Genomic DNA, 68,145 nt, shown 5'->3' on the forward strand with positions numbered 1-68,145 from the left:
ATAATTTAATTATTTTTGAAAATATTTATAATAATAGAATTTATAACTGAAATGTAATTCTATTGTTTATCCGAAAAATAACTGAAGTTTCTTGATTGCAAAATCTATTACGAGAAAACACACATATATTCGAGATTCATTCTACCACCTAAATAACAATGTATTTGACGTGAAAGACTAACGTCTCAACTTGTATTATTAATTAAAATAATTATCAATAATAAATTGATACATTACAACTCAATGATGTTCCAAACTGATATTTGAGTCGATCAAAATATTCCTCCCAATACCTAATACCCGACTATATTTTTTAAGAAATATTACTATGTATATATATACATCACAAAATTTAGTTAACGAGACATAACTAATCTGATTATAATAATAATTTCTACCCAACTAATTATTACTCAATCATATTAAGACAATTGCTATTGAATCTAATTATATTTTGTATTATCAAGCTCAACCAATCATCTTGGATTGAAATCATACAAAATCATTTTTTTTTTGCAAAAATCGTATTTTTACAAAACACTAAAATAAAGTCAACATATTTCTGCAAAATAAAAATTTTCATATATTCAAAAAACTCTACATAATCAATCTATACTATATTATAATAAACGAAATATTAAAAGTTTGGTAGTCGGTCGGTTGGTATTTGCTGAAATTACTTAATTATTCTAACTCTAATTATTAAGTCGATCAATTCTAATTCTAATTGATATTGAAGTCAACTTCCTCTATTATTTTACCAATTTCAATACTATTTTATATCGAACTCTATATCATTATAATTCATATTAAATTCAACATTTTCTACCAATTTATATTTTAATTCATATCGAGTTCTATATTATTCTAATTTGTTACTTCTGGCTAAATTAAATTTAAACAAACTAAATATAATTATTAAGATTTAGTTGATATATCATGCGAATCGAGCTAAGATAAAATAATGATACTATCAATCCTCCTAAAAAAATTATACTAATGAACGTGGATAAACAAAATAATATATTTTATTTACCAAGGATAAAAAAATACATTATGCAATTTATTCAACTAACACAAAACTAAAATAAGAATATAATTCGACCAACAAAAACAAAATCATATATACTAATTATCTAGTCTTAAACAAAATTATTTATTGATCCAAACTTTAAAAAAAGTTAAAACTAAACTAAAAACATTAGTTTGATTTGGTCGGTGTATTGGGCATCGGATTAAAATAAAATAATGTAAACCACTGATCCGAGATAAATCAAATTAATATTAAATTAAGTATAATTCGTATTCTATTGATCTGAACTAAAAAATCAAATTTTAATTAAAACATATTATTATTTTTAAAATATACATAGAATTATCAATAAACTATATCGTTCAATCACTAATATTGTTTTATTCAATTATTTTTTATAAAATAACATTTCCCCTACTAATGATATCACTTTAAACAAGTTTAAATGTTCTAAAAAGTTATGAACATACACGTCTACTAATATAATTATTATGAAATTATATCATTTAAAATTTTAAATGAACAAAATTAAGAATTGAATTCAAAATTTTTAAATATATATATATTATATTAAAAAAATATATGCGATTGATGCACGGGTATTAAGTTAGTTTAATTAAACTTTAAACGTATTAAACTAACAATTAGAAAATGTAAAACCGCCTCAAAATATAATATTAAATGTATTAATTTATATAATAAATAATAAATATAGTAAAGTCTCTCATTCTAGTCTGATACAGCCATCTTCATCTTCCCCTCATCCGACGAGCTCTCTCATCTTTCCGGACATCTCCCATCTTTATACAACTAAATCTATTTACTGGGTTGTCAAGAAAATCCTATAATTTTTTTATTAGTATTATTTTCTTTAAAAAGTTGAAATTTCAAGAAATATGAAGATTCTCAATCTGATCATCATGTTGCTCCAACAACTCAAACCCTTGTCAACTGCCTCAGTCCCTCACCTGGGTTTTTCTCCGGCGCCGGTGGTTTCTCCGGCAGGTGTCTATTCAACCGCTGTCAATGAAGATAGAGGTACAAATTTTTAAAAAAAACCAATAACTTTAATTATGACTGTCAAATTATTGTTTTAATAGCTTAAAGTTCTTGATTTTAAATAAATTAAGAGATGATATTAGCATATTTTCTATTGTTATGATTGTGATATTTTGATTTAATTGCGATAAAAAAATGAAATTAGGTGTCTTTTGTGTACATTGTAATTTTGTAACATAATAGTGACTTGTATAGTGATGAAACTGATAATCTATGGTTGGCCTAATGCGCGTCGGTTTGATTAGGATAGTTTTATTCATTGAGGCTGTTGTATTGCAGTGAAGGAGCGGTATTGTGAACAAAGAGAAGCTTTGCCAGGAGAGCCTCGATGTGTTTATATGTGGACGCTATGGTGAATATATATGTGATGAAACTGATGATGATGTTTGTAGTATGGAATGTAAACAGATTTTGCTCTCAAAGATTAATAAATTTGAACGGAAGGTTACTGTCGAACCTTCGGTTAGACTACCTACTTCTGATGAATGTTATTATGTAAGGGATACTGGAATTAAGGCGGAGTCCCAATCTTTGGAAGAGAACCAGACTGAATCTCTTAGATTAAAACTTGATATTTCCGTGAAAGGAAACTGTGTACCTGCTCCTGTATTGTCCTTTGCTTCTTGTAATATTCCTCGTAAACTAGTGGAAAATATAGAAGTTTTGGATATGAAATGCCAACCCCTGTTCAAATGCAAGCAATCCCAACTGCTTTGAAAGGCCAAAGCCTTCTTGTCTCAGCTGAGACAGGTTCAGGAAAACTGCATCCTATATGATTCCTGTGGTGTCTTATTGTGCTCAGTTTAAACATGAGCAGTCTTCAAAAATGAAAAGGCCATTAGCGATGGTTCTTGCCCCAACAAGGGAGCTCTGCATACAGGTGGAAGAACAAGCTAAGTTGCTTGGAAAGGGCCTGCCTTTTAAGACTGCGCTTGTTGTTGGTGGTGATCCCATGCCAAGACAACTTTACCGCATCCAGGAGGGTGTGTCTCTGATTGTAGGAACCCCCGGTAGGCTGATCGATCTTTTAAATAAGCATGATATGGATTTGGATAGCGTTTCAATTTAGTTGTTGATGAAGTGGATTGCATGCTTCAGAAGGGATTTCGTGAACAAGTGATGCAAATATATAGAGCTCTGTCAAAACCCCAAGTTTTGATGTATTCAGCAACAGTTTCAAAAGAAGTTGAGAAAATGGCAAGCATATTGACAAATGATTTGGTTATTGTCACCGTTGGAAATCCTGGCAATCAAATTCTTTTGTAAAACAGGTAGCAATCTGGGTGGAGTCCAAGCAAAAGAAGAAAAAACTTTTTGACATATTGACAAGCCAGCAGCATTTTTTGCCACCCGCTGTAGTTTTTGTAGGTTCAAGACTTGGTGCAGATCTCCTTTCCGAAGCAATAACATCCACTACTGGGGTCAAAGCTCTATCAATACATGGAGAGAAGCCTATGAAGGACAGAAGACAAATTTTAAGGTCATTTCTCATTGGGGAGGTACCGGTGCTGGTGGCCACCAGCATTTTGGGCCGAGGAGTAAATCTCTTCGGTGTAAGACAGGTTATAATGTTTGATATGCCAAATTCCATTAAGGAGTATGTCCACCAGATTGGTAGGGCATCACGGATGGGAGAGGAGGGTTCATCAATCGTTTTCATTAATGAGGAGAACAAAAAGCTGTTTCCTGAGTTAGTTGGAGTCTTAAAATCATCTGGAGCTCCCATCCCGAGAGAGCTGGCTAATTCTCGGTACATAGTGAGCTCCTTATCTAGTTCAGGAAATAAGAAAAGGAGCATGGTCACTAATCTTTACAACATGTGATTGTTGTAAACAATGAAGATGGCATGGAAGGATATTGACTATTAAGAAATCTGTGGCAAGTTTTAGAATGGTAACATTAGCTTTATCTTTCGATCTTGAATTGCTTTCAGTTGGTGTGGAAAAGCTATGGACTGGCAATTTCTTTCAAATTTAAACTTGGATTTGTCTTTAGGTATTCTGGAATGCATAAATCTGCCGATCCTGCTGTCAGGCTGTCAGTCAGGTAGCGAAAAACAATAGTAGTTGTATTTTTCCTGCATCATTTCAAATATTATGGGTTGCTGAAATTCTGTAGATGTAATAATAGGTATGTGATTTCCTTCGACCCTTTAAACGCCCAGGGCAATGCCTCTATTGGTGCTAAAAGGCAGTAACAGGACATTATCATCTTTGGGCTGCCTCATACATGCTGGAAGAATGAATGTCATGTATCATCTAAACAGGTCAGAAATACATCTAAACATTTATTCTGTGTTTGCTTGGTTGCAATGGAATGCGTGGGTTGAGAATAAAATAAAATGTAAGGTTAATTTCATCTTTATCGTCATTTGTGGCCTTAATGCAAAAATATATTCATTCCATACAAGGATGGTCAGATTTAAGCACCAGTAAACCTATTTTACAAAACCGTCATAATAATTAACAAAGTTTTTACATATTTTCACCTAGAAGTTGCGGAAAGATTTTGAACTAGTGTAGCTGAAAATCCCTGTCCTAAGAAATCTTCTATTTGTCACAAACAGGGGAAAGGATAGGAGCAACAGCTGGCATTACAAAACTTTCTTTGCCTTCTGATCATGCCGACTGCTGCCGTAGAAGCTGCCTATGACAATCTGAATTTCATCAACAGAATGAAAAATACAATAATAGATCATTATTTGTATTTTCCAAATTCAGAGATAGGTAACTAGAGTATTATATAAGCCTCGTGCATAAATAGTGCCTGTTTGGGGCATCATATCTGTGGCTTATATGGGCTAAAAAAATTTACTTTATAAGTTATGATTTACCATTGTGGCCTGTTTGGCAACATAATATAAGTTTATAAGTTGAATTTTTAACTTTTTTTTTGCCAAATTTAAAGCAGATTTCATTAATGACTTAAAAGATATTCAATCGGGACAAACCCCCAACTGATCATACAACCAGGTTGAAAAACAAATAGAGCTAAATAATTAGCCATTTTGTTTCCGGATTACTTAACAAACTGAATACAAATATTCTGAAAATTAAAAATGAAGGTAATGATTTTCCGGACAATTCAGCACGCATCTCCCCCGAAAACAGTAGCTTCACAATTGACCCTCACATTAATTCGATTGATATTGCAATGTTCAGAGGAATCAGTTGCAATAACGGAGTTTAGAGGCCTCATATTATGAACAAATATTTTTTGTGAGAGGTGAGCACATGTGATTTTCACCACCGTTCCAAACGCACCCCAGCTATCTACCTGCCGGACACCAGCTATAGACCTGTCGAAAGTGTTATTGATGCGAGATATCCAGATCTCCCAATACACCCTCCAATTCATTTTCAACACAACTACCACATCGCACAAAGCGAGACACATCGCATAAAGCGAGACAATCAAACACACAAATAATAACTTAAATATAACAATACGAAAAAACCCAAAATTCAAAAATCTCGGAATAACACCAAATTGTAATATGTTGTTAGACCAGAGATTTTGAATCTAAAAACTGAATTTTATTATAAAATTCAAACTCTTACTTTAGTGAGTCTGAAAACTAAAGTGAAAAACTGTAATTGATTTTTCTAGTTTTGTAAAACAAATCTCGATTTTATTAAAGAAAAAGTGAATAAAAGAAGAAGATGAATATGAATATGAATATGGAGATAGAGATGGGTAGAAAGGGGGAAAAAGAAGGTAGGGCGGCTAGGGTTAGGTGAAGTTAGGGCGGCCGACTTTCATGCGAGAGAGAAAATACAATTTTGCTTTTGAATGTTATAAGCTGATAAACTGATAAGTTGAATGTTAGCAACGACGTACTTCTTCTCAACTTATTTTGACTTTTTGCCTTTTTATTAACTTAAGTTTTAAAAAATAAATTTTAAAATGTTAATCTAATCTAAAATTCACGAAAGAAGATGATTATATTTAAAAATTATTTATTTAAATAAAAAAAAATCTGAATTATAAGTAAAATTATCCAAACGCTTATATAACTTATAAATATTTTTCCACTTATAACTTATTATAAGTGACTTATTCATTTTAAGTTATAAATGACTTATTTTAAGATTTTTCAAATGGACGCCAAATACTAAAATAATTTATAATAAACTTATATGTAAAATTATCCAAACTCCTATATAACTTATAAATTATGATTTTTATATAACTTATATAATATTTTTCAACTTTAAATCATAAATTACATTTTTTAAGGAATTCCAAACGGGTCCATAATGTCAGGCACAATCTGCGACAAGCGGAACATCCACAATGGTTTTTTTTTTCTTTCAATATTTACTCGTGAACCACTTAAAAACTATTTACAGGTTGGTGGTTAGCCACTTTACCTAGGGGTTAAGGCAAAGACTAATTAAATATTTACACTTAAAAGTTTTTACACTAGCATATATACCGAACCATATCATACATGCTCATAATTTAACTTGTAACTTGTAAGCAGTATTCTAAAAATCCCAGATTAATTCATGATTAATTTTTAAAAAATATTTGACCGATCTATTTTTTTGAAATCCGATTAATATTTATAAATTATTTTTGTATTATATATATTATAATAAATAAGGTAAATATATTAAATATTATTAAAATATTTAAATATATCCGATTTTGTTCCGATTAATCCCCGATTTGCCGATTAATTCATAATCGGTACATAACCCAATTAGTACTGATTACCGATTTTTACCGATTACCGATTACCGATTTTTACATCCATACTTGTAAGTGGGATGAGAGAAGAGTAATGACAATATATGCACGCCCTACACAACCATAGATCTTCCTTGCAAAATTTAAAAAGAGGGCGGCTCCGATATGAAAAAGTCTTTCGATAAATTCTCAATCTAAAAGGAGAAAACTGAATAAACCAATGCATATCCCTCAGAACAGAAATGTATCCTGAAAAAATAGAGCAATGTACAAAATATTAAAACGGACAAAAAATACCAAAATGATTATATATAATCACAAGAAACTCATATTTACACACACAGTTTAGGAATAAAGTCATTAAGGGCCTGAAGCAAATGGTGGAAGACTGGAACGAGCAATATATCATACATGTCATATGCAATAATTCAATTTTGGTTTTTTACCTCGGTGAAGAACTTGTAGCTTGACCTGCAAAATTGGGCCGTATCTGAAAAATTAAACCGAAATTTATGGATCCAAGATCCGATCCGAGATCCGAATTATATAAATTGATAATTATACGAAAACCAAATTAAACCGATCCGAAAATTACGTAAATCGAAAATTTAACCGAAAATGATCTGAAATACTAGATCCGATTATAAATTGGAACCGAACAAAACCGATCCATATAAAATCCGAACCGAATATGATCCGAAATAAGAAAAATTCATAATTAAATGTATCTTATATTCGTGATTATTAATTTATTTAATCATAAATTAATGTAAAAGTACATTATATTATATTAAAAGTATTACATTTAATAAAAAGATATTTTTTAAGTCTCACAACATGAAAAAATAAATAAGTTATGGTCCGAAATATCCGAACCAAATTTAATCCAAACCGAATTTTGTCTGATTTTTATTCGAATTTCATCCGTTGTTAATCCGAATTAGACCCTAACTGAATCACATCCGATCTGATCAGAATGTTCTCTAGTTATATCATAATCTGAAAGTGGAACCAATCCGAAATAAATCTGATCTAAAACCGACCCGTTTATCCGATTTGCCAGGACGATGTAGCTAGTTTTAATGATTGAGCTATCTACTTGAAAATTGAGTTACGACTTGAGACTTGAGATTAAAATTACATTCATACATTAAAACGTGGATTAACCGCGGATTGAAATTATAAAAATCGCATATTTGTAGATTGGATGCGAATTTGATTTTAAATAATTGTAAAAATTCAATCACAACCGCAAAATGATATATATATATATATATTAAATATATAATAGTTAAAATTACATATCTTCATAAACATAAATAAATAAATAATATATGATATGTAAGGAGTATTGGGCTTTTATATTTTAAAGAGAAAATTGCATTTTACACCCCTTATATTTGGCCAAAACTCAATTTTATATACCTATATTCATAAATTGCAGTTTGCACCCCTACTTTGAAATCCGCTTCAAGTTCACCTTTTTTATCAAATTTTGTCATCTTTTTTGCCCAAATTATTGTTTACAACAACATATATAATCTATTATTGAATAGAAAAGATAAGATATATTGTTGGAGACAGCAATTAGGACTAAAAAATTAAGCAAAAATGGTGCATGTTGAAGCGGATTTCAAAGTAGGGGATGCAAATTATAATTTATAAAAAAATATGTATACAAAATTGAGTTTAACGAAATATAAGGGGTGGAAAATGTAATTATCTCTATTTTAAACTCTTATTCTAGCCGAATTAGTTTTGCCTGATTAATTTATAAATGATATATGAAATGTAAAGATCGTATTCTAAGTTACTTCGTGGGACTTTTTACTTTTGTTGAAAAAAAAACTTTGTTAGAAATTAATTTATGTATTATTAGTTTTTATGTTAAGTTTGAGTTTTTTTGGTATAACTTTTTTATACAAGTTTAAAAAGTGATTGATCCGTAAATTCACCTGCAATAACCGCAAATTTGCGGTCAAAAAAATCGCAACTAATCACAACCGCATATGTGATTGAGTTTGGAAATTTCATAAAACCGCTACGTGAGGTTTGATACAACTTTCACCTTCCATCTGCATCAAACATAATCGCATACACCCCTAATATATAGGTACGCAATCATGCATTTTGAGTATTTTTTGTTTCAATAATATAATTTTATTTAATTTCAAATAAATAATACTTATTATATTATTTTATATCGGACCAAACATATCTACCAATAATTTTTCTTCTTATTTTAATTTTGTTTTAGACTGGTTGAATGGTATAAGTTTTTTTTTATCATAAGTAACCCGCAACCGCGATTTTTATGTGTGCACCGGATAAATCTCACAGAATCACGAAATAGCCTGCAAACGCGAAAGTTTTTATTCATAACGAAATAGTATATATTTCTTATTTTGGCCCAGACCATTATACATATTTAATATTACTTATATATTTATATTCTGAATATTTATCCACTAAATAAATACTTTTATGTTAAATATAATTATAAATATAAAATATGACCAATATATAAGTGAGGTCAAATTACTAAAATGTTTTTAATATGACTAAGGTGTCTTTTGAAAAATAGCCATGTTCAAAAAGATTTTTGAAAAATTACTAGGAATATCATTTTTCAAAAAGTAATAAAATACTTTTTCATAATTTTTATTTGTAAAAATACAATTTATCAATTTTTTTTTTAAAAAAACGGTTTTCCGCGATCAGGTGCAATTTCAACAAGAATTCTTAACTCAGTGCAATTAGATTTAACCTTGATTACAATCAAATGCAACTAAAAAATTTAATGCAACTATTTATATATTTAGTTGATTTTGGTTGAATTGTATTTTATTAAGATTTATAGAAGATGGTAAATAAGAAAAAAAAGACTTAGAAAATATGATATTTTTTATAATTTCTCTATATGTAGTTTTTTTTCTATTTTAACCCGGATATATAGTATAATTTTATTTAAACGTAGATAATATAATATATAGATTATATTTCTCTTTCTATTTATATAATTATATTTTAAATATTAATCTATTAATAAAAAATATTATATCAAATATAATTATAAACTAACCATCATCATAAAAAACAGTAACAAATCATCATGACAAATCATGATTATAACATGCATTAATCGTGACAGTAACAAAGATATCCCGATTTACGACATCATCGATGTAATTCAAAAAAAAATCGAATTTCTTCAACCTTTATATAATTATTATATCCAACCAATATATAAATCATCATTATACACTCATATGTACACGCTGTAACCTGCTCACACTCGCACACTATTGTTTGTTATTACTCTCTACATCACTCTCATCACACATCTCTCTCCGGTGACTCCGCCGGCGATGCTGCCTTACAAGACCGTCGTGGAGGCGGGGGCCGCCATCGGCAGAACCCTAACCACCGCCGAAACACTGTGGCTTAATCACACTGCTGACAAATCAGATTACTTGTTATACTGTTACAATATTTTGTTTTTGTTTATTATTTTCTCGCTTTGTCCTTTATATTATGTATTTATGGAATATTTGTTTGGAAATGCTGTTAGTGTTTATAAGATTCAACCGAAGATTAAGTTGTCGTATGGCGAGATGTTGAAGTGTTATAGAGATGTTGTGAGGATGTTTGTTCTCGTTGTTGGACCGCTTCAGCTCGCTTCGTATCCTTCGATTCAAGTAATTTTTTGTGAATTTGAGTAGTTTTTTGGTGTAATTATGATCTGGTTGATTGATTTGTAATGTGATTTGTTGATTATGCAATTGATGTTAGTGTCGTTAATAGTTGATTTTAATTTTTCGATTCTTGATATGAGTTGTTGAATAATTGATTGGATTATTTTTTTGTGATTTTAGATGATGACTATTTTTATTTGAATTTCATGTGTTTGTGAGAGGGAGAGAGGGAGGGAGGGAGGGAGGGAGAGAGTGTGAGAGTAGAGAGAGGGATGGAGGGAGGGAGGGAGCGAGAGGGGGGGAGAGAGATTTGTAGGGGACAAAATTGATTTTAGTGTTGATTACATTGAAATGTGATTGTGGATGACACTGTAGAGGCAGAAAGGATTTGATGTTATATCTTTCACGTAGATAGTTTGTGATGTTGAGATGGCACCGTTGGCTGTGTTTTTTTTTGTTAAGGATTTATAAAATATAATAAATTAATGAATTTAAGTTAAGAGATATCATTATGTTTGAATTTAGCTGTATGATCATAGACTGATAGTGAATTGATTGATTTCTGTTGTGCTTTTGTAGATGATTGGGATAAGGACAAGTTTGCCCTTACCTTCAGTTTATGAGATAGTGGCACAATTGGTTGTTTATTTTGTTGTCGAGGATTATACAAATTATTGGATCCATAGATTCCTGCATTGTAAATGGGGGTACGAGAAGATTCATAGGGTTCACCATGAATATACTGCTCCTATTGGGTTTGCGGCACTGTATGCGCATTGGGTGGAGGTTTTAATTCTTGGGATTCCGTCAGCTCTTGGGCCAGCGATGGTTCCAGGGCATATGATTACTTTCTGGTTATGGATTGCGTTGAGACAGATTGAAGCAATCGAGACTCATAGTGGGTATGTATACTTTGTTAACCCTACTTGTTTTTCATGATTACATTTAATTGATCAACATGTTGGTGTCATTATCTACTTTTGCATTATTTTGTTAGTGAATAATGTCATTTATAAGGAACTTCAAATGGTATAATGGTTACTGTTGAATCACTAAATAAATTGCCTTAAGACCTTTATGTCTAGGTGGTTCTATTCTCTTTTTAGGACATTTGAATTCTTTAAGAATTAAGAGACTGCATGCTGTGGATTTAAATTTATTATTTATTTAGATAATATTTCAACTTCCAAAATTGTTCGAAATTCTGGAGATTGTACTGGATCAATGCACCTTTCTCTTGCTTACTGTTTTTCTAAATATCTGAAATTACCATAATCCCATAAAGCTGCTTGCCTACCTATGTAAAGTCTTTAATGCCAATGGCTGTGTTCACAACTTATTTCTGGCTTCCAGGCATAAAATTTTGGGATTTTATCTCACGTGTTTATATGGCTATATTCAAAACTAAATTATTTTGTGGAAATGAAGGTGGCCAGTTTTATCTGGCATAGAAATTAGTACATGACCTGGCTATTCTTTTCGCTACCTTGAAAACTGATATAGTAATTCTAGATCTTTCCTCTTAAACTTCATTTAGTTCATTCTAAGTATTAGCTTTGATGTCTTTTGAGCTAGATAATGGATTGAGCTTGATAATGGATCACTATGTTGTCTTCCAAATATTGTGCTGGCATTATTGTAAATGTGCATGCAGATGCAAGGGACTACCAAATCAAATTTACATTTGGATTATTAGATGAGTGTGTAACAATTAGAGCTGAACAAAATCAAAATTAGTTCTATAATCACATTACAAGTAAAAAGTCTTTCACCAAGTTAGTTTTGATGTGGGCACAGGGATATTAAGTACCATCACTTATTATATTGTATTTGTATATATGAAAACCAAGAGAAATCTGACACGGTGATCATCAAAAGCTATTTGCGGTAGTGTGATCAATGAAAACCTTGATACACAAGGCTTTGCATTAAAGTCTTGTGAGTGCCTCATATTTAGGATGATACCTGGACAATGGTAATTCACAACTCCTGTTTGTATCATCTGGTCGAATTTGGTTTCTAAAATATCGGTTTCTCATGTAGAGAGTCTAGCTTTATGGGTTATACACTTTGTACAAAGTTTCTTGTCATTGCTTATTAACCTCAGTAGTCTTTCGTTATATGCTTCCTAAGACTCACCGTCCTTATTGTGTTGCTTATCTTTAAAGTTAAACTTAAGCTTTGGACTCTGGGCGTGATGTTAATATACAGGTATGATATTCCTTGGACTCCAACAAAATTCATTCCCTTTTATGGTGGCGCAGACCACCATGATTATCATCATTATGTTGGTGAGCAAAGCCACAGCAACTTTGCTTCAGTGTTCACATACTGTGATTACATATATGGAACAGACAAGGTATTTAAAAAAAGCTGCTATTTTTCTCATTGCACTTTTTCAAATGAACTAGCTATGGACTAACTATTATCATTCTGAATTTATGAATGCATCAGGGCTACCGATGTCAAAAGAGACTTCTTCAGCAGGTAAACACTACAAATTTGTTGTTTTGTTATCGTACCTACTTGATACATGGAGCAACCGACTTAGAAAAAGTTTCATATCTCATTTTTGCTTGTGTGCATGGGGATTGTGGAGGCAACACAGCGGGATTACATCTGTACTTGTAGTAGGGTTTCATATATTGAGAAAGGCCAAAATTTTAGCATTAACTTCTACCCAAAATCTTTAAACAACAGGTCTACTTATGTTGAATCTATAATAAAATGTGCTCGGTAATTTTTAATTATGATGTTAAGGGCAATTTAGTTTTGCATAGTATGTTTGGCCATTGCTTTCCTATATTCTGTATATCCATGACATACAATATCCAATTTACTTATAGTGCTTATTTTGGTTTACAACGTTTTGGGATGTTTTTCTTTTCTTGTGCAACCTTATTTTACCGTTTTACTCTTGAACACAACAGCCTTCATGGTTCACAACATCTTCTACACTTGAAGAATAAACCTCTAGTATTTGATGACCTGGAATTACTCTACCTGATTGATCATCTTTGATGTCTACATTATTTTCTAACCATTTTTTCTCGATCCTATTCAGTTGAAAGAGGGGACAAAGAACCATGAACAAAAGAGTCAAGGCTCACAGAATATCTCCAGTCAGGATCTTAAGGCTGACTAGTTCCCGTTACTTGGGCATCCTTCTCCAAAATGTTATATTGTGGCATTCTCCTCGTTAGTACCGACCAATTTGGCACATAGGCTTAAGAGGATATATTATGTAGCTTCTCTAAGTTAGTCAGGTATGTATAAATTGTACTCCCCTCTCTTAAGTCTTCGTGATGAATTTGGGTTCTTTGATAATGCGAATTGTAGGTTTGTCTCCCCCTTGAGCCCTAATGCCTTCTGGCCTGAGGATTTTTTAGAATATCATGTTTCCTGGTTTGTGAACTGCGCGTTTCTTCTTTCAGTTGGACTCCTCAATAGAGGCCTATTGCTCTTGTATTCTTTATAGGCCCAATGTAATATAAATAATATGGATGCCAACTTGGTCAGTCTACAATGACATTGGAGTGTTCAAAAGTTATAAGCTTTTTTTTTTTTTTTTTTTGCTAAATAAAAAAGTTATAAGCTTTTATTAATAATAATCTATACTTGCAGTTGCAGACGATATCTTTAAATAATATTTTTTAGCAGAATATGCTCTTATTCACAAAAAATATGGTCCACGGCGTTCATTTATGTAATACCCCAACTTACATACTGTTTTAATAGAATATATTATTTCAAGTAAAGATTAATTGGGAAATTAATCAAGGGGATTGTGTTGGAGGAAGACTTATTTTAGTGAAATCTTAACATACTTTAAGGAGGAGGATTCTATGAATGGATTGGGAAATGCAAGAATAAAATTTAGAGGTCTCGGAGACCTTAGAGAAAATTTATATTTGAGTAAAAACGTTTGGTGGATGATTAGAGATGGTATACAAATTTAATAAATTTTATTTTACCAGTTATGGAAATTTTAGAGGCGACACGTAAATCGGATAAATAGCGTAACATTGTAAGTGAAATGAAAGATTTATGAATTGGAGTACATATTGTAAATCATTAGAAGAAAACATAACATTTTAAGTGAAGTGAAAGATTTCTGAATTGGAGTATATATTGTGAATCATTAGAAGAAAAAATTTTGATCATATAATTTTGGGGTTTTTAGGTGCAAAAATATATTTAAGAATTTAAATAGAGTAGTGGGCCAAAAGTATTATCAAGAAAGCCCATGAGATTTATGAAAATTTTTGGTTGATTTTCAAATTGAGCAAGCCCAAATTCAAGCCTTTATAATAAAGCCCAATTTCTAGAAATCATAAGAATTATCTATAAGGATCTCTAGATCTTTTTTTGTTCATTAATGGATAATCACGAGAAAAGAAAAGAGAAAAAGAAAAAAAAAAGAAGAAATAAATATGAAGGATAAAAAAAAGATAAGGAGGAAACCCCCCCCCAAAACTTCTCAAATAAGCTAGTCAAGAACAACCTTATCACATCACTTCCTCTCTCTTATTAAGCTATGAACACAAGAAGAAAGAAAAGAAGAAGAAAGATGAAAGAAGAAACTCTTGCCATAGCTTTAAAAACCACACAGATTCTGCGCAGCTTTTGAACAGGTAAATCGAAGATTTTAATGACTGATTTTGATGATAGGTTCTGAATGAAAGTTGTTCTATATGGTCTCTATTATATGCATACAAAATATGACGTTATTTGAACATATGAGTTGAGATTTGAGAGTAATTGTTGTTTTAATAGAGGAGTGCAGAAGAGAAGTTTTAGAGGTTCTGTTCATATTAAAATGAATCGTTTGGTTACGTAATGACTTAGTTCCGATTGAATAATTTTATGGTAGATTGATATGATATCGAGGAAGGTGTTATAGAAATTTGGTATTAAAATAGTTCGATTTAATAAAAATATTTCAGTGATGGCTGCGCATCGTAGAATTTTTTGTGTTCTGTTGTAAATTTGAGCAATTGGTTTGCTAGGTTAAAAGATTAATTCTGTGATCAAATTTTTATGAGTGATTTGAATGATATTAAGGATGAGATCCAGAGAATATCTTGTTAAGAAAATTATTTTCCGATTTATTAAAAATGCATAAGTGCAGTGTGCGGAATGGCATTTTTAATGGATGGTTTGATTATTGATTTTGAACTAAGAACTCAAAAATATTGTTGATTAGAATTTAGAGTTTAATTAATTAATTTGAAGAGATGTTGTTAAATATTTGTGTGTATCGTAATTGTTTAGGTGGTAAACGCAGAGGATACGCGAGTAATAACAATTGGTTGTCGGTGGTATTTGTAAGTATATATTGTACTATTTCACTGTTGATATTTTGATCTTTAAATGATGCTTGATTTGATTTAATTGATGATTCACTGATGAAAAACGAGTATTCTTGCACTGATACTTGATGAACCGATAACCGATGATGATGCTTCTTTGTCGGAATTAAGCTAAACCAATTGTTTAGCTGGTTGGGATCCCAACTTGATGAACTTGATGAATTGATGAACCTATCGTGCTTGAATACTCCGTTTTAATCTTCTGAGAACTATTTTGATGAACTCTTGATGATTGTGATATCTAGTGATGATGCATACATGACTCTTGACTGGATGAATTATTTGTTTTTCTCAAAATTTTGGTATTTCTGGTGAACCGAAGAACTTTGTTTTATTAAATAAGCCTCGGTTAAATTATACAGTATATGCTTACTGAGCTGTGTAGCTCACCCTATATTTTACTAAATCTTACATGAGATTTCTAGAATATGTATCTTGGGTAAAGATATGTTGAACGACGTAGAGTTGATAGCACAATATTGGTTGAGGTTTGTATCAGGGTTTGTAATATATTGAGATGGCGGATTTGAAGAAATGAAAGAAATTGTATTATTATTTATATTAATTCAATTTTTGTGAGTATAAATTTTGAGAAAAAGGTTTGGATTTGACGGACCGTGGGCACATGCCCAAGTTGGGACTTTCGGGACCGGGGGCGTCACAATTTAAATAAGCATGATATGGATTTGGATGGCGTTTCAATTTTAGTACTTGATGAAGTGGATTGCGTACTTCAGAAGGGCTTTCGTGAACAAGTGATGCAAATATATAGAGCTCTGTCACAGCCCCAAGTTTTGATGTATTCGGCCACGGTTTCAAAAGAAGTTGAGAAAATGGCAAGCATATTGACAAATGATTTGACTGTTGTGACCGTTGGAAATCCTGGCAATCAAAATTCTTTTGTAAAACAGGTAGCAATCTGGGTGGAGTCCAAGCAAAAGAAGAAAAAACTTTTTGACATATTGACAAGCCAGCAGCATTTTTTGCCACCCGCTGTAGTGTTTGTAGGTTCATGCATCAATAAAAGTATTATGGGTTGCTGAAATTCTGTAGATGTAATAATAGGTATGTGATTCCCTTCAACTCTTTAACGCCCCTAAAAGGCAACATGACATTATCATCTTTGGGTAGTTTCATACATGCTGGAAGAATGAATGTCACGTATCATCTATACAGGTCCGGATTACATGTAAACATATATTCTGTATTTGCTCGGTTGCAATGGAACGAGTGGGTTGAGAATAAAGTGAAATGTAGGTCAAGTTGCCTTAACGACTGTGTGGTCAGCCACTTGACCTAGTCGTTAAGACAACTCAAACTTAATCAACCAAGAAGAAATGACTCCTTAGACTGCTGACTGATGACTATAGTTGGGTTCTAGTGGATCTGAGTGGGAATTATGTAGGATGTTAGAGATGGAACTGAAAAGTACAGATAAAGGGAGTTGAAAGAGGACAAGATGATGCAAGCTCTAAAACAAGATGGTAGAATTATAAAGAAAATAGAGTTCGAGAGTAGTATGGAAAAAGTGATTTTGAGTTGATGGTGTTCTTAGGCAAAAAAGCATGAGAACATACCAGATTTTTTCAAAACTCTGCCCAGATGTTATCGTGTTTTAGATGTGTTATTCGTTTGGAGTCTGTTAATCGTTCAGCAATAGTGATTCATCATACACCCAAAGCTGCTTGTTCTATCTATCTAATCGTGTTTTTCAATTTTCATGAGCATATTGACATTCCAGTTGGTATCAGGTGATGGACGAAGATTTTATTTAACTCATAAATGTTATCTTTTATTCATATAGTATATCCACGAGATTCTAACTTGTGCAGCTGTGTTGTGTAAAAATATATTTTTTGAACAAAAAAAATATAATTTTAAAAATATAATTCCAAATGTGTTTCAGTAAAAAAAATTATTTACAATTTCCTCAAATCATTTCTCTTTTCCACTAGCCTGGGCCTTGGGCAACTTGGTCCCAAAGCAATCTAGAAACTGTTTCACTACATAAAATTAAGGTTAAAGTCAATGAGATTCCATAATAATATACGCAAACATCTTTTCCTGGGAAGTTCTACCCTGAATTCCTTGCACATTTGATGTGTACACTGTACAGTAAGATCTAATTATACAGGCTATACAGACCCATAATTTATTTACTGACATGTGGCAATAAAGCCTGGCCTACTGAAGTTGCATAGCAAAGTTGTAAGCATGCATCTGCAGGAAAGCTTCATGATTTTTGCTTGGAAGCTTATTATATTAAGCCTAAAATATAACTTTCTTAGAAAGCACAACTATATGTCTACTGAATTACTCTTACTCCTACAAAGTATAAAAGAATGTCAGTAAGTCTTATAAAGAAATACAAACCTGCCTGCTTGTTTATCATGTGACACAAGATGAAAGCAACCATAGTTCTGATGCTTCTATTTATTGTTCTATGCACATTCATTTCTCTGCTACTACTAAATTTATCTATGTTGTATGACAATCTTTTTAAGATTTCATCTACGAGTACCTTTCAATATTTTGTCTTCAACAGCATCATATTTGTTATTCTAACCAGGAGTTTTCGATCATCTGCTGACGGAGTAGACGAGCCACTATCTTCTTTTCAATTTTTTGACGGAGCGTCGGAGAAGCAAATGGAGGATACAGGGTATAATAGTGAGGACAGCGATATATATGGTTCAAATGATTCTGACTCTCACTGTGGCTCAAGTGGTTATGAGGAGGAGGATGATGATGATGATGATAATGGTAGTGACAGTGAAATAGACTGGATTGAGGATAAAGAAGAGACTGACCATGACTTGGAGAACAAAGCTGAAGCATTCATCTCTAAGGTCATACGAGGATGGAAGGAAGAACAAATGAACGACAAAACTACATTGACTATGTGAACTACTTGATAGTTGATGCATAGATTTCTGAAACAATAGTCCGGTGCAAATATCTGTTAAAACTTCCAAAGCGACCATGCGTATGGCCCAAATGCCAAATGACAATCACATGACAACGCTTGGCCTAACAACCCTGTGACTTAGCTCTGAAGTTTGGTAAATTAATCAAACCCAACAAAACATACACAATTACACATCATATCCCATTCAGAAGGTCTACAGACCTTACCAGTTACCCCCACTCGAAGTAGATAGGTTGTTTCCGTGAAGACCCCCTGCTCAAGTTTGGTATATACTAAATATCCACATTCTATTTCCAATTTTATGTTTCCTACTGGTATCTAGTTATCAGAACATCTTAGAGTTCCTGCTGTAGCTTAGATTTCTTGGTTGAGGATCAGAGGATGTCTATCTCTTCTTCCCTTCCTCTTCATTTTTTACATCCACCTTTACAATAAAGCCCTTTGGTCAGGGATTTAGTCTTAGCCTTTATTTAATGAACAAAACTACTACAATGGTAAGTGATGGGATTCTCATCTTTCTAAAAATTTAATAAGATATAACTGTCAAGTACTGAATCTTATAGAATGGTTACATTCATATGAATTTAGCTACGGTAACATTTAAAATAAGATACCGCAAAAACTGGCATAGCTGCAAGATTTTGCGAGAAAAATATTGAAATGCAAGGATTGGTAAATAAGAAAATGAAAATGCATTGAGAGGAAAATATTAACAGAAACACATGTGAGTGAAGAAGGTAAAAGCTATCATATCTATGACCTGTATACACTCTATCTGCAGCATCAATCAGCCAACCTGAATATTATCTATCACTCACTAGAAAAAAATAACTCCGGGTGTTTTTTTTTTTTTTTGCATATATGTATATATTTGGTTGACTTACATGCATAAACTCTGAATATGAAACACCCTCACCTTTCTATTCCCCAAATGAAGTAGGAGAGTCCGGAGCCTGGAACACCACAAATAAGACTGAAGGACAACGCTGATTGCTGTGAGCAGTTACTAAAATCACAACAAATGTTTACAACAGAATTCAACCACTTTTAACTGTTAATTAGATCCCATGAAGACAAAATGATGGTTAAGTCACACAAAAGATGTCAAATATTAAACACTTATATGCAGTGCTCTTCTATTATTTGAGAATCATACAAGTTAAACAGTTAACCCTGGGAAACAATTTGAACTACATAACAAATACCGGTCAATATGGTACACAAAAATAAATGTACACTAACCAAGACCAGTTCCGGCATTTCTTGATACTGCATCAGCCTTTATTCTGGGAGGCCTAACTATACGATCAATTAGCCCATACTCCAAAGCTTCTTGAGCATTAAAGCGTTTCATCCGGCTTAAGTCATTATAAATCTGGTAATGTAGTAAAAATTTAAAAAAAATGTGATAAACATAATATAAAGACAACAAGACCACCTGAAGAATGTACTGATACATATTATCTTGGTAAAATATTATTTGATTACTTTCTCTAAATTACAAAAGTGACACTACTCTTCTTGTCTACAACCAATTAGGCAACCCTGAGTTGTACAGAAGAAAATTTAGATCAGACTAACAACATAGTACAAAGTGCATTAACTACAACATTCATGTTTCAATTTAAGGTTGTCACGGCCTCGATGGCTTTCAACGGAATTTAGAGCTGGCTTAAACTACTAAGATGTAGCCCCAAACCACAATGGAGAATGGATCATCCACAATAATAATTATAAACAATGCATTTTACCTATAAGCTAGTAAGGAACCACTCGCTTAAACAGCATCAAATATCCGGTCAGGCTTACAGAAAACAAAACCCTAGCTATAACATTCTAATATCATCTTCTGTTTAAGTTTAAGAATAAAAGGAGGCCAGCTGGCCAGAAAAACTTTGCAAACAACTAAAACAAAAATAATTCCAGCAAGAAATTGAATATACCTTCTCTTCAGGCTGGCCCGTCTTCTGTGACAACTCTTTAAAAAGATAATCTCTAATTCTGAGAAGCTCGTTTGCCTCATTGCGAATGTCATCAGCCTGTCGAATTACTAATTGTAAATATACATGACTGCATACAGGAGACTTAATATGATACTGGTGGAAATATATATATATATATATATATATATATATATATATATATCAATTTAACTAATATTAAGGCAAGACATAGTCAGACCTGACCACGAGCTGCCCCTGCAGGGGATTGTAAGGCAACTCTGGAAAGAGGCATTGCATTGCGATTGCCCTTCATAATGCAAGAAAAGAAGAGAAGAGTTTAGGATAGATCTCATGCACAAGAACAAGATAATTAAATTTTACATTTTAACTTCAACAAGTTATGACTAGTCTATCTCATAGGGAGCGTTATGTATACGATTTTCGTTTGTTGAAATATTGGAAGGTCTTGACTAAGGGATACTTACAAATATAAAATAAAATTTCACAAAATGTAAAGGTTTGCTTTTGAATTACTAAGACCAAAGAACCAGTGCTACAATCACCTACTACTTCACACTTATCATTTTGCAAACCAATTCCGAAAATACGTAGGCAGATACTATCTAATTCTTTTAGAGTCTCGAATTTACCTCGTCAAAAGTATAGCATTTAAAAAACTTTAGTAGTTCTATTTGCCATTGGAAACTGCTAAATCCGGGTATTCACTTTTCACACTTCAAAGGGATAACACTTTTAATCAAGGCCATTAAACACCTCACAGGAACAGATAATAATTCATCAACTCAATATGGATTTGCAGTCTGTACACAGGCAACATGGAATAATCAATTTTGTGTGCTGAGAGCGCCCGAGTAATACTAATACCACATGACTGACTATAGGCTATGAATGCAACATTACAAAAATTGAAAATCATGAACATTGTTTTAAGACAGAGAGCTGTTTAAGAGTTCGAAAAATGGAAAGGTTACTTGGTTTACCATATACAGCATATGCACCATTTTTGATCTGGTCCCCTTATTATCACAAAATGCCTATGTAAATTGTCTATAAAGTATCACAGAATAATATTTTCCTACATATATTGTCTCCAAATTCGAACTACTATTGTGCTATAAGAGTACTACCTTTTCTCCAGCAGCAAGAAGAAAACCAGCAAGATTATAAGCGTAGCCCACACAGTGAGTACCAACAGGACTTTTTAAGCTTTGCATTGTGTCATAGATAGCCATACTTGGAGTGAGCTGAACAAGTAGACAACAATCCAGTAAAGAGGTATAGGCAAAGACTAATTAAATTTTTAACTAAGTTTTATAAACCAATGTGCAAATATTTTCACATGTGATAACTAGATTATAGAGTAACTTACATCTCCACCAGGACCATTGATGTACATATACATCATCTTGGAAGATTCGATACTATCAAGGTATAACATCGTTGCCAGTATTTGGTTGCTAAATTCTTCATCTATATTTTGCCCGATGAATATAACACGTTCTCGGTACTGCAACAAGAGTTAAGTGAATTATTAGTGGCTTGCATAGGTAAATGAATTGTTGGGTGGCAGTTTATCTTAACCAAAACTTATTCAAACACAACTATATATAGAATATGGAAGAGAATATAGTCCGGCTATATTATTAGTTCATGCAAAATGAATACACCATTGCTTGTCCATCGAGCGCCAATGCACCACAACTATCTTAGTGTATAAAAATTAAAGGTCAAAAAGTTGTATTCACTTACCAGTGCATTCCATAAATCAACCCATTGCCAACTACCCTCACCGGGTGTTCTGTACGGCACTCTTGGTGTCCCTATGGGCATCATTCTAGCACGTGACCGGTTTGGTTTACCATTACAAGCCCTACAATAAAAAAAATTATAAGCCCTTCTCTCCCCAAAGAATACTCAACTTACTCTGGTCACGATGCTATCAGATATCATACCCAAGTTCTAAATTTCAGTAATTTATTTTTATTTAACAAAATATGCCCCAACTAACAAATTATTAGAGAGTTCAAATTCAGTACGAATAACCAAAACAACATTAAACAAAGGAATTCGAAAGCACACCTGGATTCAATACTCTTATGCACCTTGTTATGAAACTCAACATTCAAATTAGGCCTTGAAATTCCATAAGAAGCTGCCAAAATCAAGAAAACTCAATTAAAACACAATTAATACCAATGAAAAGATACCCATCAAATGAAATACAAAAAAGGTAGAAAAAGAGTAAAAGATTCAAACTTGGAGATTGTAGCCTCAAACCCACAAAAACCTTGGTTGCACAGCTGCCAAAAGAACAAAATTATACACAATTAAACCAAAAATCTGTACAATAGCATAGAAGATACCGCACACATAAATTTATGTATATTTTGACAGAGAGAGAGAGAGAGAGAGAGAGAGAGAGACCTTAAAGAAGAGTGGGAAGGTGTAGAGCGAGAGTGGAGACATGAAGAAGAGCTTGATGTTTGGAGAGAAAGCGTTATTTGCATTTTACAAAGTCAGAGAACACAACTCAGATAACAAAATGGAACAAGTGATTGCTTAGAATTTGGATCCGGATTAAATCTTACGACCCGACCCGTATTCATTAGAAGCCCATTGTAATTGCTTTTTCTGTACATTTTTATTTTGTTTTGAATTAGGTCTACATAATGTATTTTGAAAAAAAAAAAATATTGTGGTTACTGTTGCTACCAAAAAAATACATTATATAAAGAATAATAATAAATAACACCGTCAAAATACTTTATTTTTTTATAAAACATAATTTGTAATGATAATAATCACAATATTTAATATCGAGCGGGTTATTTATATATATTTGTAATAATAAAGTTACTGGTAATTTTGTTATATTCATGAAAGGGGTATCCTAATTTTTTCTTAAATTCTATTCTTATTAAAAAAAACTTTTTTGGTATAAAAATTGTAATCATGTTATAATATGATTGTCACAGATGATCAATATTGTGAATTTGTAATAGAGGTTTATGAAATAGTATTTGAAATTGTATACATGCAATTAATATCTTATTCCTTGCATTTTCTATAAAAGCCTTGCACTTGTGAATGAAAAACACACCGGCAAATAGCAATCTCTTATTTGCTTGCATTCTCTTCTTTATCCCCTCTCCACCCCTTTTATTTAATAAAATTATTATTATTATATAATTAGTATTTTACAACACGTTATCAGCACGAAATCCTGCCGAAATTGAGAAGGTATAATTTTAACTTAAATATACAGACGTGGTTACACCCTCTACATATAAATTAAATATATATATATATATATATATATATATATATGACCGGAGTAGACCTGGTTACACCCTCTACTAATAATTTAAATATATATGGCCGGAGCACCGCCTATTAAAATTATTTTACAGTACCATTTAATTTTGGGTAATACCAAAGTATAGTGGAAACCTTAATTTATAAATTGCATACTTATCGGATAATAACTTTTTGCCCTTAACTAACTTATGTAGGATTTTCCACTTTAATTTATTATTGGTTAGAGGTAACCTGCATACGTAGACGTCCGTATGGTGAGTGAAAATCCATTTGTCATTTTATTTATAGATCTGTTTGTAATATCAGTGATAATAATGATATATATATTGATTAGTGCGTACTTGTTAACGCACCCGATTAACTAAGATTTTATGTAAAATTTACATTGATGAATTAAAACTTTATAATTTTTGTGTTAATTCAGATTTAGTATGACAAATATTACAAACTTGTCGTTCGTTGCCTTGGACATTTTTGGTGATAATTATTTATCATGGGTACAAGATGTAAAGTTGCACTTGGGTCCAAAAAAATTAAGAGATATAATAAAGGCAGAAAATAAATCCACGGTTGAAGAAAACTCTACCTCTATAATTTTTCTCCGACACCACACGCATGAAGATTTAATATATGAGTACTTAGAAGTCGAGGATCCCTTTATTTTATGGGAAAATCTAAAGGATAAGTTCCATCACCAGAAACTAGTTTATCTACCTGCAGCTGAAAATAATTGGGCTAATTTAAGACTTCAGAATTTTAAGAGTGTCCGAGCATATAGCTCTGCTTTGTTCAAAATAAGTTATAGGCTTATTATGTGTGGCGAGAAAGTTACGGAAAAAAGAAAAATCGATAAAATACTATCAACTTTTCACCCCAACAATATCAACTTAGCAGAGATGTACATGGAGCGCAAATTTACTAAGTTCGGGGATCTTCGATCAACTCTCCTCGTTGCTGAACAGAATCATGAATTGGTGATTAAAAATCATCAATCCCGTCCAACAGGATTTGCCCCATTACCTGAAATAAATAACATGTCATTCCAACAAAATGTACGTGGAAAATGGTATAGAGGTGGACGGGGCCAAGGTCGGTACCGTGGACGAGGTCGGAGCCAAAGGCATTTTCGTCTATATAATAACTTTGGTCACCGGAAGGGGAAATCTGAATCATAAAGTAAAAGAAAGGCACCACGAGGAGGAAAAACTGAAAATGTGAGCTATAGGTGCGGCATGGATGGGCACTGGACACGTAATTGTTATGTCCCAAATCATCTTGTTAAACTATACCAATCTTCTCAAAAATTAAAAGAGAAAATGGTACAAACAAATTTTGCCAACAATAACATAGATGATTTCCCGAAAATCACAACTAGAGGAATAAACATTAATTGTAATATCCGGGATATATCGTGTAATTATTTTTGCTATTATATAATTATTATGTGTGTTCAATATTTATTCTGTGAGTTAATTGTTAAAGTGTTATCTGTATTTGGTTATTCAAAAATAATATTAATTGAGTATTTTAATTTTTATATGTCCAAAATAAAATATAGATAATTGTCATATCTTCCTAATTATTTTTATGTCGGTTTATGGATTTATAAGAATCATATGAAATTTCTAAAATCTTTTTCCGGGTAATTAAAATCTATTTTATAAAAACGGGAACCAACCGACGTCACCCGTTGTTACGTTTTTGGAACCCGAAACTCTTTCGAGAACTCCTTCCTAACCTAATTGTTATATTCCGAGCATTTTCCATGTTTCGACTTTTTCGATCCGGCGTACAGTTTATCCTGCGCGGGTCCCGGCGCAACATTTTCGATACAATATTCATTCCGGTAAATCAATAAAACCCGTATTTTCGATAAACGGGAGCTTTTTATTAAACTATCACAATTATCACTTCGTAATACGTGTAACCAGGCGCTGAGTCCAAGACCGCAGTACAAATTGTACTGATTTGGATAATTATCCCGAAAACCGATACCGTTTGGATCAGTTTTTACAAATAAATGTACCGTTTTATATCCGGAATGATCCAACGGGATACAAATTTTCCGTAATTATAAATAGCCTTTTACCGTATTTTATTTCGTATCAAAATCATTTGCAGACAGATAATTATATAATTTTCAGAGAAAAACCCTAATTTCCTAGAACTGTTCTAAGAATCAAACAAACATTTGGAGGTGTTATTGAATTCGGTTTGGAAAGCTCGAGTAACCAATCTAAAGGTCTTGAAGAGCTCTACCATATTCTGTAATCCATACACCTGCAGAAATCAAGGTTATTTTTCTAAAAATTTATTTATTTTCGAATTTATTTTATTAAAAATATGAATTTTTTTTCGGATGATTGTTTGTATGATTTGATGATTGCATGTTGTAGAGCTTGTTTTCCTGATGATTTTCATATGTCATACGTCTGATTTGGAGTTCAATAACATGTTCAAATTTGAGTTTGATTTTCGAATTTTAAAATTAGGGTTTATAACCCGTATGAATGTTCTTAATTGAAATTTAGGGGTTTCTTATTCTGTGATAGATTGATGTTGTGTTATAGTGGGTTGTGTTCTCTGTGAAATTTGCAATCTAGTCGTATAAGTTTCATGAACCAACGAGGTCTGTAGAGAAGGGAGTTGTGTTTTGAAGTTTTCTGATGTTCGCCGGAAACTGGAAAATTTCACGGCCAAATTCCGGCCAACTTAGGGATTGTTAGGTTGTTTTGATTGCATGGTTGTGTTCCTAGTGTTGTGTAGATGTGATCTGGAGGTGTTGGTGGGGTGAGGACGCCAGGAACGTGTTCTCCGGCCATCCCCGACTTTTTCCGGCGACTGGACTGCAAAATTGCAGTTTGGTCCCTGCAGTTTTGAAAACGATGCAGTTTGGTCCCTGTAGTTTCCAGACTTTGCAAAAATTGGATTTCTGTTTTAAAAATGTTTAAAAATCATATTTCCTATTTATTTTTATTATAAAAATTCGTTTTTAATTTCTGAAAATTCTAAAAATTATTATTTTAATTCTGAAAATTATTTTTAATTCACAAATAAATCTAAATTAATTAGTTAATTAATTTCAGTTAATTTCTAATTGATTAATTGGTCAATTAATTCAAAAATTAATTGATTAATTGATTTAATTAATTATTAATTGATTTTAATTAATTATTTAATTAGATTTAATTATTTTAAAATGATTTAAAAATTCTGAAAAATAGTTTCGAGCTTTAAAATATTATTCTAAATTATTTCCAAGGCTCGATAATTATTCTAAAATTATTTCGGAGCCAGAATTGGCCAACCGAACCCTGTTTATTAACCTGAAATTGATCCAACGACCCGTTTTAATTCCGAAAAATGTTTTAAAAATCATTTTAAATACGAGAAAGCCTATTTATGACCCGAGACTTCTTTATAAATGATATATCATTGATTACGTGATGTATTATATGCTATATGTGACTTGTTAATTGACTATCGGTCTAAATATTCTGTATTTACTTGATTATTGCATAACTTTCAATCCGTTAATCGGATTTGGGTAAAACGAAGGGTAGATAGAAGTATGTGTTGAATAGAATTCTATGAGTAAATTATTGATAGATGCTTATGATATGTGAGCAGAAGAGGCAAGGCGTAGGAAAGGGAAACCGAGAATTAAGGAGTAAGACGGTTGTGATTGGAAGCGAGTGCAGTGTAGTAAGCTAATATCAGGCAAGTATTCTGAACTTTCTCGAGATATTGTAGTATTTGATAGTCAGATTGATATTGCAAGTACTTTGAAGCATTGAAACCTAAACTCTGATTCCAGTTATTGTTCTTGAGCCATAAACCTTATTCTTTCTAGACCATTGATTGTTGTATACCTAAACACAAATCTCAAGTATACGATATTACTCCACAAATACATGTAAACAAAATCCCAAACACTGAACTGAATTACTTGTACATTCAATCCTTGTATCCTATGCTTTGAAAGCCTAAATCTTTAAAACCTTGAAATGTTGATTCCTTTGTTATCCAATTCTTTCATTACCCAGCATCCAAGCTTTTAAATTGCTTTATTGATCCTTATAAGGATTGAAACCCTTTCATTGTTAAACATTTATTGTTGTTAATGATTTCGGTTATTGTTTATTATTGCATATTTTGTTATTATGTTAGAATTGGATTGTTTTTATAAAATTGTGGACCAGATTCGTGGTCAGACCATATAATGGTCAAGTTAGGCCAATGTGTGCCTTGGATCCAGTAGTCAGAGCAATGTTGTGTGCCTTGCTCGGGGTTAGTGTGTGACTGATCAGCAGCCTAACCTTGGTTTTTAAATTAAAAGTATAATATCCAATTTTAAATCATAATCCATTGTTCACTTGATATCATAATCATATTCACCTGATGATCATTATTCTCAGTTTTGTCATTGTGACTTGCTGAGCTAGTTAGCTCATTTGTGCGATGTTGTTTATATTCTTTCCAGTTAAAAAGGAACCAGTTGGTAGCGAGGATCCCAGTCCAGCGCGAGAGCTAGGGGTTCAAGTTGAGAAAGCTGAGCTAGTAGGCTTCTTTTGGGATAATTTAAGTTTGTAAAAGTTTGTAATAATGTTTAATACTTAGTTTGAGTTTGAAATAGTTGGGATTTGAACGGTTTGTAATATATTAGTGTGTTTGGCTTGTGTGCATACTTTAACCTGTTGCGGTCCGTGGTGGTTGGTAAGTAGGGTCACTGCATATATTATTATTATCTTTATTATTGTTATAAGCAGGTTATAATTAAGGTGTGTGTGTGGACCCCAAACTTCTGACCCGGGTTTGGAGGGCGCCACAGGTTTGGTATCAGAGCTACAGGTTATAAGTCACTGACACAAGCCTAGGTTGACGGGAATGGGTAGAGGGATAGGATTAGAAGTAAGGTATAGGATGATAGAACGTCGAGAGGTTGAGTGTTATAGTATAACCGGTATTAGTATAGGTTGCATCGTGGTACGAGATTCTTATATTACGATATGATTTCAGATAGCAGAGATGGCTGACTCTTTTATTCCCGTATCAGCTGATCACTCAGAGCCTTCAGTTGGAGCACCAGCATCAGATCCACGTCCTATTATTCCACCAGCATTGGCTATTCTACCTCCACCGGTGTTGCAGCCCGTACCATTGCAAGCCATTTCACCTCCAGGCATGAGGCAACCTTTTAGAGGACCCCCACCAGCTGATTCAGATTCCACTGGGCATTCAGTAGCGAGTGCCCCATTCCAGTCTACATTGCCCCCAGTTCCTTATTACCGGTATGAGGCTCTTCTATTGGAGCGTGATTCCTTGTTGGCTCAGATTAGAGAGTTACAGCATATCATCAGGACTACAGATGTTGATCATGGTGTGAGGGAGCTTCGAGAGGAGATTCATATGACATAGAGGGTTCTTGAGGCTAGGCTACATGGAGCTACACTACCTGGCAGAGGCCCTGATGCACTGCCGGGCTGGGCTACTGAGGTGATGGAGGACTTTGAGAGGCTGACAGGACCAGAGTTTCCTTGGAACTGAGTTAGAGATTCTGAAATGGAGATGCTGAGCAGTGTTGTTATGGTTATGTAGTATGTACAGTAGTGTGTATTGTGTATCAGTAGACTCTTGAGTTGTATTTATAGACTAGCGATGCTGACTAGTGAGTAAGTTGTTGTACCCTTTTTGCTTTTACTTTTGAAGCGTTTTTACGCTTGTACTACCTAAAACTTTTGATCTATATCAGTACCTTTTTTCTTTCCAACACTGTCATTTACTTTATTGCACCTGTTTTACTTTACCTTATTTATTGCACCAGTATACCCTGTGATACCATGTACCCTGTTTTCCCTAACTGTTTATATTCTGTAAAGAAGCATGCGATTTACTTAGTTACAACTGTTTTCAAAAAGAGATATTCCTATTTTACAAAACTTTTCTTTTATACAAAGATTTGATTCAAAAGCTAAATAAATTGATTGATTCTTTACAGAAAATACCTCCCAAAAGAAATACCCGCACCAACACCCAGAATGAAGAAACCAACAACAACAACAATAACAACCAAGATGATACAAACCAGAATGTGAACCCAGGACCCATGGACCCAGCAATAGCCCAGATTCTTCAAATCTTGGCCCAACAAACAGTTCACCTGGAACAACAACAGCAGAGATAGACCAATCCCCAGGTAACTTTCAAAACTTTTCAGGCAGTAAACCCACCAGAATTCAAAGGTTCCTTAGAACCAATTGAAGCAAATGTGTGGTTAAAGGAAATAGAGAAGGCATTTGCCTTGGTAAAAGTGAAAGAGGAGCAGAAGGTTGAATTTGTAAGTTATTATCTGAAGAATGAGGCCACCTATTGGTGGGAAATGGTAAAGACATTGGAAAGCACATATGTTATTACTTGGGAAAGGTTTAAGGAATTGTTTTTAGAAAAGTATTTTCCTCAGTTTGTTCAGGATCAAATGGAGCTGAAGTTTTTAGAATTAAAGCAAGGGAACATGTCAGTAACAGATTATGAGGGGAAGTTTAAGGAATTGTCAAGGTATGTGCCGTCGTATGTTGATACTGATAGAAAGAAAGCTAAGAGATTCCAGCAAGGCTTGAAGCCATGGATCAGAGGGAAGGTAGCTGTTTTTGAATTGGATACCTATGCCGGGGTTGTACAGAAGACTATGATCGCAGAGACAGAGAGTGAGATGTTCCAGAAAGATAAGGAAAGTAAGAAAAGGAAAGTTGATGGAAGTGAGGGTCAGTCACAAACAGGGAAGTTTCCAAATTTTAAGAAGGGCAAGTTTCAGCCAGGGAGAAATTTTAATTTCAGGAGACAAAATGAAGGAGACGGAGGCCAGGGCAATCGTCCAGCTAATGTGAATTAGCCGAATCAGTTGAGATTAACTTTTCCAGATTGTCAAGTATGTGGAAAGAAGCATGAAGGAGTTTGTAACAAGTTGAATGTGGTATATTTTAAATGCAACCATAAAGGGCACTACTCGAGGGAGTGCCGAAATCAGCCAGCAAGAGAGCCAGCGAATAAGGATCAGCCTATCCGGAATCCAGCAGTGAAGGTTCCAGCCATTGGATTTACATGCTTTAAATGTGGGAAGCCAGGACATATAGCCAGGGATTGCAAAACACCAGCCCCAGTCAGTAATGCATTAAGGATTATGGGATCTACCCCAACAGTGAATGAGACTCCGAGGGCTAGAGTTTTTGACATGTCGGTGAAGGATGCGATCCAGGATACGGATGTCGTGGCAGGTACGCTTAATGTGAATTCTTTATGTGCCAAAGTGTTAATAGATTCGGGAGCAACTCGATCGTTTATTTCACAAGATTTTGTTAGTAAGTTAAATTGTCCAGTTGGGTATTTAAATGAAATAATGACTGTGGAATTAGCAAATCAAGAACGTGTAACTGTTAACCAAGTTTGTGGGAATTATGAGATTGAGATTTCTGGTAGTAAGTTTTGTGTAGATTTGATACCGTTTAAGTTAGGAGAATTTGACGTTATATTAGGGATGCATTGGTTATCTAAGCATGATGCTCAGATAGATTGTCGAAATAAGAAAGTAATGGTGAAAACGCCAGATGAAAGAATAGTAACGTTCAAGGGACAGAAGCAGGTAAATAAAGTTCTTAACGATGATTCAAGTCAAGAAGTTACTACGACAAGGATGTGAGCATTTCGTAGCATATGTGATCGACAGAAGTCAGGAGCCAGCAAAACTTGAAGATATTCCAGTTGTGAAGGAATTTCCAGACGTGTTTCCCGACGAGTTACCAGGACTTCCTCCAGATAGAGAAATTGAATTTGCAATCGACTTAGCACCTGGAAACGAACCAGTATCCAAGGCCCCGTATAGAATGGCGCCCGTTGAGATGAAAGAGTTAGCAAAGCAATTACAAGAGCTGTTAGAGAAATGAGTAATCAGACCCAGCGTATCCCCGTGGGGTGCACCGGTATTATTTGTCAAGAAGAAGGATGGAAGCATGAGACTGTGCATCGATTATAGGGAGCTCAACAAGTTGACAATCAAGAATAAGTATCCGTTACCCAGAATTGATGATTTGTTTGACCAATTGAAGGGAGTCAAGTATTTCTCCAAAATCGATTTAAGATCGGGATATCATCAACTGAAGATTAAACCAGAAGATATACCAAAGACAGTTTTCAGAACAAGGTATGGGCATTATGAATTTCTAGTAATGTCTTTTGGATTGACCAATGCCCCAACAGCGTTTATGGACCTGATGAACAGAATTTTCAAGGAATATTTAGACAAGTTCGTTATAGTATTTATAGACGATATTTTGATCTATTCAAAGACGGAGGAGGATCATGCGGAACATTTAAGGACAGCTTTGGAGATTTTAAGGAAAAAGAAGTTATATGCTAAATTGTCGAAGTGTGAGTTTTGGCTACAGGAACTTCAGTTCTTAGGACATATAGTCAGTAATGAAGGGATCAAAGTGGACCCGGCAAAGATCGAGGCAATTACGAATTGGGAAAGACCGAGAACACCCACTGAGGTAAGAAGTTTCTTGGGATTGGCAGGATATTATCGACGATTCGTTCAGAATTTCTCAAGAATTGCAACACCATTGACAAAGCTTACACGAAAGAATAAAAAGTTTATATGGAATGACAAGTGCGAAGAAAGTTTTCAGGAATTAAAGCGGAGATTAATCACAGCACCTGTTTTGTCACTTCTAGACGATCAAGGGAATTTCGTAATTTATAGTGATGCTTCTTACAAAGGATTAGGATGTGTTCTTATGCAGCACGATAAGGTGATTGCGTATGTGTCAAGGCAATTGAAACCACACGAACAGAAGTACCCTACTCATGATTTGGAGTTAGCAGCTATAGTTTTCGCTTTGAAGATTTGGAGACATTATTTGTATGGAGAAAAATGTGAAATTTTCACGGATCACAAAAGTTTGAAATATATATTTACCCAGAAAGAACTTAATATGAGACAAAGAAAATGGTTAGAATTGATCAAGGATTATGATTGCTCGATTAATTATCATCCCGGTAAGGCGAACGTTGTAGCAGATGCGTTAAGTCAGAAGGAAAGGTTAAATGTGTTATCCGTACCTGAAGAGATATATAAAGAATTTCAAAAATTGGAATTGGAGATTAGAATTTGCAAGCTTGAGGAAGCAAAAGTGTACGGTATGATTTTCCAACCGGAGTTATTGGAGAAAATAAAGAAATGCCAGAAAGAGGTAATGGATCAAGATATAAATAGTTTGGTAGGTGAGGAATTATGCACGCAACAAGATGATCAAGGTATTCTTAGGTTTTCTTCACGAATTTGGATTCCACCAGTAACGGAGCTGAAAAATGAAATTTTACAAGAGGCACATAGTTCAAGATATTCCATCCATCCAGGGAGTACCAAAATGTATAGAGATTTAAAGAAGAATTATTGGTGGCCAGATATGAAGAGGGAAATTGCGGAATGGGTTAGTAAATTCTATACTTGTCAGAGAGTTAAAGCAGAGCATCAGAGACCAAGCGGATTGCTACAGCCATTAGAGATTCCAGAGTGGAAGTGGGAACATATTACCATGGATTTCATAGTTGGATTACCAAGGACAAGGGCTAATCATGATGCCATTTGGGTTATAGTAGATAGACTTACCAAGTCAACTCATTTTCTGCCTATAAATGAAAGATTTTCGCTCGACAAGTTAGTTCATATGTACTTGAAAGAGATCGTAGTTCGTCATGGAGTTCCAATGTCTATCGTATCTGATAGAGATCCAAGATTTAATTCAAGATTTTGGAAGAGTTTTCAAGAATGTTTGGGAACAAGATTGAATATGAGTACGGCCTATCACCCCCAAACGGATGGCCAAAGTGAAAGAACGATCCAGACAATCGAGGACATGCTACGTGTTTGTGCTGTTGATTTCAAAGGAAGTTGGGACGAGCATTTACCCCTGGTAAAGTTTGCCTATAACAACAGTTATCACGCCAGTATTGGGATGCCACCTTATGAAGCCCTTTATGGACGCAAATGTAGATCTCCAGTATATCAGAATCACTACCACTATTGGGAAGCCTGAGAGAAAACATAAAACAACAACCAAGAAACAATTTAGGGTTAAATAAAACATCCAATAGACTCACACCATAACTCTAGTTGCCACTTTAGCCTATTCACTTTCCTTAGACTATACCTAATAGTCTAACTCAACTCTATATATGTTGAACACTCTCACAATATAAATATATAACCCAAAATACCCTTTTATCCTAACTTGTCTCAGGGACTAGATCTTGTAGCTCTGATAACAACTTGTGACACCCTCAATCTTGGGGTTATGAAATGAGGACCCACACACCTTTAACTAACATTAGATAAGCATAAACCCCGATTAACTAATAATAGGATCAAACAGGATTAAGTTTGAGACAAGATTACAACTACCAACCAGATAATATATATATTACAACCCAAAATAATATTTAGTTTACACATTCGATTCTGACTTGGAACCGACAAATTACCCATTGTATCTTTACCAACTTTCCTTCTAAGCGCTTTCTCACACACAACCTATACTACATGCTCTGGCATCTGGAAGCCTACAACACGGTAGGGGCCACCAGGTACGCTCTTACGAGCAGTGCGCCTAAGTCTGGCCATCCTCTTGCTTAACTGCCATGGTTAGAACAAAACATAATATATGAGTATAAAACTCAGCAAGTAACTAAATGACAGTTCTATGATGCAATAATCAAAATCTATTCACAAGATTTTTAAGGCATTCTCTTTTAAAACTCTAAGTGGCAGATTTCTATCTTTGGGCTTGGGAAGGTTTATGAAGAAATAGTTGGTTTTTCAAGAATCAAGGTTCAAGATAAGGTGAAAGCCGACATTCATTACATATCATCAACGGGATCTCAAGGATCTTTCAAATGGAAAGAGAGAATCTATTCATCTTTGGGAATCAATTATATGATTGACAACAATATCAGAATTAGAATCAGGGTTCTCAAAGCTGTATGCTAAATAATAACACAATCAACTCATTTCGAATCATTAAAAACCATTTCATTTTCAAAGAATCAATTTTCTAAAGCAATGTATTCAATATCCTTTATAAAGTAATAGTGAACCCTTAATTGGACTACTTCAACTTTCAATTCATAATAATAATACGGGTGATCATCCCATACCGACCTCCATCTGGTCGTTAAGGTACCTATGGCATGATTTCAGCCTTAAATTGGACTAGCCCCGCTAGTCTCTTATATGACTGGACTAGTCCCACTAGTCTCTTACGTCTCAATGCAATCCATCGGGAATTTTGTGTTGGAAAAGAAAGGTTTTACTAAGTTCATTTTAACATTACCAAGAATATGAAATCATTCAGACACTTTCAAGTCAAAACTCATTCTTAAGTTCCATTTCAAGGATTCAAAGAAAGTGAATGAATCAAAGGCAAGCAAAGTTCAATGCTAAGGATCTTGATCAAATGATATCAAGGTATACAAGTTAGGGAATCAAAACAGTTCCAAGGATCATTACGGAATAAGGTAAACAAAGGAATGAAGGATCATTATGCAAGAGAGTTCATAAAGGTTCTTATAGGGTTTACAAGAATTCAAGGTATCAACAGGTGATCAGGATATGAATAAAAAGGTTACTACAAAGGTTTGAACAATAATCATATCAAGTCATTACAAGAATCAATAACAGGTTCACAAGATACAATAACAGGGTTTCTAAAGAATCAATAACAGGTTATCACAAGTGTTATAAAAGATCATTACTCTATCATGGCATCATCAATATCCTTTTCAATACACAAGTTTTACAAGTAGGCAGAGTTACTTTCCTGAATTCGCTTTCCTGTTGCACAAGGGTTGAACTACGGCCACCTAGTACACCTTTCCCTTTCCTAGCATGAATGCCCTCACGCTCCGAATCTACAATCCAAAAATCAAAACACTAATTAAATTCCCATTCGACGTTCCCAGAATGCTTAACAATTTCCCTTTATCGCAATACCCTAAGAGTATATATACTCAACCTTATTCACATAGCACGCTTATACAATATACTCGTATAGTTTAACCAAATAGTCATCGAATCACATATTGCGACGCAATTACAACACATAGCATATAATCCTTGTATCCAAACTCTATACTCGAGTTAAAATAATAATCATACAATCTCATATCAAGACGACTCAACCCTTCCTTTGATTCTATTTAATTCGAACCAAAACCACCAAATAAACCAAATAATTCTTAGTAATCTTACATGCATTCGGCTTTATGATCCCTAGGATCAAATCGACCACTTTTATTAGAGATAAACCCTTTTACAACTATGATCCATTCGGCTATATCACAAAACACAAGCAAGAAATCAAACGATTCTTATAAATCTTAATTTTACCAAATACAACACCATTCCTTACCATGCAACCACTATTTATTCAATTTTAACCTCAATTCAACATTATAACTTATGAAAACATATGAGCAACACCTTGAGCAGATAAATCATCTTAATTTTCTTATAAACTCGAATTATACTATCCAAATTTCCCCAAAAACATCACATGCAAACATCAATTTGGTCTTTATTCCATCAATCTAACTAACTACATCATGATCTCTAGTGACAACTACCACAATTATCAAGATACTACATGCATGCATCATTTTAAATCTTTAAACCACATCTCAATCTAATTTCTAAAATCAATCAACAATAAACCATTCTTATCAACAAAAATTCAACTTAATCTTTAACAAAAATCAAGAACCATTCGGGTTTTAAAAGAAACATCACATGCAACTTTTGAAAATCAAGTTTTAGGAATCTAGAGTTCAGTTTGTACATCATTACTCACCATCGGTTCACCAGAGTTCATCACCGGTGGCGGTGGTTTTACGGTGGTGCCCCCATTCGGTGGTTTCCAAACTTGAGCCTCCAATTTTCACCTAAAAAATACAACAACTAACACATACAATACCCAATCATCACTGAAATCATAGAAATCCAAGTCGATCATTCAAAAGAAGGCAAGAATTCGGCCTTCGGTTCATCACCGAATCCAAACACACACACTCGCATGCAAGCACCTACACACGCATGTACATGATATGGAGCTCACATATGAATTAGAAATGAAGTTTCATGAAGGAATTCATAGAGATCAATGGAGAAAGAGAGTTGTACGAGAGGAAAAGAGAGAAAGAGAGAGTCTTCGAGAGTGAGAGAGATGAGAGAAAGTGAGAGAAGAGAGAGTAGAGCTGGATGAAAGAAAAAGAAAGGGGAGGGGAGAGAGTATATATATATTGAATTGGCAAGGGTTTAAGGTCATTGCGCCATACTTTGATTTTCCTTTTTCTCTTTTCTTTTATTCTCAATCTAAAAACGAATTCTAAATAATGAATAACTCTCTCAGAAAAGATGGGAATGAAAAGAATCAAAATTTTAGAACGTGGATCTCGAAATTTGCTTTTCAGCCATATTTTCAGAATATTTTTTTGAGCGGACGGTTGATTTATTACGGATTTTACAAGATTGCGTTCAAAATAGAATTATAACTCAATAAAATCATTTTAAAATACACGGATCACGAAATAAATCCATCTACCATTTTTATAAAGTCTCTAGGACTATTTTAAAGATAAAAAAACCAACTCCACACCTTGAACATGCTCGGATAATTTTATAAAAACATTTAAAGGTTTAATATACCTTATTTTAAATCAAATAAATCCTTTAAAATCATTTAAAAATCAATAGAGCACATAATCAAGCATATTTTCAAGCAATAGCATGTATTCACATATCACGACTCATATTCGATCATAAAATTTCCCTTTTTATTATTATTATTCCCCTTTTCGCATAACAGTTCACGTCCTGTCTAACGGCCCAACGCTGAGCGTTTCAATAACGCTTCACAATCAATACTTCATACCAACTGACACGCCACTGGAATATAATATTCTTTTAAACATTTCTATTTCACATAACAACACATAGTTCACATTTAAATACTTTTAATCTCTTTTAAAATGGGTCCCGTTTTACCTGACGGCCCGATAACACAGCTTATCCCCTAAGCTGACTCATCAAACTGGAACGTGTCATTTTACATTCACAGTTATTAATATACAATAAAGACAATTAATCAACAAAATCATTTAACCTTTTATTAAATCACATAATTTATAATTACACCACAGAATTATAATTTATTCACTTAATCATGTCGTAAAATTCCCAGTCGTCACACTACATCTTCAATGACAACATTTTGAGAAATTAATTTGCCATATCCCAATGTGAAACCTTTGATGTTGTCACCAAAAGTAACTAATGGGCCATCCATCTCTTCAAACTGTGATAGCAGGGCCTTATCACCTGTCATATGTCTTGAGCATCCACTATCTATGATCCATATGACTTTCTTCATTTTGACATGCATGCAATGAGGATTAAGTGTGTAGTGATCTTCAGTCTTTGCTTCATTATATTTATATGCTCCCAATCTTAGCTCACAAACAACCTTTTTATAAAGGTGAGTTAGATGATTTGTATGGCCACATTTCTGACACTGTTTCCTAGGAGCATCTATAACAAATGCAAAGTTATTGCTCTTGTTTATCCCAATCTTCCCATTTCTGTTTTTCTTCTTCTTTCCTGCATTCTCAGTCTTAACCTCCTTGATTGGTTTCTTGGGGGTTTTATCCATCATGGGCTTCTTCTCAGTTTTAGAAGGTGGAGTTATTTCTTTGCATTTCTTTTCATTGTCCTCATCAGCAAGTTCTTGCTTTATGATCAACTCCTCTTCACTGAAATTTACTTCACAAGCTTTGAACAGTGGTGAACCAACCTTTTTCAGCATAGCTGGGACATCTTCATTTACAACTATTTTTCCCTTGTCACCTTCAACTTTCATGTTGATGTTCAATGCATCATAATCCAATCCAATAGATATGTTAGCACATGGCTTGTTCTTCTCATGGTACTGACCAACTAGATGAGATGTATTTCTGAATGATTTCGGCTTCACCTCATTCTTCTCTAGCTTCTCCTTCAACACAACTTCTATCTCAGTAGCACACTTTAGCTTGTTCTTTAGATATTCATTTTCTTGCTTGACAGTTTCAAGCTCAACAAGATGCAGTTCCAAATTTTGTTTCTCAATCTCAAGCTTCTCATTTACTTTTGACAACCTACTCACTTCCTCAGTAGCTGCCACCATGCTTGTGTATATGTGAAACATCTCTACACTCATCTTTTCGACAGTCTCCTTATATTGACTAACATTTAAATCAATAGTAGTAAGAGTTGTACCTCTATTTTTGATGAGGATGACTCTCCTTGCTCCAAGGCCGTGAGTGCATAGTTTTCAAATTCCTCATCTTCATCATTATCAGAATCATCCCAACTCTTTCCTTCTGCAATGTAAGATTTTCCAGACTATTTCTTCAAGAGAGCTTCATACTTAGCCTCCAATTCCAAATATCCTTGTCCTTTTCCACTTTCTTTGTCTTTCTACATTCTATGGTAAAGTGGCACAGTTCCTCACAATTGAAGCATCTTATTTTTGATCTGTCAACAGATCCAGTTTTGTAGCCACTTTTGCCACTGGAGTTGTACTGAGCTTTTCCTTTCCAGCTGTTGTCCTTGTTGAATGTCTATCCTTTATTCATGAAGAACTTTGACTTCTTCACTCTAATATTAGAGAATTTCCTTGCTAGGTAAGCCATGGACTGATCCAACTGATCCAGTTCATCCAAGGTATAGAACTCATCTTCTTCAAGTTTCAAAATGACTTGCTTCTGTGGCTCCTTGTTCTTTTGCTCAACACTCAAGACAATTGGATTCTGGATTTCTTGTTCATCATCAGATGAATTACAATCATTATCAACTAGTGCACTTAAGCATTAATAATGTGCGCTTGACCAGCTCTTAAAGATTTTCTTTGAATCATTTCCAGTTCATAGGTTTTTAAAATACCATATAAAACCTGCAATGTCATTCTGCTCAAGTCTCTTCCTTCTCTTATAGGTGAAATTTTCTGTTCAAGATGGTCTGGAAGGGTAAGCAAAAATTTCAAGTTAATCTCCTTGGCTTCATAGTATTTTCCATGAAGCTGCAGGTCATTAATCAGCTTATTGAATCTTTCAAACATATCAGTAATACTCTCCTTTGGTTTAGCCATGAAACCCTCATACTGAGACACCAGTATTCTCCTTTGGTTGGATCTAACTTCCTCTGTACCTTCACACAAAATTTCTATTTTCTCCCAAATCTATTTAGTCGTGTCACAGTTGACAATATTGTTGTACATGACATTGTCAAGTTACTCTATCAGAATTAATTGCAGACCACTGTCAAGAGACACTTTTTCTTTCTCATTTTCTGTGTATTTTGAAAGATCTTTAGGACCATAATGAGTTGGGATGACCATGTCTTCATCTGTAGATTCTTCAATCCTTTCTATAGGAGTGAAAGGTCCATTTTTCAGAATCTCGATGTACAAGGGATTGGCCATCCTTGGAAACAACATCACTTTCTTTTTCCATAATGTGTAGTTAGTCTTATCAAAGGCTGATATCTTTATATTGCTTATCTTTTGTGTATTCATTCTTCCAAGATCTTGATCTGTTTACTTTCAGATTTTGTTCTGATACCACTTGTTAGATATTGAATATAACACGGAGGGGGTGAATATTTTTTAGATATTTTTGACTCTTTTTGCAACTATTTGGAATGGTGAACAGAGCTATCTAATTTGTAGAGATATTTTGTTTAACATAATAAACAAAGCATGCACAATAAACACAGTATTTTCAAAACTCACTTAACTTTGTATTAAAATTAAGTATGTCTTGCTACAATCCTGGGTTCTTTGTAGTTAAAGAACTCAGCTTCTTTCTTGTGAGAGTTTTAAGAAAATATAGATCTATTTGTTATAACTAAAACAAAGGACCAGTGTTTACTTTATAGATTAGTGAACACAGGTTTACACAATATGCAATAAAATTTACTAAACCCTACTTTTAGTTATCTCTAAAGCTTTCCATTTCTGGCTTAATGTATCTTTGTAAATCGTGTAGGTCTGTGACTTTTCTTTGTCAATTAAACTTAGCTTTTGATCTTGCACTCTTCAAGCTGATTTTGTAGACTTTTCAATCTAAGTGATTAGATCATTTGTTGATTGATAATCTTGAATATTTAACTTGTTTGCATCCTGTACTTGAGGTTCATATCGAGATCTCTAGTTTGTTGTATAAAGAACTGACATCTCGATAACTATAATGGCTTATCGAGATCTCTTAGTTCTCTATAAGTGTCTTTATCTTGTCGAGGTCTCTGAATTCTCTATAAGTGAATTTGGCTTGTCGGGGTCTCCAAAATTCTACATATAGAAATGACTTGTCGATATCTCTGAGATCTCTATAAGCATTTTGACTTGTCGATATCTCTGAGATCTCTAATGAGAAAATTGACTTTTCGATATCTCCAATCTTCATATCTTCATTTTGACTTATCGATATCTCTGAGTTCTCTATATGCAAAATGACTTGTCGACATCTCAGAGATCTCTATATACATTTTGACTTGTAGATATCTCTGAAATCTCTAATGAAAAATTGATTTGTCTATATCTCCAATCTTCATATCTTCTTTTGACTTGTCGATATCTCTGGGACTTCTCTATAAGCCAATTTGGACTTCTCGATAAGTCATTCTGGAGTTCTCGAATGACTTCTCTATATGACTTGATCTGTTACTTGTAGATATCTTGACTTAGAACATTTTTGCTCAAACAGATTTATTCAACTCCAAGCTTCTTCACCTTTTCTCTGAGGCATGATCTTGTTGATCTTCTTCCAGAGTTTATTTTTAGGCTTGAGACTGTTTACAGAAAAATACTCCAATCTGATCTTTGACATTTTTACAAACTCAAGTAATACAATACAAAATACATATTTAGACTATCATACAACTAAATCTTAGGGTTGTCAATATGACTTAGTTTTGTTATAGTACAGGCATGTCTTGCACAACAATAACTTCTCAACTAAAACTATGCGGAGAAAAAATTATTGATGAAGATATGTTAGAAAAGACTTACTCCACTTTTCATGCCTCAAATGTACTCATCCAGCAACAATATCATGAAAAAGGTTTTACAAAATATTCAGATTTAATTTCTTGTCTTCTTGTTGCTAAACAAAATAATAAGCTTTTGATGAAGAATTATGAGTCTCTCCCAACTGGATCTAGCCCTTTCCCTGAAGCGAATATGGCAACATATAATTATGGGCGTGGACGAGATGGTAATTGTGGCCTTGGGCGTGGTTATGGTCATGGATATGGAGCATATGGTCGTGGTTCTCAAGTCCAAAAGCACCCGTCTTTCAAGTTCAATAAGTCAAATGCCAACTAGAAGTTGGAGAAAAATATGGACAAGGAGAAAAAGAAAAAGATCATTGAAAAAAAATGTTACAGATGTGGAATGAAAGGCCATTGGTCGCGTACTCATCATACGCCAAAACATTTGGTTGGTCTTTATCAAGCCTCCCTGAAGGATAAGGGAAAGAACATCGAAACAAATTTGGTGTTTGAAGAAAAAGAACATGTAGACAATCTCCTTAAAATGACATATCTGGATACAACTGATTTTTACGAGACTCCTGATGACACCACTGCTCCAAATAATAAATAATTGTACTTGTTTACCTTACCTGTGATGATTATTCATCTATGCTAATATTATGACTTTATGTCTTTATGATGATTATAATTATTACTAATTATATATTTATCTATTATTGAAGTAATATGGATGTTTTTCATTCTCACATTGGATTTATAACAAAAGAGGAAGACATTTGTCTTGTAGATAGCGCAACTACTCACACAATTCTTAATATTAAAAAATATTTCATCTCTTTAAAAGAGAACGAAGGCAATGTTTGGACGATTTATGTAAGTATAAAATTGATCGAAGGCTCCGGAAGAGCTATTATATTATTACACGAAGGAACAAAATTTATTTAGAAGATACACTGTTCTCTCCAAAATCACAGAGAAATCTGTTGACGGGGGAATTTGGTAGCAACAAAGTTCGAGGTTCTTAGCCGAAAACAAGATCTGTAACAGTGGTTCTTCATCTAGAAAATATGAACAGTAATCGTCGAATTTTATGAACAATGTCTGGTGGTGATGGCTATTGGTGGCTGAGATTGCTTAGGGTTAGTGGTGGCTATTTTGCGCTCTCGCTTCTTACCTACCCCTTGCAATTTTCCTACGTATCCCTATTTATAGGGAATCAAGCCAACGTAGTTCTTTGGGAACAAGAAACCTAATAGGCTTAGATCTCTTGTCCCGAGGCCCAGTAGGAAACCTATTGGAAACTGTCTTCTACTAGTTTTAGGAATGTCCGCTGATAAGGCCCAACCACAAAAGTTTAAGGCTCGTCCGCGGCTTCGAGACTTCACGGATAAGGCATCTCCCTGGCCAAGGATAACCCTCTGCTACCAGCTATTTCTCTAATCCGTGGACGCAGGTATAGTCATGGTTCACCTCAAATGTTGGAGGCATCCTTGTCCCCTAGATAAGGAGCCCCTACCAGATTGCAGGAAAAGTGATCCCAAGCTTTTGGGTGCAAAGTACAGGATACTCTGAAGTCTCCCAACGAGGACACCCATTAACTACAGAGACAGAGCTCCTAAAGCACACACAAAAGTTTACCCCACATCCCCAATGAAGACACTCATTGACTACAGGAGGAGGCCTTCCATCCAGGCATACCCTTGGAGGTCTCTGACCACGTATACCGTCTTCCTGAGGTTACATTACAGGAAGGAGTTCTTCAATAGAGTATCTGCATCAAATAGGTTAGTCATAATAACCTCCTTCCTTCTTGAATCATCCAGAGAATTCGTCCAAGTAACCATACTGAAATCCCATCCAAGTCATCTCTTCTTCATAGGGCGCGCCCTAAGACCTTCCAAAGGTATGGGGTCAACCCTTAGAGAACTATTCAGAATCTCCCTTCCAACCAACAAGGCGCGCCTCCCTCATCTAGTGAGGGCGTGCCTTCAGTATTTGCAGATGCAATTTACCATCAATCCTTCGTAATATAGGGCGCGTCCTTCCCTACTCACAGAGCGCGCTTACGTTCCTTCCATAGAGGAAAGTTGCCTTATCTTTTCCTTAATTTTAGGCATTGATATCTCAATTTTGACTAATTTATTTGATCTTGTCCTGAATAAAGTTTATACCAATTTTTGGGCATAACAACTACCCTCAAATTTCATATTCTATTAAAAATGGGATTGGAATTTTTACTCGTCTTTATCAAAACTTGTATAAACTCATGTACTACCAATACTATCGCACAGGGCGCGCCTTCAAAAGGCCACCTCAGTACACATCACTATTTTGTTCAAATTTTAATTTACTATAATAATCAGAGAGGGTGAGCTTTTCAGAGGACGCGTTCTTTGAATTCTGAACGGTTTTAAAATGGTTCCTTCTTTCTCGGGAATCGTGATCAACGTGATGGACGTGATTGACAGCTATCTCAAATCTTTTTCAGCTATAAATATAGGTAACTTTTCATTATTTTACTTTTTTACTTTTACTTTCTTTTCCTTTCATTTTCCCCTTTTCTCTAGAAGTATCAACACCGGCGGGATCTTCTTTTTGCTCGGAATCAGCCCTATTCTGATCATTTCTCCAACTTTATCCAGCTAATCTCTTCATTAAACACAAAGGTAAATCATTTTTCCACCCTCCTTCAGTTTTATCAAGCACAATAGGCAGATTTATACCGCAACTGTTCATCTTGCTTATTTTATGTATTTTTCAACCAATCTACTATGTATATATATGTGTGTATAGTCCTGTATATATCTGTGCATATATCGTATATATTCAGATTTTACAGTTTAGATCCGAAATCATAGGGTTTTGAATTTCAAATTTATGTTTTTTGGAGAATTTCAATTGTTAGTATTATATGCCCAATATGAGTTTTTAGTGCGTATATCGCAAACATTTATCTAGGACGCGCCATCTCGTTTATCCATCAATAGCGTACTTAGACTTTTAGGTTTTAGACATAACTTCCCCTGTCAAGGTGCGCCTTATCCCTCAATCCCCCTATACTTTATTATTTTGGTCTTTGATAGGGCACGCCTTCCCTTTCCTTTTAAGTAACTCTCTAACTGTGTTGTAATAGACAATTTTTTACTGGGCGTGCCATTTTAGCGCAGGGCGCGCCTTTAAAGATTAATAAGATGGATGCTCTTTAGCCTAATCAAATATATATAATTTCTGAATGGGGCATGCTATCTTCTCAATGCATGACTTCCACCTTTTAATTTTCATATTTTCTTTTCCTTTTTGTGAATTGGATGCGCCCTCAATGATTTTGCTTTTCTTTTGACAGCTGGAAGACTAGGGCGTGTCTTCTCCTTTTCACCCCTTCAAGGAATTTCTTTTAAACCTTGGAATTTATTCTCCTCCTAACACCTACTTCAAACCTCAACCTCCAAACGCCCATCACACTCCCGAGTTTTTAAACCGGGTGTTGCGCCTTGTCCAAGACTCCAAAGAAGGCAACTTGATGGCAGACTCTTCAAACAGTTCCTCCATGGACAACGTCCCTTTATCTCGAAGACGTGGCAAATAAAAACTGGTTCAAAAAGAGAGATCCCCTGCTCCTGTTAGTACAGAACTCAATGATAATGACTGGTTGGGGTCTTTAAATGCAGACAAATATAGGAGCACAGAGATTGGTGTCAATGTTGGTGCAGGCCCATTCAAAGTCTCCTATAGGGTGACTTTTTATAGTCCATCTCAGGGCGCGCTTACTTCCCCTAACTCTGAGGGCGCGCCTGAGGAGAATTCATCACCTTTCCGCGATGAGACGAATTTTTTCGATGAAGATACTCTTCAGTTCTCTACCTCTCCAGCACATTTTCCCATTCCATTCGTTTATTGGGAGGTTTCTGACAGCGAGTTGGATTTTGATTGGAGTAAGTATGAAGTTTGCATAGAGGCCGTGAAGAAGCATTTCAGAAAGGAACAAGGAAAGCTATTATGTGTGGGGCTTTCGTCTAATTGTTCGGATGAACAATTAGAATGGTTAATGGAGTATTATGATATGAAAGGGATATGGGCGCGCGCCCCTGAGCATGATGCACCCTCATCTCTTCAATTATGGCAAGAATTTTAGAATTCCATGGATGGTTACCAGCCCAAAGCTGGTATCTCTAGGTATGGCTGAGCCTCTCCATCCCTACTTGAGGGATGTGATTGAGTTATATGACTTAGCCTCTCTCCAATTATCTCCCAACAGTTACAAGCTTGTTCTTGCACTGTACATTATGTACATGGACCTGGGATTCCCTGCACCTACTATGGAAGAAGTTAGTCATTTCTTCAGCCTCAGAAAATCTGATCATGGATACTATTATTTGGTTGGGGACAAACAACATAACAAGAAGGGCTTCTCATCAGGGAAAACCAGCCACGAGAAGGGATGGAAAGAGAATTTCTTCTACTTGTATGATGTTCCTAGAGTTAGAATCCAGTTCAACACAGATCCAAGTAAAGTCGTGCCCTACTTATTCTTTTTTTATTCTCATATTATTCTTCCCTCCTGTACTAGACAAGCCCATTGTGCGGTATCTTGAGGGTGCGACCAAAAAAAGGGCAGAAACCATTACTCAAGATTGCTACAGAGAGATGGAATTTGAAGAAACTTGTCACAGAGTCGAACCTAATACGAGTTGGCATACTGTCTGATCGTGTTGGGACTAAATGTAGATATATAAATTTTAGGAAAGGCATCCCCCTTACTCATGTTATAGAAATCGACAGTGATGAGGAAGAAGATGAAGTAGAACATGAAGATAGCACCACCCAGAGTGAACCCCCATTAGGTTTGAATGATGATAACACTTATGAGGACACGCCTTCCCTTGAGGGCGACGGCGCGTCCTTTCTATGTTTAACCTTGCTTTCACCTTAGTTTCTTTATTCGTATATTATATATCGTACTTTATTTGCTTCATTTTTGCATTTATCTTTATTCGTTGCTTTTAATTCTATATTCATAAGCACATGCACTGTATCTTAAATATTATCTTTAATCATGTTTGAGCGTGCCCTAACGTCTAGGCGCACCTTTTTGTCATGTTAACTAACATTTTTCATACGTTTTATGCAGAAATGGCTCCTCCCAGGATTCCCAAGTCATTTGGGGCGCGCCTTAGCGATAAACCCAAGTCTAAATCGCCAAGGAAAGATGCATCCAAAACTTAGACACCAATTCCTACTCCCCATGTTCTTTAATCTACTCCTGTCAAAAGGACTGTGATAGATTTAACTGAGCAACAGGGCGCGTCCAAGAATTTATGAACGGAGGGCACGCCTTCACACTCTTCTTCTACACATAACCAACTTGGCCCTGTAGGATCACTTTATGTGACTGATGAGGAAATAGGGAAATGGTAAGCAATGAGCTTGGAGGAATCCATCAGAGCTTCTGTCAAAGCTTCCTGCCAGCTTATGCTTCATTCAACCCAGGCTGTAGACAAGTTCCTGGAGGAGAGGGTGTGAATGGAAAGACTTCAAGGAGACAACAATATCTTGTAAAATACCCTCAAGGACAAGGATTTCCTCCACTCCAAAGACATCAAGGCAAAAGAATTCGAGATCTCTTTTCTCAAGGGTGAAGTGGCGAACTTGACTTCTCAACTTGATACTGCCAACAAAAAGGCTGAATCTCTCCACACATAACTTGTTGAGACAAAACTGAGGGTGGAGCACCTTGAGGACCAAGAGAAGAATGGTTGGATGGAGGAAAGAAGGATGATAACGGACGAAACCTTTGCCAATGGTTTTCACTTCTACGGGATTGGATGCGTAGCGAATGATCCTGAGTACACTTTCGAGAAATTTGGCGAGGAAACAGTTGCTGAGATGGTGTAGTTCAAAAGGAAGTTTGCTAAGGAAATTCATGATAAGAGGATTGAACTTAGCTTGGTAGAGGTAGAAGGCGCGCCCACTAACGAACCTACCAAGGACGCCCCTGAGGTTGATTACTTAGTTTCTCTCAAATCCATTCCTCCAACAGACTCTCAGGGCGCGCCTTGATTCTTTTAAATCCTATTTGGACTAGATCCCTTAATACTTTGAGGAGACAACCCTCTTTTGATGTTGTGCAAAGTTGTGAGATTAAGTATTCTTGTTGGTTTTCTGGAATTGTTTTTAATATGACAATCATATGTTTTTCATTTCTATTCTGATGAAATTTTCTAATTATAGAATTTTGGGGCGCCTCGTATTATAAGGGTGTGCCCTAATATCTTGAGCGTAGGTTAGCTTAGAATGTGATATTATTTCAAAGCTAATTTAGAAAGGTAAGCCTCCTTATTTTCCCCAGTCAAACTGATGTGATTGTTCTGCTTTATCTTATAGTTCTAACTTTGGACTTTGGCCGAAATGTTTGATCATGGCGCGCCTTCCCATAGGGCGCACCTCTGACCTTAGTAGATATTTAGATCAGGATTCTTTCCAACTTCTGATTTAGAGGGCGTGTTCACCATAATCTATAGGTTTTACATATCCATTAATATATAGAATTCAACTGTTATAAGTAAAGCATCATATCATGGATATCTTTTTGTTTGTGCAGTTTAAATTAATATAACTTTTCCCAAATTATCATTATTAAGTCACTTCTAAGAAGGGCGCGCCTTATCTTTTTAAGAGTATAAATACCAAACAACCAAACACCTGAAACAACTTTTTTCTTTTATTGATAATGTGCTCTAGTGTGAAAATTACACCAGTCCCATGGCTACTATGCTCTGTGGGGAATTTATTTGAAAATTTTATCCTTCAGCTAGTTCCAAGGTTCGTAGTCATACACACTACCCCCTAGTCTAGGAGAAATTTATTTGCTACTAGTCTATTACATAAAAATCAATCTCAGAAGTGAGGGGACCAATGCCGCACCATATAAATAATATTTTCGCAAGTGCTCTGCATTCCATGCTCGAGGAATGAGCTTACCATCTAAATCTTCGAAGCGATAAATCATCTTCCAAAGTATAGCTTTGACCCTATATGGTCCTTCCCAATTAGCTCCAAGCACTCCATGCTGAGCTATTTTAGTATTTGGCATGACTTTTCGCAACACAAGATCCCCCACCTTATAGGGCACAAACTTCACCTTCTTACTGAAATACCTTGCAATTCTGAGCTGATATGCAGCAAGTTTCAACTAATAAATCATTCTAGCTTCGTCCAGCAAATCCAAATGGAGCCTTTGATTGACTTCTGCATCTTCCTCAATAAACAAACCCCTTCGCAACGATCCAGCTCCCACCTCTACGGGAATCATAGCCTCATACCCGTAGGTCAGCAAAAAAAGGGTCTCGCCCGTAGTCGACCTCAGAGTTGTATTAAAAGACCAAAGGACCATTGGCATTTCCTTTGGCCAATCTCTCTTCTTTTCTTCAATCTTGGCCTTTAGAGTTTGTTTAATAATCTTGTTTATGGCTTCTGTCTGACCATTACTTTGTGGGTGATAAACTGCAGTGAAATCTTTCTTGATGTGTAAGTCTTCGCAAAACTTTCTCAACTCATTACTATCAAACTGTTTCCCATTGCCAGATATGAGTTTATATGGAATACCAAATCTGCAGACTATAGAATTGAAAACAAAATCTTTGATGTTCTTAGCCGTGATCGTGGCCAATGGCATAGCTTTTGCCCACTTGGTAAAGTAATCAACAGCCACTACAGCATACTTCACACCTCCCTTGGCCTTAGGAAGTTCTTCAATGAGGTCAATTCCCCACATAGCGAAAGGACAAGGACTTTCCAACGAAGTTATGGATGGATGTTGTTGGGGCGTTAGAAAAATTAGCAAATCATTGGCAACGATCACACGCCTTAACAAACTTGAAAGCGTCTTCTTTCATAGTTGGCCAATAATACCCTTGTCTAAGGGCTTTTAATGCCAACAAACCTCCCCCAGAGTGATTGCCACAGATTCCTTCATGTATCTCTCTAAAAATATAATTTCCTTCTTCCAGATCTACACATCGCAAAAGCGGTTGATTAAACCCTCTCATGTATAGCACTCCATCATACTCAATGTACTTCGCAGCCTGATAACGAAGGCGTCGAGCCTGTAGCTTGTCCTCCAGCAAAGTCCCTGCCTGGATATAGGTATGAATAGGGGTCATCCAAGTTTCTTGTGGGATTTTTTGCATCTGAAACACACTTACTTCTGGAATACTTGGAATTTCTTGAATTCCTAAAGGAATTTGCCCTAGCAGAACGCTGTCCATTTGTGAACCCGTCTTTGCCAAGGCATCCGCATTGCTATTTTCTTCTCTTGGAACGCCCTCCAACTTGGCATTTCCAAACTTTCTATGCAGACGCTGCACACATCTCATATACAATTCCATTCGAGGTCCTCGGGCATAGAACCCCCCATTGACTTGATTTACTATTAACTCTGAGTCACTCTGAGCTATCAAATTCACTACCCCCACTTCCAAAGCTATCTGCATGCCATTGATTAATTCTTCATACTCAGCATCGTTGTTGGTGACATAAAACTTGAAGTGAATGGCACTCATCAAATGATGTCCTTCCGAGGTAACAAAAATAATCCCGGCTCCTGCTCCATTATTATTTACGGACCCATCAACGTGCAAGATCCACCAAGGGTGTGGGAAGTCTTCTCTCATTTTGACAAGAGAATTTCCCTGTGAGGAAGGTTCTTCCAACACTATAGCCTTATCGTCTACCTCAGAATCGAACTCGAGCATGAAGTCAGCCAACGCTTGTCCCTTGATGGTCGTGCGAGGGAAATATTCCAAATCGAATTGCCCCAATTCCACTGCCAATTTTAGCATTCTCCCTGACGACTCTGACTTATGTAAAATATACCTGAAAGGATAAGCGGTGCGGACCTCTATTTGATGAGCTTGGAAGTATGGCCTTAACTTTCGTACCGCAAGGATAAGGGCATATACTAATTTTTTTCATGCTGGTGTCCTAGTTTTTGCATCCAACAATCTCTTACTAACATAATATATCGGTGTCTAAAGACCTTCTTCCTCTTTTACCAACGCCGCACTGATGGAATATTCTGAGACTGTCAAGTAAAGAATCAACGTTTCCCCATCTTCTGGTTTGGCTAGCATAGGAGGATTTTTCAACTGTTCTTTGATTTTCTGAAAAGTACCTCACAATCCAAGGTCCACACGAAATCCTTTCCCATGCCTTTAATTTCTTTAAAGAATTCCTTGCATCTATCAGAAGATTTTGATACAAATCGATTTAATGCCGCAATTCTTCCCGTTAAACTCTGCACTTGCTTAATGTTGGTTGGATATTTCATGTCTAGTAGAGCCTTGATTTTTGTGGGATTTGCTTCGATTCCTCGGTGATTTACCATGAACCCCGGGAATTTCCCTGATTCAACACCAAATACGCATTTATGTGGATTCGGCTTCATCTTATACTTTCTCAGAATGTAGAAAATCTCTGCCAAATCTGCTATATGATCCTATGTCTGCTTAGATTTTACCAGCATATCGTCCACATATACCTCCATTGTCTTCCCGATTTGCTTTTTAAATATCTTATTCACCAGCCTTTGGTAAGTTGTCTCGGCAATAATTAGACCAAATGGCAACCCGATGTAGCAGTAGAGACCTCTGTCAGTGATGAAGGAGGTGTGCTCCTAATCAGGTTCATACATAGGAATTTGATTGTAGCCAGAGTACGCATCCATAAAACTTATCAAAGCATGCCCGGCCGTGGAATCGACCAACTGATCAATTCTCGGCAGAGGAAAGCTGTCCTTTGGGCATGCTTTATTTAGATCGGTGAAGTCCACGCAAGTTCTACACTTCCCATTGGGTTTTTTTACTAACACCGGATTTGCAAACCATTCCGGGTAGAAAGATTCTCTGATTAGTCCGACATCCAAGAGTATGTTTACTTCCTCCACCAATGTTACGACCCTTTCTCCACTTACAGCTCTGCGTTTTTATCGAATTCCTTTATGCTTGGTATCAAAATTCAATCGATAACACATGACTTCTGGATCAATTCCAACCATATCATAATGGCTCCACGCAAATACATCAAGATTTGCCAAGAGAAATATGGAAAGCCCCTCTCTCCACCTTGGAACCTACTGAGGTCCAATTTTTAGAACTTTGCTTGGATCTTTTTCGTCGACAATGATTTTGATTGTGTCTTCTGTTGGCCCCATTTTCTCTGTTGGGATTGGTATCTGTGGATCTAAGTTGAGCTGATTATGATCCTCATTACTTTTCTGAGAAGGCGCATCCTCTTGGGAAGCATCTTCAACTTCTTTTTTGATTGAAGGCGCGCCATGTATGGCAGGGGCATAAACTTCTTTCAGATTTGGGATGGGAGAAGGCGCGCCCTGAAGTATAGGGGCATCAACTTCTTCCAGAATCCTTGAAGATAAGGGTGCGCCCTCAGGAAGAGGGGCACCTACCTTATATATATCTTGTCTAAGGCTCTGCAATACATCAAATCTCCCTTCGAGCCGTTCCCCATTGAAATTTGCTTGGATTATCTCATTTGGGGGCTCTTCTTCTTCCAATATCTCGATCCTGATAGTGTCTTCTAAGAACAGTGTTGTTGGAGGCAATTCAGAGGAGTATTCATTTTCTTGTTCAACATAATAATGGACCCAAATTTCCTCGATTGGATGTTCGATACTTTTCTCCCGTTCATCATCTAATGCATCTCCGACTTGGACATCCTATCTCCTAAAGCCCCTCACAGCCTGCCTGTAACATTCTCGAGAGTCATATTGAGAGCCCTTTATACTGCCAACTCCATTCAGGGTTGGAAATTTGATGGTAAGATGGTGGATCAAAGTGATGACCCTCATTTTCCTAAGAAAAGGTCGTCCTAGCAGCACATCATGGGATGGCTCCTGATTTAGGACCTTGAACTCGAGCATCTTTATTACGGACAGTGGACTCTCCCCCAGGGTGCATGGAAATCGAATTGATCACATGACTCTAACTCCTTCACCATAAAAATCGTAGACCCAAGAATCCTCTCCTGACATATTGATCAGGAAATCCCATCTTTTTAAAGGTGTTGTAGTAAAGGATATTTGTTGAACTTCCATTATCTACGAATGCTCTGTAGACGTTTTTAGTTCCGATTTGGAGAGAAATGACCAAGGCATCATTGTGGGGGTGATGTACCCACCTGGCATCTGCCTCCCTAAAGGTGATATCCATGGATTCTTCCTTGAATACCTTGGGTGGCCGAGTCTCCACCCTATGGACGTTAGTTAATGGCCTAAACCGAGCTTCCCTGGCATATCTTAACAAGGCTCTGATACTACATTCCATCCCAGGATCTTCTCTGTATATTGTCGGATGCTGCCATCCCTGACAAACTTGTTTTCTTCCAGAGTTTCATTGTTCGGCCCCCGAGGGGTGCGACCTCCTTCTTCCTTTGCTTTGTCGGCGCCACTTTTATGCCTCCTTACTTTCTTTACTACCCACTCACCGAGATATCCTTCCTTGATTAGAGCTTCGATTTTATCCTTTAGCTGCTGACACTCATGTGTGTTGTATCCGGATGATTCGTGGTATTCACAATATTTCTTTTTATCTTTGCTTTTCCAAGATGATAGAGCCTGGGGTTTTCTAAAAAGTCCTCTGTTCTTGTTTCCCTCAAAGATGTGCTCAATCGATGCAGCCAAAGGGGTGTACCCGCTAGTTCTGTTGTCATAGCTCGAGGGAGGGCTCCACTCCCTCCTTATAGTCATAGCATTTATCTAATTCGGGCTTCGTCTACTTCTTCGATATCTTGGGCTCGGAGATCTATCTCTCTTCCTTGCTCTGCCTCTCTGGCTTGTTTGCAAGGTCGGTTGCACCTCTACCAAAGATTGTTCTATGGCCTTGAATGATTCTGCCAAAGCAAAGACATCTACCAGAATAGTCGAGTCTTTTCCCTGTAAATGTTTCCATAAATACGAGCCAACCCTTAGCCCTGCTATCAAAAACTTTTCAAAGCTTCGTCTGAAGCACCTCTCATGCTGGTAGACTCAGCGTTGAACCTTTTAAAGTAAGATGTCAAACTTTCGTTTTCCCTTTGTTTGACATTGGACAGAGTAGTGACAGACGGGGCATATCTCTCAACTGCTTGGAACTTGGTCAGGAATAGGGTTTTCATTTGGTCCCAATAAGTGCTCTCCCTGAAAGTGGCCACCAAGAGTCGGCATCGAGCCAGGTCGGGAACCTGATATACATCCATCTCTATATTGAATCATCCCAAGAATTCTACATGATCTGAACTTCCATGGAACCGGAGATCGCTAGTTGTGTTACGGTATCCGGCTGGTAACTGAGCCTCTCTCACGTCCGTAGAGAATGGCGAAGGAATTTGAGCCGTTGACATTACTCTTCCTTCTAAATGATTGAGCAGTCTCTTTAGACCATCGATATTAAAAGTTCCCACACCGGGGATATTCTGCATGTGAGGTCGTGGACCTTGGGGCTGAGGCAGAGGTAGCACTACTTGATTTCCACATGGAAGAGCCTGTTGTTGATTAGTATTTTGGACATCAATTTGCCCTCCTCCAGGTACCACCACTACCTCTTAGTTTCGTCCTTGATCTCCTTCCGGATCTTTACCTTGACATCGGTCGCGGCCCTGAGGTATCTCGCGATCATAATTCTAGATATCCCTACGACCGCCATTTTCCGTAGAGTTATCTCTTTCAGTACGGTTGTAAGCACGAGTATCCATATGGCCACGATAGTTGTCGCGGCAATATCCGTCCAATTATCTACCTCGGCCTCCACCTCTTCCCCTCCACTGGGGTCTTCTCCAGCGGTCACTTTCATATTCTTGACCATACATGTCATTCGATCCACGAGGAGGAGCTCTCCCATGGTCGCGGTGCCGCTCCTGATTCTCAAGGGAATTCAGGGGTACACGCGGTGAACTACGGGGCGTCACATCTCCATGATCGGCATCTCTCTGCCATTCCAACAATAGCATCCTTAGATCTGAAAGAGATATGTCTTAAGTCCAATCATGTATGAGGATTTAGGAATAACTTTTATGTAATATGTTTTAATTTCATTGATATTAATAAAAGACTAGTTTTGTTTTTATTGCGGGCTATATCTATTTAAATGTTTAAATAAGATATACCACAGTTTAGAGTAAAGCTTTTTATGGATTGTGATGAGATCATAATAATGAGACCTAAAAGATGATAACTCTAAACTTAAATAGTTCCTGGTCGTAGGATTACTAACTGATAATTAATAATCCGCAAAGATCGGTACATACTATGCTTGCTTCATTATGAAGGATGTCTGTTCTCATAGACATTTGTGTGGTGACATTATAGCTAGTATGTAAGTGCTTATTATAGCATAAGTTCACTGAACATGACTCACACAGCTGAACAACTGATGGAGTTCACTCACGTGTCAGAAGTTGTTCACATAGTGATAGTTGTACAAATATCCTTAGACTTGAGGCCATCATAGTCATCTTGTGTATACTGAACTATGCTTTGGTTTAGTTCTTAGTCTCAAGGGACAATTATAAGGGCTCTACTGGGTATAGGAATTTGTACACGAAGATAGTGCATGATCAATAAAGGATCTACCTCTTCCAGTGAAGGAAGAGAATGTTCAATGCTGATCCACTTATGTCAGTTCAGGAATCTCTGGCCAGAGTGAATAAAATTAGAAAGGAGTTTTTAATTTACATTAAATATAACTAAGCATAGTGAATGGGATAGCAAGTGATTTAATAAGATAGGCTTGACACAAGATCCATGCCTTGTATTTAATTGTGACATTGCAGGGTATAAGGAATTAATTGTACGGTAACTACTCACTGAATAGGTTCTTGGTATTCTAAGCAGTGAATTCGTATTATCCGGATAGTCGCGATATGCAAAGAAGTATCCCTCACGATGTAGAATAAATATGATTAATTAATTAATCATATTTAATGAATTAGAGAATTTATATAAATAATGATAAAATAGTTTTATTATTATTTATTTCTACTACCGGCTTAATATTGAACCTACAGGGTCACACCATAAAAGAGAATGATTTAATGGTGGAGGAATTAATTAATAATGGCTGATAATTATTTATTTATGAAATAAATAATTAATTGGCAAATTTAATAATTGATTAAATGAAATTTAATTGATTATAAATTAATTAAGAAAAGTTCTTAATATTATTAATTAAGAATTTAATTTTTAGAAATTAAATCAAGAGAGAGAATTATTTCTAAAGTGTTTAGAAAATGAATTAATAATTAAAGGGTGTTTTAATTATTAGTGAAAATAATAAAGGGTTAATAATAATAATATTTTATGGGAAATTTTCAGCTGAAAATTTTGCCTATAAATATACCATTATAAACCCTATTTTTGCCTCAACCCAAAATATTTACAAAAACCCTAATTCTCTCCACCTCCTCCTCCTTCATTACATCATTTTCTTGGTGGATACTGGTGGAGTGCTTCACACTTGAGGAGCAGCTGCTAAGGATCTCCGCTCGTTGTTTTGGATCGCTTTTAAAGGTTAGAAATCGATCTCATATGTTTTAATCACGATTTATATGCTTTTATTTGGATTTTATATGTGTAAAATTGTTTTACCATGCTTCCGTGATGATTAAAATCCAAAAATGGTATCAGAGCATAGGTTGTATGCAAATAGATCTGTGGTAAAAATTTCAGAATTTTATGTGCTTGTATGAATTAATTATGATTTTTACAAGTTATATCATGGATTAATTATGACTGATTAGAAATCATTTCTTAGAATTATTTTGACTGTAGATCTGGGTTCTACAAGTGTTGTAGATCGTCTGGGTATTTTTTTCATAATTTTATGATGTATGGATTAATTGTTATGAATTTTTGAAGTTGTATTAATTAAAATTCGTAATTAAATAAATATATATATAATCTGTATAGTATATATATATATATATATATGTTTATGCTGCTGTGTTTTGCAAAGAGAAGCACTGTAATGGTGCACGGGAAAAGAGATTGTCAGATAAAGCAACGGCGGCGCCAACTGTCAGAACAAGGGGAGAAGAGCGCGCGTTTGACATGCACGCGTGGGGCACACGCGCTCGTGTGTTACGCGCGACGTGTGTCAGACACGCGCGGGTCAACGGTCAGCCAGTGCTGACGTCATGCTGATGTCATCAGATGATGTCATGCTGATGTCAGCGTAGGACTTAGGGCGCGTGAGGCGCGTGGGCAGATGTCAGACACGCGCCTGACCGCGCGTGTGCGCGTGTCAGTGCGTGGATTTGGTTCTTTGGGCGCGTGAGGGCGCATGGATGCTCATAATGGGGCGTGCTTGGTGCCGTTGGATTCGTCTTTTCGAGACGCATCTAAAGGTATATTATATGATATTTTCTGAAATTGTTTTGAACTGTTTATAGCTAACAGAAGTGTTTTAAAGCTGTTTTTGACTGTTTTAATTGCTTTTAAATGCCTCATATGATACATAGAGATGTATAATGCTTAGACCAATATGCTACATGATGTAACATGCCTACCTTGATGTTTATTCATGCTTATATATGTGATATATGCTTAGTTTATCATGCGATGATAGATTTAGGTGAACTTAATTAACATAAGGCGTTTGTTAGACAATCTAGTATAGTGAAATTGTTTCATGACCTTAATATAAATATTATAAATACGATCATGAGATTCTTTTTTTTATGAAACACGTAATTGAATATGAATTTTCAATATTGAGAGAAAGGAAGATTCTGTCAACAACAGATTTCTATCTGTAAGAAAAGGTTATTAAGTGACGCCTCTTGACAATGCTCCACCCGATCTGGGAATCATCTGATTATCGATTATTGATTTGAAATATTAAATTTAAAAGGAAGAATCTCTTTATAATATGATTATGATTGTAACGTAATATAATCCCTCTAAAATTAAATAATATCAAGTAGTAATTGGCCAATGATACAACGGGCTTGTGTCGGTCGTAGCCTTCCAACATGGTAGAAAGTGGTTCTTATTTTTAAATCATTGTCGTTTCGTGCTACAGCCGAGGGCTTTGATTTCGAAATAAGAAATACTTGTCTATTACAGAGAGATGTGTACATTAAATTATAATCTAAAGGTCGGTACGTGCTACAGTCGTGGGCCGTTGGAGACTGATTCAATTGTACGAAATGTTGGGTTAGACTTGACTTAGAATATTGAGTTTGTCGTGCCACAGCCGTGACTCAATTATTCAAGAGGCTAAAGTTATATTAGGGAATAACATAAGATGTAATTGACAAGAGTTGTCTGCCTATTGAACATCACATGACGTTTCGTGCCACAGCCGAGGTTGTGTGATGGAATGTAGGATCCCTATTCCCACTAGCATTATGAATGCTTAATTTTCACTTAGGGGGTTGAATAAATTAGATAAACTAGTGGGAGACACTTATGAATAAAGACCCGATTTATATAGTGTTTTGAAATGAAATTGAATATTTGCTAAGTGTTGTTATGTGTTACTATATTCGTCATGTCTTCTGCACTATCACCCCGGAGCATACTAGATGCTCACAAGTTGACCGGTCCTAATTTAGTTGTTTGTTTTCACTGTAACAAGTTGGGGCACTGGAAGAGGAACTGCAAGGTTTACCTTACAGAATTGAAGAAGAAGAAGGGTAGTAAGACTACCGCTTCTGATTCAGGCATGTTCATGATCGAAGTTAATATATCACTAGGTCAAATTTCTACTTGGGTATTAGATACCGCCTGTAGTTCTCATATTTGCAAATTCGTTGCAAGGACTAAAGGGAAGTAGGACTCTTGAAAAGATGAGGTGATTCTACGTATGGGCAATGGAGCAAGGGTTGCGGCCATATCTGTAGGATCATTTAGTTTACATATGCCTACGGGCAAGATTATTATTTTGAATAATTGTTATTACGTTCCCTCTATTGTGAGGAATATTATTTCTATTCCTATGTTGGATTTGGATGGTTTTTCATTTATTATTAAGAATAATGAATGTTCTATCCTTAGAGATAATGTTCTTTATGAATGTGGCATTTTAAATAATGGTCTGTATGTATGTGACGTATAGCATGATTTACTTCAGATTGAACAAACTAATAAAAGAAAACGAGATGATGAAAATCTGACATATTTATGGCATTGTAGGCTAGGTCTTATTAGTGAAAATAGACTGCGGACATTGCATAAGGAAGGGTTAATTGACCCCTTTGATTTTGAATCATATCCTACATGCGAGTCTTGTCTATTGGGTAAAATGACCAAATCTCCATTTAGTAGACATGGAGAGAGGGTTGCAGATTTGCTAGGATTGGTACACACAGATATATGTGGACCAATGTTTACGCAAGCCATGGGTGGATTTTCGTACTTCATTACTTTCATAGATGATAGATCTAGATTCAGATATGTGAATTTGATGAAACACAAGTCTGAAGCCTTTGAAAAGTTCAAAGAATATAAACATGAAGTGGAGAAACAAACTAAACACGGTATTATAACTCTTCGATCAGATCGAGGTGGTGAATACTTGAATGGAGAGTTTCTAGATTATCTCAAAGAAAATGGTATAGTCTCCCAATGGACTCCTCCATATACTCCACAGTTGAATGGGGTATCTGAAAGGAGAAATCAAACTTTGTTAGACATGGTTCGGTCCATGATGAGCTATGCGAATCTTCCAGTATTCCTATGGGGTTATGCATTGAAAACCGCGGCATATTTACTGAATAAGGTGCCTTCCAAATCTGTTCCTCAAACTCCATATGAGATATGGAAAGAAAGGAAACCGAGTCTTAAACACGTTAAGATTTGGGGATGTCCAGCTTATGTCAAAAAGGTTGACCCAGATAAGCTAGAATCTCGATCCATAAAATGTAATTTTGTGGGATATCCTAAAGAGACTTTGGGGTATTACTTTTACACCGATCATCGGGTGTTTGTCTCCAGACATGCTACCTTCTTGGAAAAGGAGTTTATCCTTGAAGGAAACAGTGGGAGCAAAATTAAACTTGATGAAGTTCAAGAAGCACAAACTACTACGGATCAAGTGGAAACACCTGTTCAGACTAAACAACCTTCTATGGAACAGCCCATTCGTAGGATAGGGAGAGTGTCTCGCCAACCTGAAAGGTCTTATGTCCTTGTCATTGAGAATGGCAATGAGTTGTCAATCATTTATGATGACGACCCTGTGACCTACAATGAGGCTATGAGTAGTGCTGACTCAGAGAAATGGCATAGTGCCATGAAATCCGAAATGGAATCTATGTATACCAACCAAGTATGGACTCTGGTTGAGGCGCCTGAAGGTGTTAAGCCTATTGGGTGCAAGTGGGTATATAAAAGAAAGATTGGAGCAGATGGCCAGGTGGAGACCTATAAGGCCAGGCTCGGGGCAAAAGGATTCAAACAAAGGCAAGGGATTGACTTTGATGAAACTTTTTCACCTGTAGCCCTGTTAAAATCAATTCGGATTTTGCTTGTGATTGTTGTTTACTACGACTATGAGATCTGGCAAATGGACGTGAAAACGGCCTTCCTCAATGGGGAACTTGTGGAAGAAGTGTATATGACACAGCCAGAGGGTTTTCTTTCCAAGGAAAATGAACACCTAGTGTGTAAGCTGCTGCGAACCATATATGGTTTAAGGCAAGCTTCTCGTAGATGGAACATCCGTTTTGATGAGACAATCAAAGAGTTTGGTTTTATCAAAAACATAGATGAACCATGTGTCTACAAGAAGGTTAGTGGGAGCGCGGTAACATTTTTTATATTGTATGTGGATGACATACTTCTTATAGGAAATAATATACAAATGCTACAATCAGTCATAGTATGGCTATCAAAGAACTTCACCATGAAGGACTTGGGAGAAGCATCCTACATTTTCAGTATGAAGATCTATAGAGATAGATCTAGAAGAATGATAGATCTTACCCAGGGTACGTACATCCAGAAAGTGCTTAAAAGATTTAGCATGGATAACTCCAAAAGAGGTCTCATACCGATGAGCCATGGAGTGTCCTTTTCCGAGAAAATGTCTCCTAAGACACCTGAGGAAAGAGAGCGTATGAGTATGATTCCTTATGCTTCAGCAATAGGATCTATCATGTACGCTATGTTGTGTACTAGGCCTGATGTTGCTTACAATTAGTGTGACGAGCAGATATCAGTCCAATCCAGGTGATGACCACTGGAAAGCAGTGAAAAACATCCTTAAGTACTTAAGAAGGACTCAAGACATTTTTCTTGTTTTTGGTGGTGAATCTGAGTTGAAAATAGAGGGTTATACTGACTCTAGTTTTCAATCAAAAAGTGATAGCAAATCCATGTCAGGGTACGTGTTTACTCTGAATGGTGGTGCGATTAGTTGGAAGAGTTCCAAACAGTCTACAACGGCTGACTCCACAGCGGAAGCAGAATATATAGCTGCAAGTGAGGCTGCAAAAGAAGCCATTTGGATGAGGAAATTTGTTTCTGAGTTGGGAGTTGTTCCTAGCATTGAAGAGCCTATTGTGTTGTATTGTGATAACAACGCAACAATAGCACAAGCCAAGGAACCTAGGTCTCATAAAAATTCCAAACATGTCCTGCGGCGCTTTCATCTGCTAGGGAGATTGTTGAAAGAGGAGATGTCAACGTCGAGAGAGTTGACACACATAACAACATAGCAGACCCACTCACAAAGCCACTTTCTCAAAGTCACTTTGATCATCATAAAGACAAGATGGGTATTAGATACCAGAGTGATTGGCTTTAGTACAAGTGGGAGATTGAAAGAGATATGTCCTAAGTCCAATCATGTATGAGGATTTAGGAATAACTTTTATGTAATATGTTTTGATATCATTGATATTAATAAAAGACTTGTTTTATTTTTATTGCAGGCTCTATCTATTTAAGTGTTTAAATAAGATATACCACAGTTTAGAGTAAAGCTTTTTATGGATTGTGATGAGATCATAATAATGAGACCTAAAAGATGATAATTCTAAACTTAAATAGTTCCTGGTCGTAGGATTACTAACTGGTAATTAATAATCCGTAAAGATCGGTACATACTATGCTTGCTTCATTATGAAGGATGTCTGTTCTCATAGACATTTGTGTGGTGACACTACAGCTAGTATGTAGGTGCTTATTATAGAATAAGTTCACTGAACATGACTCACACAGCTGAACAACTGATGGAGTTCACTCACGTGTCAGAAGTTGTTCACATAGTGATAGTTGTACAAGTATCCTTAGACTTGAGGTCATCATAGTCATCGTGTGTACACTGAACTATGCTTTGGTTTAGTTCTTAGTCTCCAGGGACAATTATAAGGGCTCTTCTGGGTATAGGAATTTGTACACGAAGATAGTGTATGATCAATAAAGGATCTACCCCTTCCAGTGAAGGAAGAGAATGTTCAATGCTGATCCACTTATGCTAGTTCAGGAATCTCTGGCCAGAGTGAATGAAATTAGAAAGGAATTTCTAATTTACATTAAATAGAACTAAGCATAGTGAATGGGATAACAAGTGATTAAATAAGATAGGCTTGACACAAGATCCATGTCTTGTATTTAATCGTGACATTGCAGGGTAGAAGGAATTAATTGTACGGTAACTACTCACTGAATATGTTCTTGGTATTCTAAGCAGTGAATTTGTATTATCCAGATAGTCGCGATATGCTGAGAAGTATCCCTCACGATGTAGAATAAATATGATTAATTAATTAATCATATTTAATGAATTAGAGAATTTATATAAATAATGATAAAATAGTTTTATTATTATTTATTTCTACTACCGGCTTAATATTGAACCTACAGGGTCACACCATAAAAGAGAATGATTTAATGGTGGAGGAATTAATTAATAATGGTTGATAATTATTTATTTATGAAATAAATAATTAATTGGAAAATTTAATACTTGATTAAATGAGATTTAATTGATTATAAATTAATTAAGAAAAGATCTTAATATTATTAATTAAGAATTTAATTTTTGGAAATTAAATCAAGAGAGAGAATTATTTCTAAAGTGTTTAGAAAAGGAATTAATAATTAAAAGCTATTTTAATTATTAGTGAGAATAATAAAGGGTTAATAATAATAATATTTTATGGAAAATTTTCAGCTGAAAATTTTGCCTATAAATATACCATTATAAACCCTATTTTTGCCTCAACCCAAAATATTTATAAAAACCCTGATTCTCTCCACCCCCTCCTCCTTCATTACATTGTTTTCTTGGTGGATACCGGTGGAGTGCTTCACACTTGAGGAGCAGCTGCTAAGGATCTCCGCTCGTTGTTTTGGATCGCTTTTAAAGGTTAGAAATCGATCCCATATGTTTTAATCACGATTTATATGCTTTTATTTGGATTTTATATGTGTAAAATTGTTTTACCATGCTTCCATGATGATTAAAATCCAACAAGATCATCATCTCCCAAGAGGATCCTCAAGTGATCCTTCAAAGCAGCGAAAGCTCATTGTTCATTCGTTGGGATAGACTCCGATTGCCGACGTTCCTCAAGAGAATGCCTGGATCGGTCCGGGTGAGTAACTACTCGGTTATCTTCCCGCGACACTTTTCATCCATCAGTATCTTCATCAACAAGTTCAACGATCGGGGTTGTATCATTGGAGTAAATCAGACGTCACGGCGTTATTTCCACGTGTTCGCCTCCTGATTGGCCGCAGGCAACCGGAGCATCAGTCAGGGGAGCTTTCCCAGGTGCGTGAGCAGAGCGGTTATGACGAAGGCCTCTTCTTTTCTTACACCGCTCCACCGTACTCAATCTCGAGTCGAAGCCGTTTAAGGCATCGCCCATACGATAGAGCGGCTCCAACAAATCTTCTTTGCTAATCAGGACTGGTGGCTAGCCACCGACATTCGGGGTGGGACGATTCACCGGAGTAGGAATGTAAGGTTCATCATAACCCTGCTCAGAGCCTTCATCGGAGTTTTCTCCATTGAAAGAACTTCCATCACGATATTGAGACATCTTTTCTCCTAGATGCATATCTTGATTAGGCCCTCCTTCTAGCGCCAATTTGTTAATGGAGGAATTTGGTAGCAACAAAATTCGAGGTTCGTAGCCGGAAATAAGATCTGTGACGGTGGTTCTTTGTCGGAAAACGTGAACAGTAATCGTCAGATTTTATGAACAGTGTTTGGTGGTGATGGTTATTGGTGGCTGAGATTGCTTATGGTTAGTGGTGACTCCTTTGCGCTCTCGCTTCTTACCCCTTGTAATTTACCTACGTATCCCTATATATAGGGAATCAAGCCAACGTAGTTCTTGGGGAACAAGAAACCTAATGGGCTTAGATCTCTTGTCCCGAGGCCCAGTACGAAACCTACTGGAAACTGTCTTCTACTAGTTTTAGGAATGTTCGCCGATGAGGCCCAACCAAAAAGACCCAAGGCTCGTCCGCGGCTTCGAGACTTCACGGATAAAGCATCTCCCTAGCCAAGGATAACCCTTTATTATCAGCTATTTCCCTAATCCGTGGACGCGAGTATAGTCGTGATTCACCCCAAATATTGGACGCATCATTGTCTCATGGATAAGGAGCCCCTACCGGATTACAGGATAAGTGATCCCAAGCTTTTGGGTGTAAAGTGCAGGATACTCCGAAGTCTCCCAACGAGGACACCCGTTGACTACAGAGACAGAGCTCCTAAAGCACACACAAAAGTTTACCCCACATCCCCAATGAGGACACTCATTGACTACAGAAGGAGGCCTTTCATCCAGGCATACCCCTAGAGGTCTCTGACCACGGACACCGCCTTCCTGAGGTTGCATTACATGAAGGAGTTCTTCAATAGAGTACCTGCATCAAATAGGTTAGTCATAATAACCTCCTTCCTTCTTGAATCATCCAGATAATCTGTCCAAGTAACCATACTGAAATCAAATCCAAGTCATCTCTTCTTCCTAGGGTGCGCCCTAAGACCTTTCAAAGGTAAGGGGTCAACCTTTAGAGAACTATTCAGAATCTCCCTTCCAACCAACAAGGCGCGCCTCCCTCATCTAGTGAGGGCACGCCTTCAGTATCTACAGATGCAATTTACCATCAATCATTCGTAATATAGGGTGCGTCCTTCCCTACTCACAGAGCGCACATACGTTCCTTCCATAGAGGAAAGTTGCCTTATCTTTTCCTTCCTTTTAGGCATTCATATCTCAATTTTGACTACTTTGTCTGATCTTATCCTGAATAATGTCTATACCATTTTTTGGGTATAACAAAATCTATTAAGTTTTAAGGATATCCGTAAAAATGGATATCATATTGAAACAATGAATAGAGAAAACAAAAAATTTCTTTACATCACAAACATCGTTTCCGGTAACAAATGTGTTAAAGAAAAATTACCCACTTTTAGTTTTGGATTGTAATATACAATTATCCGAAATATTGAGGTTAATGCCATAGTAAAGCAGAAATTTACTGATAATTTTATTATTTGGCATGACCGGCTGGGACATCCTGGATCAATCATGATGCGAAAAATTATTAAGAATTCAAATGGGCATCCATTGAGAAATCAGAAGATTTTTCAATCTAATGAATTTTCTTGTGGTGCTTGTTCTCAAGGAAAATTAATTATCAAGCCTTCTTTGACAAAAATTGGCACAGAATCTCCTAAATTTTTAGAAAGGATACAAGGTGATATATGTGGGCCCATTCACCCATCATGTGGACCATTTAAATATTTTATGGTATTGATTGATGCATCAGTAAGGTGGTCACATGTGTCCTTATTATCATCTCGAAACCTGGCGTTTGCGAGATTACTTGCGCAAATAATACGATTAAGAGCACAATTTCCGGATTATAATATTGGAACAATCCAGTTAGATAATGTTGGTGAATTTACACCAAAAGCTTTTAATGAGTTCTGTGCATCAATTGGCATACGTGTTGAACATCCTGTCACTCATGTTCATACACAAAATGGTCTTGCATAATCGTTTATTAAACGACTCCAACTAATTGCTAGACCATTGATTATGAAAACAAATCTCCCACTTACAGTCTGGGGCATGCTATTTTACATGCAGCAGCACTTATACACATCAGACCTACAAGTTATCAAAAAATTTCTCCCTTACAATTGGTTTCTGGAAGAGAACCTGATATTTTTTTCATCTTAGAACTTTTGGGTGTGCGGTATATGTCCCAATTGCTCCGCCACAACGTACAAAGATGGGTCCCCAAAGAAAATTGGGAATATATGTTGGTTTTGAACCTCCCTCAATAATTAAATATCTAGAACCAATGGCAGTCGATCTATTCACTGCAAAGTTTGTAGACTGTCATTTTGATGAAAATATTTTTCCAAAATTAGGGGGAGAAAATAAAATTCTCCCAAAATTAGGGGGAGAAAATAGACAGTTGGAAAGAGAAATTTCGTGAAATGCATCTTCATTGAATACTATTTAAACTCGCACAAGTCAATGCGACTTAAAAGTACAAAAAATAATTTATTTACAAGGTGTAGCAAATCATCTACCTAATGCATTCACCGACATCAATAAAGTAACAAAATCACATATTCTAGCTGTAAATGCTCCCGAAAAAATACAAGTCCCGGAAGGACAAATTGTCAAGGCAAATGAGTCAATACCTCGCTTCAAGAGGGATAAACCAATGGGATCCAAAGATAAAAATCCTCGAAAAAGAAAAGGAGCAAACACTCAAGATGCCCAAGTAGAGGAAATAAAATCTCCAGTAGAGACTCTAGAAGAGACCCGTGACATGATAGACGATACTCCTGAAGAGGAACAGGTACCTGAAAATATTGACATTGAAGAGATCTCGATAAATTATGTTGTCACGGGAAAAAGATGGAACTGAAATAATACTGCCATTGACGAACATTTCGCATATAATGTAGCGCTTGATATAATGATAGATCCTAAAGATCTTGAACCAAAATCCGTCGATGAATGTTGATGTAGGAAAGTTTGGCCAAAATGGAAATATATAATTGAAAAGGAATTGAGCTCACTTAATAAACATAATGTTTTTGGACCTGTAATCCGAACCCCAGAAAGGACTAAATTTGTTGGTTATTAATGGGTATTTGTAAGGAAAAGAAATGACAAAAATGAAGTTGTAAGATACAAAGCGCGTTTAGTTGCTCAAGGATTTTCACAAAGATCGGGTATTGATTATGAGGAGACTTATTCTCATGTGATGGATACAACAACGTTTCGTTATCTTATTAGCCTGGCAGTCATTGGAAAATTAGAAAGGCGATTGATAGACGTTGTGACAGCATACCAGTACGGTTCCCTTGAGAAAGATATTTATACGAGGATCCCTGAAGGATTTCAAATGCCTGAAGCATCAAAATCACATTCTCGTAATCTTTACTCGATTAAATTGTAGAGATCCATATATGGATTAAAACAATCTGGTCGAATATGGTATAAAAGATTAAGTGAATATTTATTAAGGGAACAATACAAGAATGACCCTATTTGTCCATGTGTTTTTATAAAGAAAACAAGATCTTCATTTGGTATAGTTGATGTGTATGTTGATGACATAAATATTATTGGAACTCCTGAAGAGCTTCAGAAAATAGTGGATTATCTCAAAGCAGAGTTCGAAATGAAAGATTTTGGGAAAATAAAAAATTTGCCTTGGCTACAAATAGAGCATCTACGAGATGGAGTTTTTGTGCATCAGTCAGCATATACAGAAAAAGTCTTAAAACATTTTTACATGGATAAATCACATCCATTTAGATCTCCAATGGTTGTTCGATCACTAGATAAAAAGAAGGCTGTCTTCCGACCGAGAGAGGAAAATGAAGAAATTATTGGTCCCGAAGTATCTTATCTTAGTGTTATCGGTGCATTAATGTATCTAACTAATAATAC

The 68,145-nt window shown here is 35.7% G+C and overlaps 4 protein-coding genes, 1 long non-coding RNA gene and 1 pseudogene across 8 annotated transcripts; 4 read left to right on the forward strand and 2 right to left on the reverse strand.

Annotated features, from left to right (window-relative positions):
* Window positions 1-1,929: 1,929 nt before the first annotated feature.
* On the forward strand, window positions 1,930-3,915 carry LOC141701659 (DEAD-box ATP-dependent RNA helicase 41-like; annotated as a pseudogene).
* Window positions 3,916-3,939: 24 nt separating this feature from the next.
* On the forward strand, window positions 3,940-4,976 carry LOC141701648 (uncharacterized). 4 transcript variants are annotated; one of them, XR_012566867.1, is made up of 3 exons: window positions 3,940-3,985; window positions 4,088-4,138; window positions 4,223-4,976. It is a non-coding gene; the product is annotated as an uncharacterized LOC141701648 (long non-coding RNA). The 4 variants fall into 4 exon arrangements; XR_012566866.1 differs by having other exon boundaries at window positions 4,257-4,976; XR_012566865.1 differs by having other exon boundaries at window positions 3,948-4,138.
* Window positions 4,977-10,046: 5,070 nt separating this feature from the next.
* LOC141701653 (methylsterol monooxygenase 1-2-like) lies at window positions 10,047-14,028 on the forward strand. Its single transcript, XM_074505290.1, has 5 exons — window positions 10,047-10,485; window positions 11,062-11,384; window positions 12,694-12,841; window positions 12,937-12,969; window positions 13,547-14,028. Exons 1-5 carry the CDS (start codon window positions 10,156-10,158, stop codon window positions 13,625-13,627), a joined length of 915 nt encoding a protein of 304 aa, XP_074361391.1. The 5' UTR covers window positions 10,047-10,155; the 3' UTR covers window positions 13,628-14,028.
* A 5,834-nt stretch (window positions 14,029-19,862) lies between these two features.
* Window positions 19,863-23,326, reverse strand: LOC141701654 (ATP-dependent Clp protease proteolytic subunit-related protein 2, chloroplastic-like). The gene is made up of 9 exons (XM_074505291.1): window positions 23,172-23,326; window positions 23,004-23,047; window positions 22,827-22,899; window positions 22,497-22,617; window positions 22,117-22,254; window positions 21,875-21,991; window positions 20,965-21,033; window positions 20,727-20,822; window positions 19,863-20,158 (listed from the first exon to the last, which is right to left on the reverse strand). Exons 1-9 carry the CDS (start codon window positions 23,252-23,254, stop codon window positions 20,021-20,023), a joined length of 879 nt encoding a protein of 292 aa, XP_074361392.1. The 5' UTR covers window positions 23,255-23,326; the 3' UTR covers window positions 19,863-20,020.
* Window positions 23,327-24,496: 1,170 nt separating this feature from the next.
* LOC141701649 (uncharacterized) lies at window positions 24,497-25,240 on the forward strand. The gene has a single exon (XM_074505277.1). It carries the CDS (start codon window positions 24,497-24,499, stop codon window positions 25,238-25,240), a length of 744 nt encoding a protein of 247 aa, XP_074361378.1.
* A 24,802-nt stretch (window positions 25,241-50,042) lies between these two features.
* Window positions 50,043-51,038, reverse strand: LOC141701650 (uncharacterized). The gene has a single exon (XM_074505278.1). It carries the CDS (start codon window positions 51,036-51,038, stop codon window positions 50,043-50,045), a length of 996 nt encoding a protein of 331 aa, XP_074361379.1.
* Window positions 51,039-68,145: the final 17,107 nt, after the last annotated feature.

Source organism: Apium graveolens, unplaced genomic scaffold (genome assembly GCF_009905375.1).
Source record: "Apium graveolens cultivar Ventura unplaced genomic scaffold, ASM990537v1 ctg4279, whole genome shotgun sequence".
NCBI classification, from domain to species: Eukaryota; Viridiplantae; Streptophyta; class Magnoliopsida; order Apiales; family Apiaceae; genus Apium; species Apium graveolens.

Coding starts and splice junctions, on each gene's coding strand:
- LOC141701653 (XM_074505290.1), top strand. CDS start 10,156: ATGCTGCCTTACAAGACCGTCGTGGAGGCGGGGGCCGCCATCGGCAGA. Junction 10,486..11,061: donor CTTCGTATCCTTCGATTCAA/GTAATTTTTTGT, acceptor GTGCTTTTGTAG/ATGATTGGGATAAGGACAAG. Junction 12,842..12,936: donor ACATATATGGAACAGACAAG/GTATTTAAAAAA, acceptor TGAATGCATCAG/GGCTACCGATGTCAAAAGAG.
- LOC141701654 (XM_074505291.1), bottom strand. CDS start 23,254: ATGCAAATAACGCTTTCTCTCCAAACATCAAGCTCTTCTTCATGTCTC. Junction 23,048..23,171: donor CCTTCCCACTCTTCTTTAAG/GTCTCTCTCTCT, acceptor TTCTTTTGGCAG/CTGTGCAACCAAGGTTTTTG. Junction 22,618..22,826: donor CATAAGAGTATTGAATCCAG/GTGTGCTTTCGA, acceptor TTTTTATTGTAG/GGCTTGTAATGGTAAACCAA.
- LOC141701649 (XM_074505277.1), top strand. CDS start 24,497: ATGACAAATATTACAAACTTGTCGTTCGTTGCCTTGGACATTTTTGGT.
- LOC141701650 (XM_074505278.1), bottom strand. CDS start 51,038: ATGCTAAAATTGGCAGTGGAATTGGGGCAATTCGATTTGGAATATTTC.